This window comes from Xiphias gladius, chromosome 1 (assembly GCF_016859285.1).
Source record: "Xiphias gladius isolate SHS-SW01 ecotype Sanya breed wild chromosome 1, ASM1685928v1, whole genome shotgun sequence".
In the NCBI taxonomy this organism is placed as follows: domain Eukaryota; kingdom Metazoa; phylum Chordata; class Actinopteri; order Istiophoriformes; family Xiphiidae; genus Xiphias; species Xiphias gladius.
The window spans coordinates 16689057-16761145 of NC_053400.1; the positions used below are offsets into that span (position 1 = coordinate 16689057).

General features: G+C 39.4%; 2 protein-coding genes across 6 annotated transcripts; both read left to right on the forward strand.

Annotated features, from left to right (window-relative positions):
* The first annotated feature begins 506 nt into the window (after positions 1–506).
* On the forward strand, positions 507–19730 carry syt9a (synaptotagmin IXa). Its single transcript, XM_040131291.1, has 7 exons — positions 507–654; positions 8580–9075; positions 9640–10195; positions 16325–16445; positions 16542–16713; positions 16993–17122; positions 19643–19730. The coding sequence occupies exons 1-7, from the start codon at positions 507–509 to the stop codon at positions 19709–19711; spliced, it is 1692 nt and encodes a 563-aa protein (XP_039987225.1). The 3' UTR covers positions 19712–19730.
* Positions 19731–36024: 16294 nt separating this feature from the next.
* Positions 36025–51788, forward strand: ppfibp2a (PPFIA binding protein 2a). 5 transcript variants are annotated; one of them, XM_040138343.1, is made up of 20 exons: positions 36025–36217; positions 37160–37291; positions 39181–39477; positions 39863–39955; positions 41430–41541; positions 42384–42445; positions 43117–43195; positions 43357–43481; positions 43588–43655; positions 43741–43801; positions 44006–44144; positions 45000–45141; positions 45659–45787; positions 46110–46260; positions 46483–46594; positions 46839–46927; positions 47076–47198; positions 47633–47758; positions 47864–48052; positions 48147–51788. In XM_040138343.1, the coding sequence occupies exons 1-20, from the start codon at positions 36209–36211 to the stop codon at positions 48366–48368; spliced, it is 2460 nt and encodes an 819-aa protein (XP_039994277.1). In that variant the 5' UTR covers positions 36025–36208; the 3' UTR covers positions 48369–51788. The 5 variants fall into 5 exon arrangements, with proteins under 5 accessions (XP_039994277.1, XP_039994286.1, XP_039994305.1 ...); XM_040138352.1 differs by lacking the exon at positions 39181–39477; XM_040138371.1 differs by lacking the exon at positions 39181–39477 and having other exon boundaries at positions 36025–36203.
* The last annotated feature ends 20301 nt before the right edge of the window (positions 51789–72089 follow it).

The following is a 72089-nucleotide window of genomic DNA, read 5'->3' on the forward strand; positions in this document are numbered from 1 at the left end:
ATTTGCTACAGGTAGTGCTGCTCTCGTATGCAGTTATTTCTCCATGTAGTAAAACGCTGCTCAACTTTTACCGACCTTGTTACCGCTTGAAGGCGAAGAGACAGTGGACGACAACCTGGTGCCTGGTGCAAAGATTCACTGTGGCGAGAGTCCGGCTCCGAGGCGCGCACACATTTCAGCACCTTGGTCAGCGCAGGGCGCCGCAGTGGCGAAGCGTGGATTCAACCGGTGGCTTTCAAGCAGGGCTGGCTGACTGTTTCATAAAAACTCTTTGTTTCCCGCATGTGGGGAAGGCCCCGTGCTTTTCTGGACAACTTGGACTAGTGTTTTTTCGTTCTTTCTCGTAGGGATCGCCTCCGACGATTCTGTCGTGTGGGTGGGCGTGCCGCCGGACGAGGGGTTGACTGTAAGCAGCCGTGAGCAGCGGGGAATCGGTGACTGTGAGGCGGGCGGAGTGGTGTGGTGGTGCCTAAGAGACCGTTCATTTATAAGGATGCTGGTGGGAAATGCCTGGAGACAGAGATGACGAGATTTGTCAAAAGGCACTTGAACTCCTGTCAGATCTTTGTTCGAAGGGGGAAGTGCAGAACGAAAACTGCCTGGATTTTATCTACTATTTCCGAGACCTTGCCAGGCCACGCTATACGGATTCAGGTGAGGCATCACTTGCACGCGTGATCCAGGGTCGCATTGGATTCAACTGAAGGGAACGCGCATGTGACTTTTTTTCATTGAACATTCTGCGTCTAAAACTCAGTTTCAGTAGGTGGTCTAAGGTGTTGGTTTGAACGCTTCCACAACCAACACACACACACACACACACACACACATATATATGTGTGTGTGTGTGTGTGTGTGTGTGTGTGTGTGTGTGTGTATCTCTTTTTTTCTTTGCTTTTGGAAATTTGATCTGCATCTTTTCCCCTCGCATTAATTAGCTCCCTAATTATCAAGTTTAGTTAATGTCGTTTTTCTTGTGCTTCTTTTTAATGAGAGCCAAATTCAGTCTCTAACATTTTAAATACTATATCCACGTTCTGCAAGATTCGAAATGTGTGATATTAGTCAAATTCATTCTTCACACCGGTGCGCCGATGCTGGCAGGGATATCTTGCAGTTAGAGAAATGACAGATCTTATAAAACTGGATGTACCGTCTGTTCCTCCCTGAGTGAGTTGCGCGTGTACCCGCGTTCGCCGGTAGCAGTCAACTATCGTGGCACACTTACCGTATGCTACTTCTTTGCAAGTTAAGTTTACTTTGGATTTAAATCTTCGTCTAACCCGAAGCCTGTGCAGGCTACGTGAAACATTTACTAAATGCATGCACTGAAGTTTTCACTTTTCATCAACACACCACCTAGGCTACCCATCTTCATCTGAATAGCATGCGTACATGAGTGTGTGTGCGTGTGTGTGTGTGTGTGTATCTCTTTTTCTTTGCTTTTGGAAATTTGATCTGCATCTTTTCCCCTCGCATTAATTAGCTCCCTAATTATCAAGTTTAGTTAATGTCTTTTTTCTTGTACTTCTTTTTAATGAGAGCCAAATTCAGTCTCTAACATTTTAAATACTATATCCACGTTCTGCAAGATTCGAAATGTGTGATATTAGTCAAATTCATTCTTCACACCGGTGCGCCGATGCTGGCAGGGATATCTTGCAGTTAGAGAAATGACAGATCTTATAAAACTGGATGTACAGTCTGTTCCTCCCTGAGTGAGTTGCGCGTGTACCCGCGTTCGCCGGTAGCAGTCAACTATCGTGGCACACTTACTGTATGCTACTTCTTTGAAAGTTAAGTTTACTTTGGATTTAAATCTTCGTCTAACCCGTGAAACATTTACTAAATGCATGCACTGAAGTTTCTAAACATAACTGTCCAAAGTCACTTTTCATCAACACACCACCTAGGCTACCCATCTTCATCTGAATAGCATGCGTACATGAGTGTGTGTGCGTGTGTGTGTGTGTGTGCGTGCGTGTGAGTGTGTGTGCAGAGAATATAGAAAAAGCGAGGGAGATCATTTGAAAGAGCGAGAAAGGAGAATAACTGCGATCCTCCACATACCTACTCAATTCACTCCGCCTCAATTAGTTTGCAGTACTATTAAGACTACTATCAGTATTCACCACATGGGAGCCCTTTGTGAATTCCCACTCCTTTCCTCTCCCGCATTTTCCTCCTTATTTCCTCGTTATTTCCTCTGTTCTCTAATCTCACAGCTCTCTCCCTCATTCATCATACTGGCCGGTCCGGTCTCTTCCATTTCACTATGTCAGCCTCAAAAGTGGAACTGCTACAGTATAGTAGCGGTGGTATCTACCACTATTGCTTGCCTATAAGGTTTTAATTGCAGCTCTAGCTGGCATGTAGGCTATCACCCCGCATGGTGGCTACACCCATGACAGAAGGACAAAGGCTGGAAGATCAAACAGAGAGGGAGCAGGTCGGACACCATGGGACCCAGAGTTCAGGGTGGGCCGGGTGGGATTCTGTGTCTTTCTTAAGGGTACAGCTAGAGAACATTTATGTGTTTTTCTTAGGCATGCTGGATATAAAACATAATGTCGACTTGGCAACTTAGCCCATACCGGTAAAAGTTATTTGTAATGGAGATGTATTTTGTAACCAACTTGTCAGATATGTCTGCCAGATGAAAGTTAATCAGAGTCGTCAGTTAAGTCAAGTAACTGGAACACACTGTGTACAGATGAATCATAATATCCCTACGTTCTTGATATGATGATCAAAATTAATGTAACTGTATAACCTTTCAAGCAATAATTAGACCTTTTGGGAAATATATTCATTAGCTCTATTAATGAGAGTTAGATGTGAAGATCAATACCACTCTCATATCTGTCCATTACATATGAAGCTACAGCCAACAGACAGCTAGCTTAGCTTAGCACAAAGACTGGAAACAGGAGGAAACAACTGGCTTGGTACTGTCCAAGGTGTGAAAACAACAAGGTGTGGTTTTACTAGGGGTAAAACCACACCTTGTCACCGCAATTACAAATCTCGGAGTTGTAAATGGCAGTCACGGCAACATCAAAGTCGTGATTACAACTTGAAGACTCTGAATTTAATGAAAGCTCCGATATAGCCGACTTGATGCATAGGGAATTGCCTGGATGCCAAGCAAACATGGATGCCTTGTGTCAGTCAGAGTCTGACATTCAAGATAATTAAAACCACATTTAATGAATATGCCATTTTGTCACTGTGCAGTACTTTTAATCCTCATGTGACCAACTCTGCAATCATACTACCATCTTGGGTTATCCATTGAATGTCTTAAGTAATGAGCTTAAGAGATGTTGGTAGGTGGATTTTGTTACTTTTTGACAGAGGCTAAGCTAGCTGTTTCCCCCTGTTTCCAGTCTTTAGGCTAAGCTAGGCTAACTGGGTGCTGGTTGTGGCTTCATATTTACTGTACAGACATGAGAGTGGTATCTATCGTCTCATCTAAGACTTGTCAAGAAAGCAAATAAGTGTATTTTCCCCAAAATGTGGAACTGTTCTTTAAAGGCTCAGCATGTGCACAACATTTAAAAGCGGTCCCTAAATCAAGAACCAGATAAATCCAATTAACATTCTGCGAAGATAGCAACCAGCTGTAGTCTAGCCCTGAGGACCACCAATCAGAACCATACCATGCGTAATATATCGTGTGGTGCACTCTGTGTTGATATTAACTGTACTAAATTAAGCAATTTCCAATAATTGCATAAAATACAGTTTACACTCGCAGAGATAGGTTTAAGGCCAATAACAACTTCTCAATAGGTAGAGGTTCCATATATTGCTTTTTAGCACTTGCTTGCCTCCTACACTATTGCACCTTTGAAGGTCCTGTGCTCTAAATTTGGTCCAGCCTTTTTGCTGTGATGCAGTCTCTGAATCCTTCCAGATGTCTATAGATTCCTCTCCGCCAGGCAGCACCGGGGCGGCCTGCCAAGCTAACTGTGGACTCAGTGTCCTCAGATGGCGAGTCCCTCAGTTTCTCAGTTCAGAACGCAGAAAGGCCAGTTTGTCTGAGTTGCTGTGCGTGGTCTTGTGACAGCGCCCACACACACAGAGCCAGTCCAGTATTAGACAGTACTGTTGGATTTGCAGGATTTAGGTTACCTTACCTATAACATATAATGAAAAAGTGCTAAATTATTTTTAGTCTTTAAATGTGGTGGGACGTTACATACTTTATTGTCTCATTTACACTGAGCTAATACACATGTTAATGGCCGAGCAAAATTTAAAAACTAATAAACAAAGTTTTACAGCGTTCCCTAGTAAATGTTTCAATTTTAAGTGTTAGCTTTGCGTCACATGTGTGGTAGAGCTTGCCAGGCGTGATGCAGTTCAAGATGGTTCGTGGTTGCGTAAGATGTTTTAAAAGCATTTGTATTTCTCTTGGTGAGACATCCTGTGTGTTTGTAATATAAATTAGATGAAGCCAAAGACTCAAAACAGAAATACCACTGATATTGCATACAGCTCTGGAATGTTTGTAGAAAAATGTGTAAAAATTAAACTGCATAATTTAAAACAACAAACTCTTTCAGTGGCATAAATCAATATCCTGGATTTTCTACTGATATAGAGTGCAATAATTAACAAAGATGAAAGGATTATATGCAATTATTGTAGGAAATTATTGACCTGTAACCAATTAATCATGCCTCAGTGAGGGCACGGCAACAACTCCATAAGCATATGATCGTAACACTGCCTTCTTATAATAAACTATACTCGTGTCCCCTGTAACTCAGGAGGGGAATAGTGTGCAACTTTAAAATTCGAAATAAAAGCTCTCCTGGTCACTGCCAAGTAAAAATCATGCAACAGTGAGATGTTCACATCAAACTGTTTTCACCTTCTAACTGTTGTTATGTACACCATATCGCCGTTACAAATGCATGTACACATATTGTATGTGATATTGGTCCAGTAATAATTGCAGTCCAAATAACAAAATATTGGCCGCTGCTACTGTATCTTTTCAAGCCACTGGTTGTTTCACTTAATTGTCTAAGCTCTTCATAAAGTCGGCTCGTCACTGAAAAGATACATCGCAAATTTAAAAGTTCACACACACAAAAAAATAATGAATAATTATTGTTATGATCTACGCACATTCTCTATTCTGTTAATCACGAGTTGAATACCTACTTGTACAGTACTCACGTACCTGTATGCAGAATAAATATGGAAAGAGTTATTGGCCATTGTGATCATTCCTCCTCTTCATATTAATTGTGATGTGATCGCAACTTTGCTCTCCTCCTCCATAAAAAGTGCATTACATTTCCAAAGTTTCAGTCTTTGTGGAACAAAATTCCCTCTTTGTGTGGCTACCCCTAAGCCACAGCTCAGCAAGGAAACCCAAAGATGGGATTCTACAATACAAATACTGTAACTTACTCATTTGATTGTACTAATGCCGACTGATTCAGGCGCATATTAGGTTGAGCTGAGCTTTAAAATGCATTTTTGCACAGAATGAGGACTGTGGATCTCCCATCTTTTCCAGTATAGTAAAAGGGAAAGGATAACATCACAGCCAGTTCAGAGGGGAGCAGTAAATCTTTCAATGTGTAGACATGTGATTGTTATTATTATTAGGATTGACATGAAAAATCTGGACCTGTACTTTAGGAGAAGTACCAAAAACTAGGTGAAAAATAAAACATAATATGCACTCCATGAAGCCTTGACTCCCAAGATGCATCTACTGCTCTCTTTAATGACATGTCATGCACTGAAATTAGGGGTGCATAGCAATACATGTACCCTTTGTGTCTGATGGCTACCAAATGAGCTGGTCTGCCCTTTAAAGTACAGAACAATATTTGCAATGCTAGTTATTTTTCTACCACATTATCATTATCTGCTAATTGCAAAGCAACTGTTTGTTTTAGTTTTCCCTCTAGTGGATGTATATGAAAGGTACTGCTTAAGTTTAGATTTAATTAAGATGCAGTGGTAAGACCCCATATCGCTCATGTGCAGACCTTGTTTTGACAAAGATAACAGTTAGTCATGATGTGAATTGAATTCATTTCTGCTGTTATCTTGTTGTTTGAGTGATTAAAGTAATCGTCACTTGCTCATTTTTTTGCCTCATAAAAACTCACGCATGCATAAGAGCAAAGAGAGTGAGGGCCACAGCATATAGTAGGTGTATGCCTTTGATAATTATATATAGAGGGAGATAGTCCTATAAACTAATCTCACATGCAGTATGTACACCGTCCTTATTATACGGTGACCTATATGCTAATCTAACCCGACGAAGTCTTTTAGCTTATGTGAGTAGTTCATGAAAGAACTGTTCAGGTCGGCCACTGAATCTTTACCTTCAAACGAAACCAGAGGATAACAAACATAGAACCTGAAGTACATTAAAACAATAAACAATATCTTAGAAACATCCTTATGCATTTTTTTTCAAAGCAAAATACAGTGAATATGAGTTTTCATTATTTCATTGCACTAATCAGAAAGCATTTGTCTGATCATTATCAGTGTGCATAAAGAAGGCTCCTGGCTTTAAATTTATAAGTCCTAGTTGATTCATGGTCTAACAATGACACACAAAGCTTTTCATTTGATTATTAGTACATTTCATATACTATTTTTTTTCATATAAAATTGAAAAATTATAATTAACATTGTTTCACCAGCTTGATATGTAATGACTTTAATCCATTTTATGACAATTGCTCGTAAACATAATTTTAAAGTGATGACATGTTTAGCAAGTCCACTACAGAAAAGGACACATTACTTCTTTTTGGGGTCTCAGAGACTGCAGCTGTAAAATATTGTTAAATACAATAGAGTTTCATACCCTCTTTCATACCTCTACCTCTGCGATTGGTGTTGAAGTACTTTTTACGCAGCACGGCCCCTCCCAAATCCTGCATATTCCGATTTGGATTTCTATTAATGGAGTTTTATGTCAATTAATTCACAGGAAGTATAATAGGGAGTTGTACGTCTCTGGGGTCTACCTGACCTCAAACACAAGTAACATCACCTCCGTCAAATGTCTAGGCAAATTTGTGGCAAAGGGCAGGGTTATCACTTCAATACTTTCCTACATACAGTATTGTGTGTCGACACTGTTGACAGTAAAAAGGCAGCACAGAAAAAAAAAAAAAGTCAGGAGAAAAGAAAAAAGAAAAAAATTATTTGACTAGTAAAAAAGTGCACAAAACTCATGCTATTATTGCATCGAGTCATAGATTGCACCTCAGTGCTGCTGTGTTGCAGCAGTTTCTTTGATGTATCTTTAAAAAATGAATGCTTTCGGGGAAAGTCACCCACTTCTTGAGAAAAAAGATGATTCAGAAAGCACTTGATGACTCTGTTGGTCCACACCTCCTCCCTTTCCCTGGTGACTCGCACAACCTGTGCTGGTGTAAACAAATGCGCTGCAGGAATATTCAGTATCAAGCTTTGAAACCATATGTTGTGCATGTAAGTTACCATAGCATTTTTACTGGAAAATATCTGGTTAAAGCACCTTGTGGTTGGGTTTTATAACATGGTTAAATAATAAAAACCTTAATTTTACCAAACTGTTATCTTTTCACAGACACCTTCAGTTTGCTGGTATGTGCTTTGTATAACGACTATCAACTCTTACCAGTTTGGAAAGCAGGCGGGCAAGGTTTTTTTTCTATGAATTTTTGTGTTCAACACAAAACAAAGAGAAAAACGTTTCTCTTCTAAATCTGCTACTTGTTACTTCATTAATTTCTCTGTTTTGTGTCAGTTGTGTATTAAGGGCTATTCAGCTTTGCCTTTCTGCTTGACAAATAAAATAACTTGGTTTCTAACTGTCAGTTTTGATGCTGATTAGATGGCCATTTTTCACTGTGTTCATTTATTTTCACAATAACACAGTTGCAACCACAGATGTACAAATTGTAACCTCAGTTAACTTTAACACTGAGAATCCCCCCCTTCCGAAACTGACGTAAGCATTTTAAATTCTTGTGAATAAAATAACAGCTCAACCCCTGACAGTATTATAGTATTACAATGGGTGTATATGAACAGGAATTTAATGCTGCTTTTGTTTTAACACACTATTACTCTGCTGTTATCAGCAAAGGAATGAAAACACAGCATGGGGAAAACTCCACTTGGGGAGGAAGATATGAGGCTCCAGAGGATAATTAAATAAATTTAGTTAATCCTAATTAATCTTGTCGGGGATTCTTTATAACAGTAGAAAAGAAAATGAGACAATCCCACAGAAAGCTATATCCACAGTTACAATAAATCAAGTTTTTTGTTAGGTAGTGCGAAGAAGCTTGATTTGTCCATTTATTCTTCTATTGTGACACCACAGCTGAATGTAAAACAGATCACATACCCACGAGTGTTATTGAAATAAAAATATGATTAATTATTTTAGAATAGTTTTCAAAATACCTCATATATAATGGTTGCTAATGATGGTGATGGTAAATAGGGTAAAGGTATAGCTTTGCAACAAATCGGAGAGCAAACTGCATTCACAGTCAAATCCTTATTTCCTGTGTCTCTTGTCACTTCAGATATATCAGTGAGTCTGCTGTCACTGGTAGTGACTGCCTGTGGCTTGGCCCTGTTTGGGGTCTCCCTCTTTGTCTCCTGGAAGCTCTGCTGGATACCATGGAGGGAGCGTGGGCTCTCCCCCACCACCAAGGAGGCCCATGGGCACCTCAACCCCACCATGAGCCCTCTGCCCTCACAGCCCGCACCCAGACAGCCAGTTTACACAGCCGTGGACCCTCCGATGCACAACCGCCGTGAGTCCTTACACTGCTCCATCGCCAGAGAGCCCACTCCTGTGGCATCTGTTGTATCAGTGGAAGCACCGGTGACGCCTGTATCACCACCACCTGTGGTCATTGCCACACCTGAGGCAGCTATGAAGATAAGTCACACATCTCCAGACATCCCACTGGACGCCCTGAATAAAAGTCGGGAAAATGGGGTCCACACTAACCCTCGCATACAGAGACAGACCACTGAACCCCCACCATCTGGTCGCTCAATGTCTGAAATTGGGTCAGTATATTGGGTCAGAATTATTGAGAAGCTTGTAATACTTCTTCTTCCATCCAACTCTTGTATTCATTTGTGTATGAAATGGTCAGTACTCTTCTGCATGATTCTGCAAAACCTTGTTTAATGCCAAAGTTTTTCAAATTGTTGCTTTCTACAGTATATCTACATGGCAAGTAGGACATGTTTACAGTTAGGGAAAGTTAATGGTTATAGCAATGAAATCATGGTGACTGTATGTTTAGCATGAAGCAACTAAAACTCTTGGTTTAGGCTAATAAAACAAACATCAGTTGCAGGTCTGTGACAGAACATGAACATGGACTCCTGCATGAGAGCTAGACACACTACTCACCAATTCATTATCTAACCTCCAGACCCTCTGACTTTCTGCCTGGCTACATTAGGGCAAACTACCTACCTGCATCGGTGTGCGGTGTCGGTACTGTGTTAAACTTGTGAGGTGCAGAATTGTCCACTGTGGACATGAATGCCTACATGTTTTTTTCTGATTCAACCTGTTGATGTTGTTTGATGATGTTTCTTGATGGTTTCCTCTGCCTACAGACAAGGGTCCATTCGCAGACATATGAATCTGTCTAACCCGGACTTCAATGTTGCCCAGTTCCAAAGGCAGGACTCCCTCACTGGAATGGGGCTGGGCCTTGGCCGTCTCAAACCTGAGCTCTACAAACAGCGCTCCCTTGAGGGAGACGAAGGTAATCGCAGAGGAGGAGGCTGCGGATGCCTCCACTTCATCCTCAAATTTGACTGTGACCTGGAACAGCTAATAGTTAAGATCCACAAAGCAGAGGACCTCCCAGCTAAAGACTTCTCTGGTACCTCTGACCCTTATGTTAAGATCTACCTGTTGCCTGATCGTAAGACCAAGCACCAGACCAAGGTGCATCGCAAGACTCTGAACCCGGTCTTTGATGAGGTCTTCCTGTTTCCTGTGGCGTACTCTGAGCTTCCCACACGTAAGCTGCACTTCAGTGTCTATGACTTCGACCGCTTTTCACGCCATGACATTATTGGCCAAGTGGTTGTGGACAACTTCCTGGATCTGGCAGATTTCCCCAGGGAGACAAAACTCTGCCGGGACATCCAGTATGTCTCCTCGGTGAGTCAGCACTTATGTTCAAAATGATACATTCGTTATGTTATATTTACTTTTGAATTATTACCACAAAAGGCAACAGCTTTTTTATGAAATCTGACAGATTTTCTGCCATCTTACTGAGAGCTACATATCTGATCCACATTTGAGTCCTTCATTTTGGCAGTGTCTCATATTGAAAGTATAAAGTATAAAATAAAAATGTCTGCTTTTTAAATACACTGAGCTGTCAGGTCTGAACAAAGAAGAGAAAAATTAGTTGGTAGGTAAGGTGAATAGGCCTCACTTTGAAAAAGGATTTCTCTTGATGACTTTGCTCTTTGTCTGTTAGATGGAGAGTCTTATAGCAACGAGTAAAGTATCTGATCCTCTGATCAATGCTGGGCATAGTAAACCCCTGTAGTATTTTATAGGCAATCCACCACAGACAATACTTCTCAGGCATCTGTTCAGATATATAATATTTTTTGTACATTTGCTTTGTGCAGATGCAGATACTCCTTTTATTTGAGATCGCTGTTTATCAAAATTCCTTCTTTTTGTGAGAAACATTTAAAACTATACACATTACAGATACTTGACACAGCTGAAGGCCAGAGAGACATTTACTGCATCTATCACTACTTATCTCAAGTCAGTACCCTCGGCTGGGATCACCCATTTTTCAAATATACGCAAATGAAATCCAGAGTGAGACTATCCAAGGTCAACAGAATTTAAATTCCTTTGCTGTTACTTTAAGGACAGTGTGTGTGTGTGTGTGTGTGTGTGTGTGTGTGTGTGTGTGTGTGTGTGTGTGTGTGTGTGTGTGTGTGTGTGTGTGTGTGCATGTGCGTGTGTGTTTGTTCTCGTACACCTGCCCTTATGAGGACCATTTTCAATTTTACTCCTCACCAGGATAACTTAGCTAAATAGGCAAGGTAATGTATAATAACACTGTCCACACAAGTCAGAACTCAGTGTACAGTGTACGCAAATATTTATGCATATATGCTTCCAGTGATTGTTTCATTGACAGGCATTTCAGTGTGTGAGCTTAACCAGCTGTAATGTGAAATTGATCCCATTCTTCATGGCATGCTTAAGTGACATTAATAAGACTCCTTGCTATTGATTGCCACCGACAATTCATTTCATCCCAGGGAGGTCAGTGACGCAAGATCAATGAGGCAAACTATTTTTTGTTTTAAAATTTTCACAGCCCTGGTAACATAATAACGTTTTACTCACCAAAGTAATTCCCTAGATCTTGGTGGAAAAATGGCAACACAGTAAAAAATAGATCCGGTGGGGGCAAAAATCATGGTCAGATGGTCTGTAAACTGTGATGGATGTTCACAATGGAGAGCTTGGATCATAATTCACCTTTGTTTTTTCTTCCAAATAAGTTTGACTGACATGTGGAAGTAGTTTATAACCTGTCTGACTGCTCAAGTTTGTTGCCCTGTTGAACCTATATTTAGCAATGTTGCAGTGTTCAGAAATTTCAGCAATATATTTTGTCAGTACAATGTTCTCATGACCAATAGAACTGGTGTCTGTAACCAAAAAAAATAGAACCCAAGTTGACAACACTTTGACATTTGCTGAACCGTAATAGCAACTACCTGGCACACTTTAGCAAAACACTAAGTTAGTTCTACAGTATGGAGAGAAGAATGGGAGCTGAGCAACTGTATGTGTGTTGTGTCTATGTGTGTCTGTCTGTTGTGTATCTAATAAGCAATGCATCCTCTGCCTCTGTTGGTGTCCAGGCTTGTCTGCTGGTGCTCTGTTCCATGCAGCATATGCAAATGACTTGTCTGCACTGCAGCTGGTTCAGTTCAATGAGCTTTGTACCTTAATAACCTGAATTTACTGATCCACCTGTCAATCCAGTCTAAATATAAGCCGTTAAAGCCTTGAAACTTGTTAACATGTTTTTCTACTTTGGTCTTTCACATTAGAGAGAGCTGCATCATTCAATTTTCATATTCATTTTCATGGTCATTCATGCTTTCACCACTCAGAATAACTGCTCCACCGCGTATCATTTTTGTGTATGAATCTTGTTATACCTGCCAGGGGGTAGTCTTGCTTTACCACAGCAGAAATACATCTGAAAGACATCTGCTGAACTTGTTTTGATTATGGTAAATTTGTATAAAAGCCATATAATCAGCTAGAATAGAAAAAAAAACCTTATTCATTGGAGCTATATATATTATTTATATAGCTATATACACAAATCAGCCACAACATTAAAACTGTTAAATGGTTTTTCCCGTTATTAATCTTGTCCTTTTTTCTTTTGGAATGTGGACATCTGATGTTTTTGTTGTTGTTTTTCAAATTTATGTGACTTCAGTGTGGAGCTCAAATTTGTGACATGGTGCATGTCAGTCTATTCTGTAGGCTACTAACTGCAGCAGATATCGACTTGCCAGCCAATGGTTAAATGCACAAAGTCCGACATACTGTATGCTGGAGACCATTAACAGCTTCCTACTCATGGCCTCTAAAAATACAGGCGGTCAGAAGCTTTCTGCTTTTCTGTGTCTCTCTCTCTTTCTGTCTCTGTCTTGCTCTCTTTCTCTCACATACACACTGTATGTACCAGCTTTGCCCAACCGCTATATTTTGGCAACTTGTGAATGGTAAAAGCAAAGGAAAGTTGCATGGATCCCTCCAACAGTCTTAAGGTCTTATAAGGTAATTGTATTTTCTTGGCCAACCAGGCCAAGCGCGTCCCTCTACACAGTACAAGTCATATATACAGCCATCATAACCCCACTTGGCATTCACAAAGTCAGCATCTGTGTCCCACTTTCTTGATACATACAAATCTAATTGGGTTTTGAGAACATAAAAGTGACAAAGTAGGGTATTCAAAGATGTTTATATGTAAAGTACATTCAGGAAAAATAAGAGTTTTAAGATAGCTCCATGAAGGTCCTAGAAAACAAAAACATTATAGATCTTATGACTCTTATAAATCTTTATTAATCTTAAAAAGTTAAAAATTTATTTTAAAAAAAAAGGTTCAAAACAATTCTTTTAGTTAAGTTTTCAGTTTGATTGATGTATACTGATGGTCCTGCATCATTTCCTCAACTCAACTCAGCTCAGCTGAACTTAGTTCAGCTCAGCTCTACTTTATGTAGACAAGTCTTTGAACACAACATAGTTGATGAAGAACAAAGGAAAGTAAATTAAAAAATACTCCATGCAAATGACAAAATGTCATATCTGTACAAACAGGTAAATTACATTAATTTATTGTAGACAAACTGCAAAAACAGTATACTGTACTACTGTATAGTATTACATGTAGTGTTTCAGTGTAGTATAACGGTGGCAGTGTCCCAGGGGCATCAGTAACATGAGGAGCATCAGGGTGACAAGATTAGAGGGCTCTCCCTGTGCTTGTAGATCCAGGGTCTCACTGTGTAAGCATTTTGTTTCTCAGAGGCTTCGGTCTCTAATGAGGACTGTTAGTGCCCAGGGGCAAAGTACACCGACTTAACACCAATCTGACAGACTAATAGACACATAAATGGACATGGGTGAGTGCTCAAATACAGTTTAATTGACCTTTTTATACAGCAAAATTCAGCAGCAACACCCCCCCCCCCCCCCCCCCAACATAAGGAGGGTGATGCCCACGCTCTCCTATGGTCATCTCTGACAGCAAGTAAGTCATGATTCTGACCTGCCCTGCGTGCAGTCCGTGCCATGGCCAGCAGATTCGCTTAGCAAGTACACGCATATTTCAGAGTGTTTCTCTGCAGTTAAAATGACCATGCCAATTGAGTTTGTTGGAGGGCAAAGCCTGTGTGAAACATATCACAGGATGTACACTGGCATTTGCGCTTGATAGCTAAAGCCTATATCTTTGCAGTACAAATATTTAATAGAACCGACATTGTATTTGATGCTGACAATGGCAAAGACTTTAGCCAAAAGTCATAGCAATTTACAAATGTCTCATAAACATCAAGGCGGTGCCTGTGTAAGTTTTCCTAATATGTGCCTGACTACAATGGAGTGGTCCAGCTACCAGTTCTTCATAGGTCTTTGTTTATTTACCATAAAGTAGCTGATCACGGGTCCATATTTTCAGAAAATGAGAGAAATGGAGTGCAGTTAGTGAGTGAGAGGAAAGGCTAATAAGATTACAGTAAAATAGTTGTTCTATCAGTGCGCCAAATAGAGACTTGAGGGAAATATTGATATTGACAAAAGTATTGATATTTTTGTGTAAACTCTCAGCTTCTGGTTGTTTCGTGAGACATTCCTGACACTTCTGCCCTAATAATTGATTGTTAATCAATGTAACCCAGTTAGAATAGAATAGTATGTGACAGATGGTGATGGGGATCAGAGATTGACAGTATCTGGAAAGCTCCATTCTCACACTGTTCAGTTTTTTTTTTCAGTTTCACACTACCCAGCTCACACACACAGACACACGCGCACACACACATACAGAGACTCTCACACACACACACACACACACACACACACACACACACACACACACACACACACACACACACACACACACACACACACACACACACACACACACACACACACACACACACACACACAAACTCTTACAGTTGCACAAATGCTTGACATGAGTGGGACACTCATACGTGCACACCAGTACAGGGGTGGGCCATCTTGTAACAAATGCAGTAGAGCTCATTTGTCACAATCACTGTACAGATGAATTAACTGTGTCGATATAAATGACATGATTATCATTAAGAATCGGCAGTGGGATTGACCATATGGGTTGTTCCGTTGCCAGATTTGGCTTGTTTTTCTCTGTGCTAGAAGCAGATTGCATTTGGACGGAAGAGAGTGTGTTATTTTTATGATTTTGAGAATGGCAATGGCAACACAGACAAAAACAATATATTGTATTACTATCAAATGTGGCTTATTTTGAATTTGTTTTGTTTTGGTTATCATTTTGATTGATTGTTTTGGCGTTTAATGCTATAGGACATACGCGAGTAAACTGTGTGTCACTTGTGAAATATGGGACACAGCCTATTATCAGAGACTTGCAGTGCAGTGTAACATTCAACCTGCGGGTAATAAATGCTGCGTGTTGCCTAGGAGGGATTCTGGAGCACAGTGCTAATCTCTGTCTTCCCACCTGTATCTCGAGTGTGCACAAAGACCATTGACCATGAAGCATGTAAAGCCCTCAGGTTCCTTCTGGGATGTGAAATGCATTTTCTGGAGGGGTTGTCAGTTAATCCATCATGCAAATTAAAATGACTTACATGATAGCCCTGTTGAAAACTTAACTCTGATTGTAACAAAAGACCCACGTCCAGATACAGGGCAATTTGGGTCTCAGGAGGGTAAATCTGGAGCTCTTTTTCTGTCTCTCTCTCTCAATATCTCCCAATCTCTCTCTCTCTCCCGCACTCACACACACACATATTTACATAGAGATCACAGAAGAAGACAGTTAGGCTTAGCAATGCTGACAAATGGTAGATAAATCTTTTTTTTAATCTATTTTCAGAATGGAATAATTCAATAATTCAACATCTTCAGAATCTGCTAAGCCAAAAGACTTTTATGTTATTATGCATATGCAGGATTTTTATAACAATATGAGGCTCATTTCAATCTACTTTTAATCTACTCAAAAGTCCAACACAATCATCCTGACATACCAAAAGATCAGCAAGAGATTCTACACTAGGAGTTGTCTTCACCAGACACGTTTGTGTGCTTTCCTGGTTCTCACTTCTTTGGTGGAGTTATTTTAAGAGCAAGTGATAAGTGAGCCTTTCTGACGCTGAACAGAAGTCTCCATGTTGGGTGAAATGTGGGAGGCTTTTATTAGAGCCATGTGACAGAGGAGAGTATTCCTTCACAGAAACATGTTTCAGATCTGTAACCAAATATCAGAATGCCAAGGCCTTACTTTTCACCTTCGGCCAATGTTCAGTAATGAGAAGCAGCAGTACGACAAATAATGGCATTATTGTTATTTAAAGAGTGACTGTCAAGTTGCTTTTATCAATGTAAAAGCAATAGATACTTGCATGACTAAAACTGGTAATATATCATCAAGATAAAGCTTATGATAGCGTAAATGTGTTTTGTGTTGTCTTTCAGGATAACGTGGACCTCGGGGATCTGATGTTTTCACTCTGTTACTTGCCTACTGCAGGCAGATTGACTATTACCATGATAAAGGCTCGCAATCTCAAAGCCATGGATATCACCGGTGCATCTGGTAATTAAAAACTGATACTGTCTGTAACTACAGGGTCTCACTGGTATCCTGAATGAAAATGTATACCTTCCCGTTCTGTTTCTCTCACTTTCATAGATCCATACGTGAAGGTTTCACTAATGTGTGATGGTCGCAGACTGAAGAAGAGGAAGACATCGACAAAAAGGAACACTTTGAATCCAGTCTATAATGAGGCCATTGTCTTTGATGTCCCCACAGAAAACATAGAGCAGATAAGCCTTTTGATTGCAGTGATGGACTATGACCGGTTAGGAACTTTTCCATATTCATTCATACAGGTCATACAGTATTTTGCACTTCTTGCAAGAGGCTCATTTTTAATTTCTACATGCTGCAGTACAGAAAGGATGAAATATTTTTAAAGCACATTGTAATGATTTTGTAAACTCTTTCTGTCACAGAAATAGTTTGTCAGCTTCAGATAATTGTTTTCTTTTTTGAAATCAAGATATAATGCGTCATCAATTTTGGAATGCAGCATTGGTGGTGATCATATTTTTTCTCCTTCTTCCCCCTGCACCTACAGCGTAGGCCATAATGAGGTCATTGGTGTGTGTCGAGTTGGCAATGACGCAGACAACCTCGGTCGAGATCACTGGAGCGAAATGCTTACATATCCCCGAAAACCTGTCGCCCACTGGCATCCTCTCGTTGAGGTGAGGACACGTCACTGTGAATGGTTTGACATACATATGTTTCCATGCATGTATGAGGAATGATCAGATTTTGAACATGAACATATTTTTGTTTTTGCTAACTGTAATTTGCAGCTAACACTGTCAAAAGAGCAAGCTGATATGGAGTTTGACAATTGTTCCAGTCCTCAGGCAGACACGGGCTGAATCTAGAAGTGAAACATTTTGTAGTTGGTTGTAATGTGCTACTATCATGACCCCCAGACTTTTAAAAGTCCAAAGCAATGAACCATTACAGTAGGTATTGAAGTGCCGCACAATTTCTAATTTTATTTTATTTTAGCCTGTTTTCATAGGCAGGGTTAATCAGAAATGGCAAATGCATATAAAATATCCATTTCCAGAAAAGGATATAAAGTTTCATTTAACTTTGTGGTGAATATAGGTATATGCAGAAGTACTGTTAAGGGGGTTCAGTAAAGGAAATGAAATACAATAAATACAGTGTATAATAGTATGCCACCAGCACTTTTAACACATTGCACTGTATCGTTTGACAGTAACGTAAAAAGAAGTTTACTAGAGACATATAAAGTGATTCCTGACAAGCAAACTGTGATTAAAAAAATGTATGAGCTACACAAAAGATTTTATAGCAAAAAACAAGACTGCTGTAAATAAAAAAACTGCAGAAAGTGCTGGTGTATGAGCTACACAAAAGCGGATCACAGCGGATTTGTTAGTATTCACCGATACAGTAGTGTGTTGTTAAAAGGAGGCTGTGAAAAGATTCTTGCTCAGCAGTAATGGGAATATGGTTGTAAGCTACTGAACACTGAAGTAAAAAGTAAAAAAAAATCAACCATTTTTTATTGCCAGACATGACAAATAGCCTCAAACACCCAGGAACATTATGTATCTGATTTAATAGTCTTTAGTGAAAAGAAAGTTGTTCCTTCCAAAAAGTCAACAGAGGGTGATGCTGTTTCTCTGAAAGTACATATCTGGATCTGATTGTGGAAACATAACATGCTCTGGAATAGAGCAGATAATCTGCCACAATTACCATGGGGATGCACACAACAAGGCCTCCAACCTAAATGACCGTATAAGCCATACGCTTTGATACGACCCATAGGAGCGACTCCTGAAATGGTGCCCCAATGGCGGCAGGCTAGGCGGACCTTCGTTGTCATGGTTACAATAATAAACTTGTGGTTAAGTTTATGTCATTAACTTCCTCCTTTGCTCCCGTTGTAATTATAGGTTGCCTAACAGTAAAACATAACTATGGGTTGTAATAGGCTATTTGCACAGACGACCTATGGACCTGTTTTTCACAGGCAAATAGTCTTGATGCACAGTACCTCGTGTAAAAGTATCTTTTTTTTTAGATTAAAAAACAGTTTTAAGCCCGTAGTTATTTGGCAATTTACTGGAATGATATGTCTCTATACAGGACAGGCGACTTGTCTTTGTGAGTGTGCCAGTTCACTCATTTCTTTTTTTTAATCTCCTTTCTTTTTTGGGATAGTGCAGTGGGAAACTAGCGAGGGAGACAAAGTAGACAATGCTCTGATGTGATTCAGCCCCAGGCATGTTAGGGTGCATGTAGTTCCAGATGAAAACCCACTCAGCTCTCTGTGTAGTTCACATTTTTAATATGTGGTAAATAAAATACGTACAATTAGCCAAATATCTGTCCTTGGAAAAACTTTAGATTCATTTGGAATTGCAAAAATTAGAGGGTGGATGAGGCATAGAGCTAGAAAAAACTATAGAACTGATATTCTGACAGCAGAGAAGAGGAAGTCATGCTGAGAATTTGAAGGATGGTATGTCTGACCTGTGCACTCAGCCTGGAAAAATGTCTTTATTGTGTGTATTTGTGTGCTCATCAAAGGTCTGTGCCTGCAAAATCTAAAGAGACAGTGGGAGTCAGAGAAAAGTGGAAATTGAGTTTGTTATGTTTCTTTCGGGGCTATTGAAGTATGTAGTACTTTGAAATCCTCATTGGGGCCTCAAGAAACCACATTTACTATTTACTTCCTCCCAAGTAATTTCAGTCAAAGTTGTTCTGTCTTCACAAGCCCATCATCCTCATGCTACTTCCCAAACTGCAAAGTACTGTAGCCGATAGGTTTCAAATGCAGATCAATTTACATTCATTTGCCAAGTAAGCCACTTTGTCTGTAAAAGCTTTTATCCTTTTGTTTGCAGTTGGCAAACAACACAGTCACACTAGTGGAGACCATTCCAATAAAATTGAGGGAATACATAAATAAGCTGACCTCACAAAAATCAAAATTCACGGTTTGTTTTACTGCCCAGTTAATAACTCTGTAGGTGATTAGTACATTTGTTTGGAGATTCCAAGATGAAAAGCTGTAATTAAAAAAATGGCTATGGTGTTATTTAATATGTCTGTACATCTGCTAATATAAGTTAGCTAAGTGTGAGAGATTTGTTTTTGTGTGCATGCATGGTAAAAGTGGAACAACTGTTATTTTCTTTCTGCTTTATTTATTTATTTATTTTCAGTACCAGGGGACCACAGGTAGTAGCCAGGGAGGATCCTGTAATTCTCTGAAGACGCCTCCCTCTCCGTAGCCTTGAACATCAATTCACATAAGAGCACCAATCAACCTGAAGCCTTGGCTGTACCTTTGGACAGTGGTGCTGCTGAGAACTGCACACATATGCCCCTAAAAGAAGAATGCAGACGTCCATAAACTACAATGGAAAAGAGCGACAAACTGTCTTGAGCTCAGCTCAGTTGGATCAGTTGCATGTTGAATGACCGCAAAAATGGATCTTTTCTTTTCTATAATGTTCCATAAGAAAAACAACAGGCATATGCAGACATTTTCGGTCTGTATTATACCTCGATTTAAACAGTAGTTTTTTTTTTACATAGTCTTGTTACTTGTTTTAATGAGGTGAGTCTGCATTTGCACATTGTACTTACAACCGGTCGAACTGCCATACACTTTTTTAATTTGGTGGTGAATTGGTGCATGAAGTCATGGTTTGATGGGATATCTTCTCCTCATTTCTTTGTTTCTGTTTCTATTTTGGGCAAACAGTGTGTTTGTTCTGTCAGTTGATGTGCAGTGATGGTTTATTTCTGGACAAAGTATCTGTAAGTAAAATGTGTTAAATGTTATCAATAAATATTATTCCGTTAAAAAAAAAAAAAAAACGACCACTGCTGCTCTTTGCCCGTTCCATTTTTGTGTGCAATACAATTTAATTGTGCAATCATTTTTTTTTCCTTCATTTTTTGGTAATTAATTATTTGTTTGTATGCTTTACTTCATTTCAGGAAATATAAGAAAAAAACCTGTCTGACTATTCTAGTTCTACATAATGGACAACTTTCTTCACATCTGTGAAAAAATAAAATATGGAAATTAAAATCAAAAAACAATCAAAAAACTATAAAAATATAAGAAACTTATTTATTTTGTAGCATGTCAGTTCTATTACTGTTTAAGATTAGTGTATCAGAAGTACAGACCATAAAAATGCAGCCAAGTGGATTTCTGAATCAGGCAGCTTGTGTAAGTAGATTTTGAATGAATGCTCGTAGGCACGGCTCTGAAATGAACCTTTGCCAAATTAGACACGACAATAAAGCAGTTTAGCGAGAAAAAACCCCGGAACAAAACATGGAAATACATTATGACAGCACACATTTGCAGTGGTTCCCCTTCCGGTGAGCAATTGATTTAATTTTAGACTATGCTCTGGATTGGAGGCAGTCTTAATGTGTTGCTCATAATTTGGCAAGCTGTTAGTGAGTGTTAAACTATGGGATTCAGAACCACTCTTCAGATAGCCTTGGATGGCTCTATTTTGCACGTAAACAGGAAGTGACTGTAAGTTTGATAAAATCTTTTTACATCCAGGAGTTTGTCAAACTCACTGGATGAGTAGGAACTTACTCAGCTGGAATGTCATTATCCTGTTTTAATATTTTCCCTCTTTTTCTTCCATTCGGAACAGTTCAGCTCCTTTCTCATTTAATTTGCTTAAATGGCTTACAGCCAACACTTGTCCCTACCGTGCCTATACCGATGTTACATTTAGGCTTCTGCATGGTTTCTTTGCCTTGTGTATTGGTGAGAGGCTAGCCCTGGCGGGGAGTGGAAGTTACAATAAAATTTTGTAACTGCAATAAAATGTCTTTCATTTATTATTACATGCACACACTATATCCTTCAGGCTACATAGAGTATAGTGTATACAGTTTTAATGGAGAATCCTAAGCTGAAGTAAGCACAATCCTACAAAGCAATTGTATTTTCAAAACAGCCAGTAAGAACATTAAAATTCTATAAGAAATTTGCCATTTACATAGCCTTTTCATCAAAACATTACAGCCCTATAAACAAATGATTTATGCTTTCAAATTGTGGTAGACATTGTGAATGTAGGTCAAAATCAATTCTTGTCAGAACAAGATTTGTAATGTTGCACTGAGTCAGAATTGAAGACTCATTAAAAAGAGCAACAGTAAAATAATAAAAGAACAGTAAAATATTTACAGGATGAATGGAGAGAAACCAAGAGGAAGCATGTCAAAAGACTTTTAAACGTAGACACTGAAAAGTCTTAGTGAGAAAGGTGGGTTCCTTGGAAATATGTGTAAGAGAAGTCTTAAGAAATTAAGGCAGTGACTTACGTGTGTCCCGGCCTGTAAGCGGATTGAAATACATGATGGTGCCAGACTACTGACTCCTACATAATAATTTAAATCTGATAGGAAACCAGACTGGAGGCCAAAAATTGGGGTTTTTGTGGTCTCCTCTCTTGACACCCGTTTAAAGTTGACCTTCTCAATTTTGTGCAGATAGGCACATTGTGAGTGATTGTGAACTGCTGGCATGGACAGGCCTTTTCCTAGTTTGTAGCAGATCAAGACTATTTATTTTATATATTCAAAACATAATGCGCAGATTATGAGTGTATGGTTTCATGTTTGGGGACATATATAAATTATTTCTAAGTTAAGATGAAAGAGACAGGAGAACCAAAAAGAACAAAATCTGTCTTGCTTTTTTTTCAACTGCAGAAAGCTCTGTAATTTTTAGCACTTCCATATATTTAAAACATTTGCAAAGATTGCTCTGATTCAGTTGAAAGAAACTGTATTCGGTTAAATGGTTTTCTACAGTTTGCCTATCAAGCTAAGAGTGAAGTACTTGAAGCTTTACTGTGTAGTTCTGTATCAAGTACCGATATCTGGAGGGCACAGGACAAACCTGTGAGGATCTTAAAAAGCTGAACTGTCAGATCATTAAACACACTGAAAAACAAAAGTAACTTCTCTCAATCATTCTTTTCTTTACCTGATTAGTTAAGTGTTTGTTTACACTGTACCTACTGTGTATACTGTACCTTGTATATTAGTATTCTTCCTCACCTTTTTGTGTCACCATTTACTGGTTTTAATTTCTTTGGGCATTTCCAAAAAAGTACGGCAAGTATTCCCAACTTCCAACCACCTCTCCCATTGTATAAAATCTGTAACCTCACAATTAGTCAACACAACAGGCAACAATGCGATGCCAGTCCCCGTTGACATCCGCTCAAAAAACTGTGTTCCTTTTCCTCAGACACCATGGTTATATTCCGGATGTGTGACAAGCAATTATGTCCTATTACAGAAGCAAAGCAAACAAAATGCCATTTCCTTGTGAGTTTAAACATCCGCCTGACCACTGAATTTTTCCATCTGTCACTCTCATAGATGAGCTATCTCATCCAGGATCCAACGAGGGCTGCTTCTTATGGATGGTTTGATGTTGCGGGGCCAGTGATGAATAATGCAAGTCTGTCATTGCAGGGACAGAGGGTGTTTTGTTAAGGTCTTGTTAGTGGGCGCTGTGGTAACAAGGAAGGGGAGATCACTTTCACAAATCATCGTACTTTGTGATATAATTATCTGTCAGACATTTGGTTCACATAGGCAAAGAGTATGATAATTGAGAGCTCAGTGGGGCTTCTTAAGTGCAACAACTATTAGCACTTGTCTACTTTCAATTAAATGTGGTTAGTGCCCCTCTGATTCTCAATTTTTAAAACCTTCTTTTTTCACAGAGGAGCCTCTTGTGCTTTAGAGGAATTATACTGACATTTAACTCTAGTTCTGTAAAGCTATCTCAAAGGGCTTAACAGGCTTAGCGACTAATATCTGCATGTTTGAGATCTAAATATTCGCAAGTACGTGATCAGCGAATTCTGATACGCCTAATCAACCTTATGTGCTTCCACAACGCCACTTCCCATCCACCAAAAGAAGGTACTAGTGGACTGGAAGAGAGAGGTATCATTCTTCTCATCTGACTCTGGGTGGGGGAGCACACAGGTGTATTTGCGATTCTCTTCATCAAAAACGCCATTATTTGTAGACCAATGGACAACAGGTGAGGCACAAATGGTCCTCTTAGCAAAGTCAATCTTTTGAGTACTCTTTCTTTGTTACATTTACAATGCTCTTTAGAAATGCAGTCCACTGTCTTGAAACTAAATTTGTTTCTTAAATCCACACAGAAAAATTGGAAATGTACAAATCATAGGTTGTGGTTTTACAGGGGTAGAACTATTTTCTAAAGTTATTTTTAGGTGTTTTATAATAGCATTTATTATAGGCAGAAGACAGAGAGATGACAGGAAACAAAGGAAACAGGGCAGGGATACAACAAAGGTCCCCATCTGGGCTGGAACTTGGTACATTGCAGTTCATGGTTGCCATCTCAACCCCTAAGCTACAGGGTTGCACCTGTAAATTCAACCCATGACTGTCACAAAAGACATTACAATAGCCACAATACACTCATAGCTGATGATTAATTAGGTGTTAGTTAAGCTTTTCATGATGGGGGATTTTGATCCAGGATGCATGGCTGATTGTGTGCATTGATTTGATTATTACTGAGTGTGACTTTCTTTTAAATCTCACAGACACCGTTCTTCAATGTGACTGTTGATTGAATAATAAAAAAGCAAAACAGAGGCAGAGCCAAATAGGATGGAGGGGGTATGACATGCGAGTAGTGATTATTTACAAGATGAGCGTTGTATGGAGGGATAATATGCTCTGTACCTGTTGGCACCGAAACAAAGTGGGATAGAAGGATAATATTTTTATCATTTCAAAGAACCAATTTTACTTGATGTCCATACGGGAAATGGCTATTATGATTCTGAATTATCTACTGGGACATGGGGGAAAAAAAATCTCTTTCTTCTCAGTGGATCTAGAGATGCAATAACAAACTTTTCTAAATAATGTGCAATTTGCTGGATCTTTAGAGGATTACAGAAGCTACAGCATGAAGAAAAAAAATTACGTTATTGATGAGTCAGCACTATTAATCACAGACACCTGTGTCTTTCCTTGTGCATGTAATTTAATGCATTTCAACTGGAAACAGAACTTTTTAAGGATGTTGAGATTTGTTTATGCATTTTTATATAGAACAGCATCTATAATAATAACATATAATCAAAAATAAGTACATTATTGTAAAACATTGTTGTAGATCTGGGGATGTAATCAATACATATTTGTTCAGGGTCCGGTAGGTCTGGTGGTCAGTCTTACATTCCTTTGTTCCCCTTACTTGTGGATAAGACCCCCTCCCCCTGGAGCAGACTCTCCGACCTCACCTGATTTTAGTAATGTACCTTTAGTTAAGTGAGAACAATGGTCAAAGACTTTGATGTTCAGATTCTCCTCTGCAAGCTGCTCCAGGGCACAATGCTCTTATAGCATACAACATAAATATTTCTGAGCTGCAACTGCCCTGTTGTGTCTGTGTCTTCTGTTTCTACTGCTAATGTTGAGACTAAACCCACACTGTTAAAGCAAATGTATCTGCTTCTCTTATTCCAGTGTATTGTAGACTACAAAAAACCAGGATAATGCATGAATAAAATAGTGTCTTATAAAATAAATATATAACCGAAATGTATTGCTTCAGATGTGTGGCCTCTCAGGCTGCATATTTCAGCATCCTGCATGCATGTATGATAAACTGGATCGCGCACGTGCTCTATGAGGTTGACTGGTCGCGAGCTAATACTAAGTGCTTGAACTCGTAAATCTGTGTTGCCATGCTGCTTGTGACCCCGTCAAGCAAACCTTGATTAGAAAACTATACAGCATAACAAGTGGTCATCAATTGTTGGATCCGTATTAATATAAACATGAACTTGACATTGTGGATCAGATTATGCACCTTCTGCACTTTATCTAAAAAGATGACTAAAAAAGCAAGCACACACTTTGAAAATGATTTTATTCATTCACCTCTGTGTATGGTCTACTATAAACCACTGCCATCTTTGATTTCTATATTTTGTTTGTGTGTGAATGTATTTTGATGTTAAGAATTACGATTAAAATTCCATATACTATTTTTCTGTATAGAGGTCATCAATACATGGAAACTTCAATTAGAAAAAACACCACTGTTTTATCACAGTTTCTGACCCTGATCTTCTTACTTAATTGCAACTACTTTGCTGCTGAGTAATTCACTTAGAGAGACAAAGAAGATACAAGGGAACAGAACGAGGACAAAGAACAAAAGGACAGAAAAGGGAGATTGGGGTGACAAAGGGATAATGTCTCGATATCATCCTCAGGAGGAGCTGTCTTTTCCATTTTCCAGTGTCTTGCAGTGATGTTGGTGTTGTGTGAGAGTGATGGATATGAACAAGGAACCACTGTAACCTCTCATACTGGGCAGTTCGCCTCACCCTTGGTGCAATAATTGCTCCCTTCGGCCAGGGTCGGATCTGCTCAGGGCAATCCTTAAACTAACTGTGCCTTGGTAGCTCATCTTCAAGACGATCGATTCTCCACTCTGAAGAAACTGCATTAGCCTGAACATTCTGGTGAGACCAAGGTCAGTGTCTCTCATTTGGTTTGTTGTTAAGTCCACAATACACAGTAGACATACATTTTCTGTTATTACGCCTATCTTAAAGTGGGCTAAATAATGAGAAATTATATCATCTTGTTTGAAATTCCATTTTATTCCATAGAGGTCTTGATTCAAGTGTCATAAGACTAAGAAATGGCAGCCTTTACAGTTTGGCTAATGGTCTTCATAGGGTGGAATGAAATTTGTTACTGTGGTAATTCAAGGATAGAGCCTGAAATCAAATCACAGTTCTCTTGAGAACCAAAAAAAAACCATTCAAGACTCACATTATTCGCATTTCCAAAAACTAGTTAAAATACCTGACCGCACTGCTTCAGGTATCTACCTCTCACTGTCTCTCTTTCTGGCAGGCACTGGCACACACTGGCACACAACTGCAGATTAATTAGTTTTTTTGCTCTATTGGCAGGATATAAATACATTTGAGTTGCCAAAGCACATAGAAAAACAAATAGATTAAGGAAAAGGAAAGAGAATTTTACCAACTATAGAATCTCACAGTGATTGTATAAAAATACACTACAGAGAGAATGGCACATTTTGAAGAATGAAGAAAACCTACAGTACAATTGAGTTAAAGCTACAATATAATTGCTTTCTATGCTGTTTATATGTTTGTATTTGTATAAAAGCATTTATATTGGAAACTGTGGGATTTCCATACTTTATATCATATATCTATATCTCTTACACATACTGTAGGCATAGCCAAAGAAATACAATAGCTGAAGAAATGAAAGAAAATGAGATATAGAGATGAAAAAAGTAAAAAAAAAAAAAGAAAAAAATAAGACAAATTCTCATTTATTTTGTCTTATATTGTGGCAGGATCAGACTTATTTAAAAGCTTGCAAAGTCATACTTTTATCCTTCATCAATACAAAACAAAGCTTTTTATTATTTGGCAAGGTCATGGTGCTTTTTTAAAACTTCGAAACTATTTTTTAAGTGTCTTTATTTAGAACAGGCTCATGAGAATATCAGTCTCATAATCCTGATGGCAGGGTACAAATATGTTTCCTGGTCTATGTGATTTTAAACGCCTATTTTTCTAGTTTTTATTCTCTCTTTGTCACTGTCCTCTCTTCAGATTTGGATGGGGGTACTTCCTTTGAACGGGGAAGTGACCAGGGTTTGTTCAGCTTTACAAACCGTTAGGCAGAGCTCTGACCTCCTGGCATCTAACATCTGTATGTGCCCAGGGAATTCAAAGACTAAGTAGCACTGCAGTGTGAATAGAAATAAAACAGCAGTTTAGTGTACTTTCACATGGTGCTTAGTCAAAACATGGATGGACAGTTTGTTATTGTAGGTGGGGAGATCAATAGAAAATAAACATCTATAAAATGGATGCTACATGTAAATACTATGTTTGAAAAATATATTGAAAAAAAATGTTATTAATAGCATGTGTTCTTTATTTTAATACATGCAAATTCCCAATAAAGATCTGACATTAAGATAAAACTTGCATTCAATATCCTGAGAAAGGAGAAAATTTATGTTTTTTGGTCTTGCAGTTTAACCCCATTTGAACTATGCACCCCATTAGCACCAACAGATGTTAAACTATTTATTAGCATTTATTTACATGCTGGAAGCCCGCAGTACATTTCCAAAACTATATTTTTGATTGGTTCAGCTGCATAGTTATGTTTTAATTTTTTGGTAGTGAAATTACTGTAAGACTAAGAACTATGAAAATGTTATGTTTTTCTTGACTAGTGATGCAACCTGTTGGCCATACTATATAAATATCACAGCACCGTTTTTGAACTAAAACAAAACATGAAAGGTAAGGTAATAAATTTAAGGTAATCAAGGTGCTGAATCAGTTGAACAAGTCAAATAAATTACTCAGACTAAATCAGAAACCACAGTAGATCACGTACACTCTTAGTTTCATATACTCCAAAAGACAATGGATGAACCAATGCAAGAAGTAATAACTGACTGATTCCTGTTTTCAAAAAACATAGAATAAAAACAAACAAATTAATTAGCTGTATCTCTTCCATTCTGATTCAGTATAACCATGTAGAAAATTCTCCTTATTTTATTTTGCATTTTGCACTTTTATGGATTTTTTTTATAATTGATCACAGTAAAATATGTAGAAATGTTTGTAGAATTATGTATTAATACTTCTATAGTTAAAATAAAGCTTCTCTATAGAGGTTAGTAAGGTATTACAACAAAGGAGCTTTAACTCTAAATGCAAAATCATGCTATTTCTTATCAGATCACATGCATGCATAAGCATTCATTTTTAGTTTGCTGAACTCACTGTGGACAAAGTAGAAATAACACTTGGCAGTATGCTAAATGTCAATATATCCTGAGTTACTGCTGTGTGTCAGCATTGTTTTTATGTTATGCAAGTCAAAATACTGACTCTAATATCAAATCAATAAATGGAATGTTACCAAACTTTTAGCTCTTGAGGGTGCTACTGCTCAGTCAGCCGCTGCTTCTTCCAGCTTCACTGTGCATTGTGTGTACAAGTGTGTTCTCTGTCCTCAGTGTCAATCAAAATCTGGTGAATATGGTCCAATGTGCTGATGTGACCTCTGCTAAAAATCTGCGTTTTTTAACACCAACTGATAGAAGTTAATTCGCAGATGTAGCCCCTGTCGAGGGGAAATATATACAAACAATGAAAACTTAAGGACACAAAGAAACAAGCTATTCTAAATATGAGCTTTGGCCTCATGTGGATAACAGCACTGACAATGGGTAAGGCTCTGGCCACAAAATGAGAGGAGACTTTAAACCCAAAAGCCACATCCAGGAGGTTATTTACTTGGAAGTCACTCAGATGTCAGGACAGCTGTTGCGGCTTTGCTGTGAAAGGATCTAAGAGCGACAAGGAAGGGGAGTAGTCTACGACGTTCTGTCTTTCTGTTGAACATCTCTCCCTCTCATTCCACCAGCTAACGCTCTGTCTTCTTCATACCAGTGAATGAGGATCTACTAGTGCTGCTTTATAAGACAGTGTGTTGCCATGGCGTCAAACGCCAGCCACATGTTGGAGGCTGCCTTGGAGCAAATGGACGACATTATTGCTGGTAAGGGTTTCTATTTCATTATCAGAAGTTCAATAGACTGCCCTGTTTGTAATCGCAGGCCTCCATAAATCCGGCATTACCCACGTGAATTCACTTTGAGACATTCGCTTCACACACACACACACACACACACACACACACACACACACACACACACACACACACACACACACACACACACACACACACACACACATATATGTAGATATCTATATATATTATATTATATTTATATATATATATATATATATATATACAAATATTTATATAGAGAGATATAGATATATAAGCTAAACCATTTTAAGGATTACAAAAAAAGATTACTTAAATCGTGAAGGAATAGTTACGAACAAGAGCTATAAAAGAAAAAAGTTATTGAGCACCTGTTGAGGATGAAACGCCACTTTGTCTCAGTTGGAGTGGTTTTACTGAAATAGAAGTAAGCAGGTTTTTTATTAGATAAGTAGTTTGAACTCAGGCCCTCACTCAAATGTGCATTTTTGTACTTTTATTGCTTCTCATTAAGCTTACATCTCTCACAGTACACGAACTGCATAAAATCCAAGTTACTTTCCAGTGTCTTCCCCTTCCCCTGTATTTTCTAGCAGAGGTGATACATTTTGGTCAGTGCTATTTGTCACAACCACAGCAGTGTTTTTGCTCAGGGTCAGAAGGGAAGGTTGTATTAATAGAGGTGACAGTCAAACCATTAGCACACTTTACTGAGAAACTACACCACAGATAACGGCTAAAAATCGCACACTGTTAGTGAAAATACATGCAAATTACACTACAAAATATGCATCTGTCCACATGTCCATATTGTGTCCTGACTGCATTACTGTACCTTTGATCTCACTTCAAATAGCATTTATGAAAAGTAATTTCTGCAATTTAGACATGATGATTACCGCAACCTACAAGGTGAACCTCTAATATGTGGATTTCAGAAACCACAGTGTAAAGCACTAGGCCATTTGATGCTATTTACATCCAGTAAGTTATAGTGGAACACAATAGTGCCCTCAAGAGGTAATTTCAGGAACTATTCTTATTATACTGCCGCTATGCCAGTCACCTGTATTCCCAGTACTGATTCCCAAGAGGTAAGGATGCTAGACTGATCATGTCATCTGAGTTACTTTTCTGTTGTGCAGTACTTTTGATTTACTGCTGTTCTTTCCTCTAGGCAAAGTTGGTGAAGGGCTGTTGAGTCCTCTTGTGCAATTATCTGGCCAGGATTACCAGTCCTCAGACTATACCCAACAGCAGACCCTTCCCCCACCCGTGGACCCCGCCCTCAAGATTCTTCAGTTGACCCAGGCCCTCAGGGCAGTGCTGGAGGGTGAGGGGAGTGAGGAAGAACACGACTCTGTGAGGAGACAAGTCTCCACTGAAACAGCAAATGTTATACTAAAATGGTTGGAGAGAGATGAGGTGAGTGCTGCTTCCCTCACTTCTGAAGGCCTTCAACACTCAGATAGGGAGAGATGACAGACCATAACAGCATTTTATGATGCTGGAAATATCCAAAATTCAATATATCCAATGTGGGTTTTATTAGTTGCGTGACACAGTGGTCTTTGATCCTGCTCATTAACATCTGGATGGCTTTTTCCTGTCTGCTAAGAGGTAGTGAGCTGGAAGCTGGATCTATTGCAAACTGCACCGGTAATGAGATCCAGAGCTCCTGTTTAAAGTACAAGCAGTTGCTCCCCTTTTTTACTGTCCTGCTTTCCCTTATTTCCTTCATTCTTATATCCTCGCATTGCTCCTGTCGTTGCATTACAGCTGTTGCAGGGTTTTCTGCAACAGTTGTTTGTTTGCATTGTCCAGTTTACCCACCACCAGTATTTACGCTCTACTACTCTCTACTCTACTTAAATTTGTTATTGCCAACTTAATACTCACGTTCCCCCTCAATATCCTCCACTACCTCCTCCTCCCGTTCTGCGTCGTCTTTACTGACTTCTTGCTCGGCACCACATCTGACAAGCATGTGCTGCAGAAAGTTTCCTCTCCCCTGTGCCCCTTTAGGAAGCCCCACAAAATCAGCTTCACCGAGAGGTACTTCAGACAGAGCAAGAGATCGGACTAGAGACAGGCAGAGAAAGGTACAGGAGAAAGAAAGGGAGGACAGAAAAAGATGAACGATCATGAGGTACAGAAAAAGTGCAGAGATGTGGTTAATAATGAAGCAGTTTGAGCGTGCTTGAGAGAGAAAGCAGGAGAAAGAAAAAGGGGGAGTTTAAAAGAGGTAGAAAAAAGTGAAGAGAAGAAAGAAAGGGCGTACAGCCAACTGGCATAGTTTGAGTTATTCAGCTCAGCTCTAAAAGTCTCAGGCGGCCCAGACTCCAAACCACACGGACCAAGGTCCTCTCTGCACGCTCCACAATATGGTGGGTCTGTAAAAGGGAGATAGAGAGTATGGCACAGTTAAGAGCAATTGTTTTGTCTTGTTGTCGATTTTGGTCTCTGTTCATCCTCCTTGGTGCTTTATTGCATGGGCTAAATTCTGTTAGTATTTAACATTAAGAGCCAGACCGACAGTACAATGGGCCTGCAGAATGGAGTATGATATTGATTTCTACAAACATTTTGCCTGGCTCAGGAAGGTAAGACACTATCCACTTGCATGTTTACTTTTCATACCATCACATTGCACCATAATTGCACAAAGGATCTTGTTTGTTTATTTTGCTCCTGTGGTGTTGTTGCTTTTACAGCATAATTACAGTTGCCATGGTAGATAATTTGGGAGTAAGACGTGTTTTGTTTTTGAGTTGAAGAGGCGTGCAACACATGCACTCTGATATACGAGCCCCCTGTGGACTGGATAAGCTAATGTAAGAAAATAAGCAGCTAATTAAAATGTATTTCAGTTATTACAGAAATGCTGCAGTTCTTGTTTTTAAGAATTAAGGTACTATCAAAGTCTGAAAGGCAATAATTTCTGGTGTGACTGAACAAAAAAACCCCTCTGTATTAAAGATAAAATAAAAATATTTTGACATAATAGCTAATATATATACATAAAAAAACATCTCCCTCATGGGGGGTGGTGGTGTGTCTTCCTCAAGCTTGGTTCCTCTACCAGAGGCCTGGGAGTTTGAGGGTTGTGCGTAGTATCTTAGCTGTTCCTAGGACTGCGCTCAGAGACCTCAGATGTTGTACCTGGAATCTGCTGGAGCCATTCTCCAGGGTTTGTGGGTCAAAGCCCCCAGTGCTCCAATTACCACTAGCACCACTGTTATATATATGCATATATATACACATATATATTTAATCAATATAGGAACCATATTTATTCCTTAGTCTGACCAGTGCATCGGGTTAAATGGTTCACTGGTGGTGACACGTGGGGGAATTGTTGAATGCATAACAAGTCTGCCAAACCGGTTGTAAGGTTAAAGTGTTTGAGGAGAATGATGAATGGATTCACATTTCAGCTAAGATCATTTCCTGCCACTTGAACCTATAGGGAGTGTTTGGACAGCAAAAAAAACATCATGCTGCCATTAAGAAGTCATTAGCCCTGACTGCCTCCATTAAGTTTGAATTCTTACTGACTCTGATCCACAGAGGAAGCCTTTTCTTGCACATACTTACCAATCATTGTTATAACAATGATTCAAATTTGTGCTGATGACATGTAAGCTATTAGTTGGTAATCTGATTTAGAAATTTTCTCTATGCCTGATATGTGACCTATCTTCATGATATTGTTTGGCTGTATCTTTGCCTCAATCTTAAGATAGTGAGAAGGTACAGTAATACAGTAGGTATTTATTTATAAAACAGTTTTAAACACAAATACACAACGTGTTGTACAACAATCGCAGGTAAAAAAATACAAAAACACATTAACGAAAATAGAAACACATGTACTATGTTTCACAATGCAATACAAAAGCCCTGAAATTTCTTCTTCATCATCATCTCAGGTTAGCAGCACCACAAACTAGCTTCAAAAAGTTTGTTAAATTGAATCAACAGCTCTCTGAAACTGTCAACAACAATTTCAAACTTGAAGTTTCACAAATGAAGCACTTCCTCCATGAATGCTATTTATAATTGAATTACAATATTTTTTTTATGAGTTTTCTTTTCATTTTTTATCATTCAGTGTAAACCTTGAAGATGAATTTCAGTGCTGCTCATTAGACCTAAACATCACAGGAGATTAGTCTCAATATTATAGTTGATATCGTGAGGCACTTTGGCAACTTCGTGCCTCAAGATTTTAGAAATAAAAAAAGAACAAAGTCTGGATACATAACGTCAGTAATGTGAAGGTAATGGGTCTAGTTTTGGATTGGCTAAAAATAAAAAAATAAAAAATACAAAAATTTGAAAGCTTGGCTGAAATAATTAAGCACACAGCAAGAACTAAGTGAACTGCTCAACTAAGCCAAGACCTATTATTGCCAAATGCTGAAGGAGGAGGGATTTCTGTAGGGGACAAATGCTACTGATCACTAAAAGTCCAAAAATGTCTGTAATAATAATACTTAAATTATGCAACTACCATATATTCTAGTTTTATAATGTTAAAACACATGGCTTATGTGTTTTTAAAGTCTGATGCAAAGAGTCTATTAAAGGCTTAATGGTATTTTAAAATTATTGCAAACCACTTGAGCTGGCTGGCTCAGGATGATGGACGCTGGGCTATATAATGTTTCCATGACTGTGGCTTAATGCCTGGATTTCTGAGATATTTGGTTGCACTTTACTGCCCTTGCACATTGACCTCACCCAACATTTTTTTCCACTAATCAGCTGGTATAAAAATATTGTACACAACTTTTAATAATGGATTAGGATATGTAAACCTCTTACAGACTGACACAAAAGGAAATTCGAGACTGAGAGGTAAGTTGTGTGTATGTGTGTGTGTGTGTGTGTGTGTGTGTGTGTGTGTGTGTGTGTGTGTGTGTGTGTGTGTGTGTGTACATACATGTGTGTATACTGTCTGAGTCCGAGGCTGCAACCTGACTGAAGGAAACCAAATTTGACCCACAGGGAAACTGTTCCGTATTAACAGTGTACTTACTGACTAACTTAATAGCTGACCTTTATTCTGAAGGTACACTCCCATTCAGACGGTGAGTCCTACCAGGAGCGGTTATCACGTCTGGAGGGAGATAAAGAGTCACTGATTCTGCAGGTGAGATTAGTCACTCTTCTGCATATGCTTTTCTTCTGTTGGGTTGCATCTTTTTGAATCGAAAACAATATGATCTCTGTCTGTTTGACGCCATGCTGCCAGTGGGAACTGATTCTAAACAGTGCCCATATCACATTACAGTGTTAGAGGAAAGAGACGGGGAGAGGAAGGTGAAAGGGCAAAGGTAGATCAGAGCGTTGTGTTGTAAATGTTGCGTAATTGCGTGTTTCTTTTCCACTGCGTGGCTGAAGCAACAGTCATAAAGTGAGTTCAGTGTGCAGTGTTACAACACTAGAATGTCCTGTTATGTGATATGTGTTTGTCTATGTGTACACATGTGTAGGTGTGTGTAGCTCTCAGGACTGCTGAACAAGTGCCTATCTCAGACAGGTCGAGGCTAGCAACCACCATGCGCTGTAGCATGTAGGTGTTGGTGAGAGCAGGTGCCCTGTTTCCTGCTTCAGCCCTCAGATAAAACCTTTCCTTAAAAATCTGTTCGTAGCAGGTTGGACCTGCCATTTTAGCATGCGATTAGTTGTTATGTGGCCTTAAGAGTTTTCTTTGCAGATTTACACTTAACCTGCATTCTGCTGACACTGCTGGAGCCAGTGAAGTGTTGCAAGCACCTAATGAGGCACAAAGGACCATTCATTTCTTCTCAAAGGAAATGTTTGTACTGTTTGATCTGGCAGGGATGCAGAAATTTCAACAAAAATGAGTACCAGCAATTAAATGAAAATAGCTGATGAATGTGTACTGTGAGAAACTCTAGTAATAAAGAAAGTCTGAGGGCTTAAGAATTTTGCTGGACCTAGGCTGCAATTATGCAATAAAATGTGATACTAAATGATGATTAAACAGTTTTACTGTCCAGTTTGGTGTAGAAAAGGGTTCTCATCTCTACTTTCGTTGTTTCAAAACACGTAAATACACAGGTGAGTGTGCTGACAGACCAGGTGGAAGCTCAGGGGGTGAAGATCAGCGATCTAGAGACTTCTCTGGTGGAGCATCAGCACAAACTCAATTCCACAGAGGAGATGCTACAGCAGGTACTCAGCTTTACTGACCTCAATGACTTGAGTCGAAACGTCTTTCATTGGACTTTCTGAGTGCCAAATGCTTGATGTATTACTGGACTAAAGTCAGGAAACTATGACTTTCACCAGGAGACATCCAGGGCTTTCATATCAATATTGTTCTTCCAGGTAATGATATGTGGCAGGGCTCCAGACTGTCCATCTATCCTTTAAATATGACTCTTCTGCAGATCCAGTCTTTTCTCATAAGCTGTACTATGTAACTCGGGATGAGTTCTGCTTCCTGGGTAGAAATTCCTTGCTCAGATTCCAGTGTATCTGGCTGCACATAACCTTGACAACCAAAATATTTAGGACATGATTCCAGGACAGTGTCTCAGACTGTATGCCTGGTTTGTGCAGGGCCAGACTGGTCTGTCTGGGCAGGTGATTACAGCACCATTAGCCACACCCCCAACCTGTAACCACCAGGACTGAGTCACTACATGCTCACATACACACGCACACACACACACACACAGAAAGATCGAGAGAGAGAGAGAGAGAGAGAGAAAGAGAGAGGACAACAGAAGGAAGGAGAGAGGGACAAATGAGCAAGGGAGGAACAACTGAAAAAGGTGGGGAGATGGGAGGGAGAAAGAATAGGGGTGGTGCTCCTTCAAGAGAAGTTAGAAGTGTATGTCTACAACTTTCAGTTGTTTGCTTTTGACTTCAAATCTAAAACGGAGAGTTTGCTGAACCTTACGAAGTACACTGAACGGAATGGATGTGTGAAACTTTAATCTACTGAAACTACAAGACACTTGAAACCATTGCATCCATGAGGGAAATAGACTTCCGCTTGCTTTACTACAGGCAGACACTGGAGTAAGATGAACCAGGTACTACAAAGAATAAATGTTTCGCATTCGTACGATGCTGCTCCTGAGAACTTTCCATTCAGAGTAGACTGTTTCAGCCTTTTTCTGACAAAGTTCACGAGTGCCAGGAATATTCTTTTAGCTATCTGATGAGTTTTACACTTATTGCTCAGTTTCTACTTCTACGTGCAATGCTGTATGTGTACAGTGTATGAAAGGGCAAGCAAGGCTGGTTTCTTGGAGACACGGTCATTATGAGGCTTTGGATCTGAGCCGTAAATCTCTTCCTGGTGACAAAGCTCTAATATTTTCCATGTGCACACTAGAAGGAGCCCAGATATTTTCCTAACCCAGGGTTTTAAATGGATGTATCCATACGTACTATTTGCCTGCCTCAGATGCACATTTTTGGACTTCAAGTGATTTAGCACCTGCTTGACATCAACCAAATTAGTAATACATCTGACAGCATAGCCTGGCTTAACTCTCAAGGCTGACAACCATTGAAGAGAGTTAGTCACAGAACTGTATAGCAGACCCATAGTCTCCCTCACCAAGAGGTTTGACTGGCAAAGGTTCACACACTGGCAGGAAAATGCACCTGTCACAGTTATTTTAATGTTCTTTGTATGGATGTTTTGCATGCTTTTGGTACCTCTCTCTTTCACTCACCCCCCTCCCCGCTGTGTACTTTGAGTGAGCTGTGAAATAGGCATTATAAATAGTGGTCATGGGTTGTGTATATTTAGCCACTCAAACAGCGTCTGAAACCAGTGGGTTTGTCTGAGGGGACTGTCATTACAGAACTGCTAGCTTGCTGTGCCTCATACTTAATGTTGCCTTTGTTCAGTAAGTACTGAGTGCTTTGTATCATTGAGGGCATAATGTATTTATGTATGTCTTTATTTTCCTTTATGTCAGTTTGTGTGGCTACATGCTTTTGCTGTATGTTGTTGATGACAGGAGCTCCTGCATAGGACGTCACTGGAGAACCAGAAGCTGAGTCTTATGGGGGAGGTGTCCTACCTGAAACTAAAGCTGGCAGAAATGGAGGGAAAACAGGGCCATGGGGCTGAAAGGCAGCACAAAGCAGAGGTAGGGCTATTTACAGATCTGAATATGATAAGTCCTTCTGATCAGAAAGTTTTTATTTACAGTATGTAGGTATGTTTTTTTTTTTGTCAGAACTTAAAACATATGTATCCATCAAACGATGTTGCCTTGTTGGGTTGTACCAGTTGGGCTTGATTTACTTGCTTTTATCCTAGGTTTGAGCTGTCATGAAGTTCATTCTTAGTATAATTTGGCAATTAAACTACATGTTGTTTTTTATAAAATTTATTTATGTGAAGGTGACAGGCTCATAGCCAAATGACCTTATAGTTTGTTTCACTGAGGACTGCTTGCAAGGAGGAATTATATTAGCTAAAATCTTCAGGAACACTTCTGTTACGCTTCAGTCCTTGGAAATTTGAACCTAACTCTGCCAGTAATGACGAACGTACACACAAAAATTTGCCCTGAGTTGTGATGGATCTAAACTTGAAGTCAGATGCTGATTTTATGGAAGACCATAAACACTTTCTGGATTGATGTAGGGGAACATTCACCAGAATCCTGGCTCTGCTGTTCCTGGGCAAAGTCTACAGGAAAAAAAGTCTCCGAGGGGTTTACATTTTTGTCATTTTAAACTGAATCATTTTATTTGCTTAAGACCGATGTGTTGGGTTACCAGCAGACATCCTGGGCATTTAATGACCATATGAATTGAAGAAAGGGAAAGCAGGGAAAGCTGCACTATTACTAGACAGGATACTGTAATGTATGTAGTTACTGTCAAAACACTGCTGGTCAAAGAGCCTTTGTTACCTCAGGTTAAGAGAGTTCAGGCATAGCGGAGCTGGCATGATGGATGGTGGGCCAAATGTGAGTGTGTGTAGGCTTCAGCCCAGAGAATTTTGTTCTTGGTGGTGGGTAAAGGTTGAGTAGGCCATTCTGAAAAAAGGACCCTCTTCCTAACTGAAGGCATACTACCAAAAGCATTTGCCATTTATACAGGAAAAGAAAAAACAGGACATTCATTTGAATATGTTTGAGTGTTGATAGGGATCCGATTGGTATTTTTAAGAAGAAATGGCGTATGTGTGTTTTAGCAGATGGCAGTGTTTCAGCACTTCTCAATTCGGCTTTCATTATGTGTACAAAACCAACTTTCCCGACAACAGCTGCTTGGACTTAAGGACAAAAGAAAATCTGCTTTCAACACTTTACTGGCGTCCCACGTGCTGCCTCTACTACACAAACATGTCCACACAAATGCCTGTTTGCACTCACACACACACACACACACACACACATACAACATGTGCAAGCCTCCATGCTGTGGAGCCAGTAAGCTCATAGTTAAATTTAGCCACAGAGGCACCTCATATCATCTGTCATATCCGCTGTACCGGACCCCTAGTGAGACTTCCTCTGTCCACAATCCGAGCATAACTCGGCTGCTGTTTACAATTTTTCGGAGGGAACATGGGCACGGATCAGCTCTAAAAGATAACAGACCTATTCTCCCCTCTCGCAATTTGGAAACTGCCCGTTTGATAAACTGGATATGCATGTTATGGTCAAAGCAAAAGGGTAGTTCAGGTTCATGAAAAATACAAAACAGTAGGTTTTGTGTTTTCTAGATCAGATGAGACTAACTGGTCCTGTGATCCCTGACTGGTCCCAGCCAAGGACCACAGGATCTGTGTTTTAAACACAGGTTCACGATCATATTTTTGTATCTTTTCAAGCCTAGGACCAAATCTACACGTTTTCAGATTGTAGAATATCAGATTACCTAGACAAGAAGTAGAGATGAGATGTCATTTCTGTAATGATGTATTCATACACAGACACACAGTATACTGTACACCTACTCTACAGTATTTCCTCTTTCTAAACATTTCTCTCAATTCTTTCTCCCCCACTGTATCTGTCAGACTGTAGTGAATTTCATTAGTGAGCTGCAAGAGCAGATGTGTAGGTTTCAGAAGGAGATCAATAACAAGATCCAGGAGAAAAAGGCCTTGGAGATCCCGGCTGACAGCAGCTGTTCAGTGGCTTGCCTCACTGATTCCACTGAGGGCAAGGGCTCAAACCCTGGGCAGTCCTGTGACAGAACCTCAGGGGTGATGCACAAACTAGAGGAGGCTCTAGATGGGCCTGATGGGAACACACCAAGCCTGGAAGAGGGTAGCTCAGATGCAGAGCAGCAGTACCACTGTGGAGGAGAAAGTGTAGGCACAGCCTGCCCGCCTGACTTCTAATGTTGTGTACAGCATGGGTTGTCTCACTTTAGTGTGTGTAAACCTTTGGGTCAGATGCAAATGAAACATGGATTCACCAAATATCCTCAGCAGTGCTGCATGTCACTGTGCAAATTGGTCAGTCTGTTTGGTAAAACAGCAAAGTTAATCATATTTATCTGTTATACATCAGTGTGTGACACAACTAATACCTGTAGGTGCATTTCATGCAATTTGATATTGTGTGCTATGAAAGAAAATTGTGCAGATTTACTAACGTAACCTGATTATTTAATCCTGCTATTCGAGTGACCTTGTTTTTTAAGGCTTGCGGCTGAAATTAACAGGCACATTTTTCTCCTATGTTCTGTTTTAGGGCTTACTTAAGGAGCTCAGGATTCTTAAGGACAAAGTGGAGCACCTGGAGGATCAGAAGTTACAGTATGAGAAGAAACTCAAAGCAACAAAGGTAAAAGAAAGTTCTGATCTTCATGGTGTCTAGACTTTGAAATACACCATCAGTGCCCAAATTCCACTACTAACTATCCACTCAACTTTCCTAAACGCTGTCCAATCCAATGTTCCAGCCAGTTAAGTGAGTCATTTTCTTTTGCACACAATCTCTCATTCACAGACACCTATGTTTTCTTAAGAAGTCTGAGAGCTATTTTAATTTCTATTTTAAAGCTGTGTAGAAATAAAGTTAATAATGGCTTTGTCCTTTTTTAATGTCCTACTTGTATACTTTGGCAGGATCCCATGGCATTAACTTTGCCAACTTTCTTGAGTCTCTTGTCCTCTTTTAGATTTAAATCATAAACTCTCGGATTATTTCATCATCTCTCTCAGTCTGTGTTGCGCTTTCCCTTCCGGTACAACAGCTGACTGATAATGTAATATTATATTATATTTCAATGTGCTGTTATTCGTCTGCCAATTCAAAAGACACATCTGCTGATTCACTTCTAAAAAACTAACCCCTGTGTGGGTTGCTGGTCAACCTACAGTCACAACATGATTTGTGTGAGGGTCAAATAGGAAAACTTTTTTTCTGAATGTTAGTGTTATCAAAATACCTCAATTATTTCAGTAGTTCTCAGAGGAGGTCAGCCTGGTTTCTCTGTGAAGTGTATGTGAATCCTGCATAATTCAAAGTTATATTACCGCCTAAAGTTCTTAATTTTTTGGTTTTTAGAAGTTAATCAAATCTCCTATTGGCATCCTTGTCTCAAATGGATGTTTACTCAGAATTTAAAAATGAAAAAATTATACTTTTCACAGAAATATTTTCCTTCCTTCTCAGTGTGGTTACCGGTAGGAGATTGTTGGACAAATATTCTTTAAATCAAGCTTGTAAAATCTTAGTGCACACGCGCAATTGGCTACAGATGTTAATATGGCAGAAATTGAGCTATTGTATATAAAATGCTTTTATGTGTGAATTTATATATCTTACCCTACCTTTTTAAACAAACCAGTGGGGAGTAGCGTTTTGATAAAGAAAAGTAAGGGTATGATGCGGTAAATCAGGCAAAAAGTGTATTTTTCGTCCACTTTCTTCGACACTGGCAGAACACACTGGCGAACAGATCTGTCTGAACTTAATTTTATTACCATCTTTTTTTTCCCCTCACACCCTGTATGTTACTTTAAAAGAAACTATAAAGTGGCCTAATATTTTGGTTCTCTATAATTCAGAAGAAAGATTGTGTGCCTTGTTGTGGGTGTTTTATATATGTAAGAGTGGATCTTACACTGTTTGGGTTACAACTGAGGACATGTGCTGGCACTTTAAAATAAGATGCATGTACATTTTTTTTTTGTGAATGTGAAATCGCTTTCAGCTGTGCACATTTAAACAGACATGTGTTGGCAGATACAGTATACTTGTGCAGAACTGTGCGTCCTCTCTGCTAAGATTCCTCACTGTGTGGCACCCACAGGCAGAGATCAGCAGCCTTCAGCAGCTTCTGCTCAGTAAGAACGCTGAGATTGAGAGCTTGCACACTCAGCTGCTGGCCAGACCCTCTCTATCAAGTGAGAGCTCAGAGAGAGGTAAGCAAAGCACCCAGCTTCAAGCCCTCGACCAGCCTGCCAACAGCAGCCTCTCAAAGTCCGAGTTACCCAGCCTAATAGGTGACACAGTTAATGACTCATATTTGCATTCATTAACTTGTAGTAACAGCTGTCTGAAAGCTCTTTCTTGGCCCATAATGAACTGCCTCATCATGGGTATCTGTCTCTCTCTCTCTCAGAGGAGATGTACAGGAAGAGGCTAAACGCCAAATGTAAGCCTGAACAGCATTTAATGAAAATTATTTTAAACCCATGGGCCATGTCTACTTTAGATTTTTCATTTATTTCCTTTCTTCAGACATGTCTCTTTATTCTATTATCTTTTGTTTCCTTCTGCTCTTAGGGGCAGATTTGAAAATCACCTCCTTGGTTACTTGATGCATTATCTCTCTTCCCGTTGACTTCTTTGTTGTTTTTATGGATTCTTGAAAGCATAATCTTTTGTTTGTTCTTAATTTTGTCTGTCATAGATAAAGACCTCTCTGGGGTACTTGCTTAGCATAATCACTGTCACTCATCAGCAATGCCGCCTGCAGTTGTTACAGAGGAAGTGTCTATGGACCGCTGGCCCAAATATGTAAAAGCTAACATGGCTAAAGCTGTGATTGGTGGATAAAAAAGGCTTTGGTGAATCTAAAAATACATGGTTTAGATGGCACTCTAGTGAGGAATAAATTTACAACATGTATTAGTCAGCATTTATTTTTGCTGTTGCTTCTTCTGTATATAACCATATGAAGTTAAACGTGTCTATACAAAATGATAATTATATGACATGACCAGCTGCCTTTTAACAATCAGTATGGGGTTTCTCTTCACAGATGAGGAACTGCAGAGACTTAAGATTGGAATGAAATCACTGGTTGCCGCCAACGATGAAAAGGTAAGTTACCAGGAATCTTGAAACCTATCCTTTCTCTTTCTGGTCAGCACAGCTGAATGTGATTAAGCAGCACAGAGCAGCATGTGTGTTGTTTACTACAATGTAAAGTGTCTTACTGGCATGTGTATAGAAGTGCTATCATCCCTGCTGTTTGGAAGGTTAGAAGGTAACTGTTTTTAGATGATGTCTTTTCTTAGAGGCGCCACCCGGCAACCATTTATAGTACAGAGGGCTTTTGTATTCTCCCTCCCAGAGAATATTGGACTTTAAAGACTTACAGACACAGCCCTACATGTGGCACACTAGTTAAGACACACACGTACACACACCCCAAGGCAAGCCATTTCAGGCAAAGCCACACTTAAGTAGGCCTCAATCTGCCAGGCCTAATTTTGGAGTGAGCTGCATTAAGAGAGCCATGGCAAAACCAGGCATGGGCACCACTTCAAAAAACACACACTCCATGCAGCTGGTTACCACAACTAAGATTTCCAGCCAGGCCTGTGTCAATTCCCTCCCTATCCACCACTCTGATGTAAGGACCATATGGTGAAGGAGCGATGTTTGTGTGGCAGAGTGAAGCAGGTAGTCCCTATGTGCTTCCTAACCTTAGATAAACATCTTAATTGGGTTTTGTTGACCTTGAACCTCCCCTACACTGTTTTCTGTAGGACCGGCGTATTGAAGAGCTCACTCTGCTCCTGAATCAGTGCAGGCAATTCAGAGAGGTCACTCACAACACAAGGCTAGGTAATCATCTTATTCCCTCCTTTACCCTTCCCTTGAAATGTTTGCATTATCTTAGCAACAACATTTGAGCTTAATGAAAGCCACCACACTTCCTTCTTTAACAGAAATGTGTGGCGCTGTTGTAGTTGAAGAAAATATTTTTCCTCTCTATGTTACTATAGCTCCACCTGCTGTTCGTTCATTGTCGAATGGTAGGACTCCTTCAAGCAGCAGTGAGGAAGAAGAGCAGGGGCTGATGAAGAATACTGACTCTGCCAGTGCAAAATCTGAGGATGTAAAGTCCGAAGTGGGTAGAAACAATTTTACCTGTTCTCACACTAGTTTGCTGTTTTCATAAACATGATTTTGAATATGATTTTAGATTCTCTAACTTCCCTTTATACCCATCACAGGTTTCCACAAATAGCTCTTCCTCCCAACAAACATCACTTTTATCAGTCCAGAAGGACAGTGATTCCAGGTAGTGAAGCAGCTATTCATCAATGAACGACTCCAATACCTATTAGTTGGACTTTACCGAGATGATTGTGCTTTTATTTTCTCAGAACAGAATCGCAGACTCTATCCAGTAGCATGAATGACCTAACGAATGGAGCTTCACAAAAGGTACTTTTTAATCATCATACAAATCAGAATTTTTCATTTATCTTTAAATGTATAGAATAAACCCCAAATGTTTCACTTGTGTCTTACATGATGGATGTGTGACAGAATTCACAATTTGCTCATTTGTATGATCTCTATAGTACATAATTTTTTGATGCTGTTAATTTCTTGTCTTTTCTATTTATACCTGTGTGGTTTATCCAGGGTGGTCTGGGTGACACCAAAAGTCAGACGCTGCCTGTGAATTCGTCTCTCTCAGAGCAGAGTGGGATCGGAGGCAGCAGCAGTGAAATTCAGAGCCAAAGGTCTCCAGATGGGAGCGAAGATGGAGACTGCAGCCAAAGTAAATCCAGACATATTATCTCATGCTACATTATTTTATGATAGGGCACAGTTATAATCCCCAGTATAGGATCAGAATTCCTTTTTCTGGGACTAGTTGTAAGGGCAGCAATTCCCATGAGCAAAGGCAATATTCATATTTGGAACAAACCACTCTCCTTTGACCACACGACCATTACACCTTTGATCACAACTAATTGCAGAGTCTCCTGACAGAGCAGATGGATCATGGGATAGACTTTCTCAACAAACACACCCTGTCTCGTGCTCTGATTGACCACATTCATCCCAGCTCCACCCTTCCTCAGCTTCACTGACCGACAACTTGAGTCCCACCCTGATTTGTCTCTGCCAATTTCTGCTGTAAAGTTAGAGACTGACTACAGCTTATATCATAAAGATCACACCTTGTAAAATTTAGCTTAAACCCCTTCTTTTTCATGGGACATTAACCGATTAATTATTTGCTGAACTCAATGGTCTGTAACCTGCGCTCCCTCTCCTGAATATGGCACAGTGAAAAGGCAGACCACCACACATGTGCCACTTAGCTCTTAATGTGCTGTGTAGTTTTTGCCTGTTTTTTACGCAGTCACCGAGATTGTGTCTCCAACCGTTCACAACTGCGGAAAACTACAAATTTAAAGAGATCGGATCTTTTCAAAGATGCCATTACCGAAATGCTTTACAGTAGGGCTTTGTCTGCTCAATTTATTTTGATTTTTTTTTTTAACTAATCAAATGCATCTATAAAATGCTGCAAAGTCTAAGTAGCCATCTACAGTACACTCAAACAATTTGAATCAAGCTTGCACTTAGTAGCATTACACTGACTCTTTTTTGTAACCTCTTTAAGGAAAGTCGGAGAAAGTTGACGACAGCACTTCAAGCGATAATTCTCCTGTTCATTCTGAGGCGAATACACAGCCTGGCCAACGGGCTGTGGGCTCACCAGAATACATGAAGAATAATAGGAGCTTCAAGAGACTCTGGGGAAAGTGAGTGTGGTAAAATAGATTAATACATCAACATGATGTAACACAGATTTCCAGTACTAAGGCAAGAAGACAAAGACAGCCAATAGACTAACTTTGACTTGCAGTTTTAATAATGTATATAGGTTTAAATAGCATATGGTATAGACAGAATAACATATATTAAATTGCATATAAATAATATATATTATATTGGTTTATGTGATGTATTAGTTGGTATGTATTTTGGTTATATATATATATATATACTGTAATAAACTATTCTTCTGCTAAACAAAAACACTTTAAAATTAGTAAAATAAAAACAGTCAGTATTATTGAGTTGAGTAATTAATTACTATTTGGGTTTCAGGAATAAAAAAATAAGTGATAGTATTTTCAATTCTTATCTTTATTTTATTTTTTTGTATTATTTATTTTCTTATTAAGACATAGATAATAAGATGTGTGTTCTATCTATCTTTAATTCTGTAATCTGAGAAAGAAAGTAGCTCCAGAGAGTTTATTCTTGTCCATGCAGACTTCGAAGAACCCAATCTGGAGGGCTTCAGGCAGCAGATCCAGATGCTGGTCAGTTTAGAAGAGGGGGACTGCGTGCTACAGCAGGACCCAGACTAACCAGGACCCCCGAATCGTATAATTCTCTACGGTAAAGCTCTGTATGCCTCTACCTGAACTAGTAGTACATTACTCATTAGTACTTTGTCTTAAGGGTTTTGTATCAGCGAGGTCACCCTTGTGCTTCGCTGCTTTAAAATAATCTGGTTTAGTTCTCTCACCTCATCTCCACCTCCACCATTTCCTAAATCGCCAAAATGAGAAGAGGCTATAGGGCTTCTTTCAGTATAACAAATTGTGTTTTAAATGTATGGTATGCTTTGTTTTGTATTTTACTGGGAATATTCTAAAAGATTGCCATTTTAAATAAATTAACCAGTTCAGTGTCTAATTTGTTCCCTTTTTCCTGTTAGTGATATGAATATTCCATTCAGCCAGTGGACCAAGGAGCAGGTGTGTGGCTGGCTAGAGGACTATGGACTTGGCCAGTATGTCAGTCTCTCCAGACAGTGGGTAGAAAATGGACAGACACTGCTGTCTGCTACACCTCAGGACTTCGAGAAGGTCAGAGAGAAAAACGGGAGAGTTAATGTCATTTTAAACTAAACACTGACTAGAACTCAGTAATAATGCATATTATAAATCAAAATTATTGATATATTTAAATCCTATAGTTCAAAAAAAGTAAAAAGCTTTATCAGCGTTAATTAAATTGCTGGGTGTGAGGGTAAATTATTTACCCCAATGTTTAGCTTTATTGTGACAAACAGTCCTTTCTGACCTCAGGAGATGTGTATGAAGAATCCACTGCACAGGAAGAAGCTGCAGCTGGCTCTGAGGGCATTCACCACTAGAGTTGTAGAGGAATCGTCAGAGCTGGACCACATCTGGGTCACCCGTAAGACTCTTTCTACATGGAGTATTTTGAACTTCTGACGCTGTATGTTCTCATTTGAACCAATTCTTGCGCCACAAACCAAACAAAGAAAAGTAATGTGTGAGATGGAAAATATAGTCAGCATTCAAAACCAGGAACTGTATCTTAACTGAGCTCTTATAGGGACTCGTATTTTGACAGGTGACAGCTGAAGACGCTTGTATCAGCATTAAAATTAATTCATGTCTGATTTTCACCCATTTAGGTTGGTTGGATGATATTGGTTTGCCTCAGTATAAAGACCAGTTTCATGAGGCCCGAGTAGATGGTCGAATGATACAATACCTCACTGTGGTAAGACTCAATCTTTCATGTACCATAACATTTTCCATTCAGGTGGAGGCCTGAAAATACATTTCTATACATTTCAGACATCATTTAAAAACATAAAACAATGCTATGAATTTGTAAGTTCATTGATGTTCTTTTGCTGTTCACCCAGAATGACCTCTTGACACTAAAGGTCGCCAGTCAGCTTCATCATCTCAGTATTAAATGTGCCATTCATGTCCTTCATGCCAACAAGTTCAACCCCCACTGTCTTCGACGTAGGCCAGGAGAAGAGGTAAGCCGAAATGGGAAGAAGTAGGTGGAAACTGAAATTGTGGATTGTGCCAGGGTGTATTGTATGTGGCAGTTTTATGTTTTGCTAGATTTTGTGTGTAAATTCAAAATGTTAACTCTCAAAGTTGAGAGAATGGTAATATTACAGACATTCATACACAAGGACATTTTTAGTGTTTTACTGAGATAATGCTTTGATGGCGAACAGGTGTAATTACATCAGTTGGCCACAAGATGGAGACAGACAGACAGACGTTAAACCCTACCAGAAAAAGAGCATTTGTCCTTTCATACAATTGCATCCGAGGTCCTGGTGCTGTTTAAACTTTAGTCTATCCACTTCTGTTTCATTCATAGGAAGGGTCCCAAGTTGTGAGTGGGACGGAAGGGGGTATAATGCCAAATTATAGTTTTTAATTTTTCAACTTTCTGCAGAAACAGCCCACTCCCTCTGAGGTGGTGCAGTGGTCTAACCATCGCGTGATGGAGTGGCTGAGAGCAGTGGACCTCGCTGAGTACGCTCCTAATCTACGGGGCAGCGGCGTGCATGGTGGGCTGATTGTAAGTACTGTAAATTTTGAGCTTCTCTGCAAGTTTATCGGGGCATTACATGCTCGGAGACCTAAATGCGTTGCCGTCATTTGCTGTCCACATGCTCTTCCATAGATCCTGGAGCCTCGCTTCAGCTCAGAGACATTGGCCCTGCTCTTAAATATTCCTCCTCAGAAGACTTTGCTTCGTCGCCACCTCGCCACTGCCTTCTCTGCCCTGGTGGGGCCTCAGGCCACGCAGGAGAAGCGAGAGTATGGCAATGCCACAGGCCACGTTCCCCTCACTACCACTGCTAAAGTGAAGGTAAGAACACAATCCAGGGATCAAAATGTTCTGTGGCTGTTACAGCACAGAATCAAAATGATTTTTTTAATGAGTTGTCTTTTTGTGTTTTCAGCCAAAGAAGCTGGGCTTCACTCAATTCAGTCACTTGAGAAAGAGAAAACCTGATGAATCGGCAGACTATATCTGCCCAATAGACAGTGGAGCGCTGACAGTGAATGGGGTTTCCCGATTGCCCTCTGCAGCACTCAGGGGCCTCAGCCCCAGCTTGGACAGACAGACTGACAGGTGGGAGCAGTTCGGGATAAAAGCTGAGGCTAATGGCCCCAAACAGTAACTTAAAAAATACCATAGACACACCACACTCCCCTCTCACTCGCTGAGTGACCTTTGTGAATCAATGGAAATTCTAATGCAGAAATGCAACCAAGATGCATCGATGTGGGGATTTGCTGGATGGGCTGCAAAGATGCTGTGTTTAGCAGGTGACGTTATTGTTGTTAATGTATTTTTAATCAGATGTCATGCTCACACAACGTTCACCTAACACGGTGGTGAATGATGACATTGTGTGAAATGTTTTATGAAAGCTGCTCTCTGCATTCCTTATACAGTCGGATTCCAAAGCTTATACTATTGCTTTAAAACAATGCATTTTACTGACCATTTTGTATCTAAACTTCTGTAGATTTAGTTACAATATTGATGAACTTTCCTGTTATATACCTGGAATCACTCTTCAGAATAATAATTGACACCAGTTACTTTAAGCATTGATGTCTCTCATGCTTTTTCCTTATGAGTGACAAACGTTTGAAAATCGAACCATTATGATTCCTGGTGGTACACTAATGGTACTCTTCTGCACCATGAAATAAGGCTTGTTGGTATACCTTAGGATTCTCCTGGCCAAAAGCTGCCTCGTTTCATGAGATCATTGTGAATATGCTGTATTATAATAAACATCAGGTCAACAGTTAGCCTTGTTGGAATTTTTTTTAGAAGAAATAGTAAAAAATCAACATCAGTCTGAGCAGTTTGATCATTTTTAAATTTTAGCTTAATTACAGCATACTATACTTGAAAAAAGTGTATGAGAGTAACAGATGTTGTTTTTAAGTTTAGGTTTTGAAATTTTTTAATGAAAGAAAATTACTTGCATTAATGCAGTATATCTCATTATAGTGAGAGAGACAATTTTGTGTGGTGCAAGGATGACGTCACTTCCTGAGATCTTGAATGGGTAGTTGATCCAATTGAAAAATGTAAGAACACTTTGCACCCAACTATTGTAAAGGAAGTTTGGTCTGTTCCAGCCCGGGTTCTATAAAGTGGAAGAGCCTGAATAGCTGCTTTAATGTTGCTGATAAGACTGATACAGCGTCTGTTTTGATTTGGTTGGTGAGCTCGTCAAAATGAATGCATCACACAATCAGTGATCCTCTTGTTGGTGAATATTAACAGCTTCAAGTTAAGTTTGGCTTGTTTTCACACAGTTTGTGTACAGCAGTGGAAAAAATGAGATACATTGCCAACTTCTCTAAAACTTAATTTGGGTTTAGTAGCTTTGTCTGCTTATATAGAGTTAATCAGTTATAGAAGTCATTGTCCGGTAAGTGTTGATGACCCCAGAAAAATGATTGTGATTTCATATACTGTAAAATCAGTATAAGTAAGACAATATACAGGTTCAAATTTAAACTATTTTCAACTATTCTGCTATCTCAGAAACAAAATCTTCATAGACCATATTACGATGTAAATACTACGTCTATGCATCTTAAGTAAAAGACTCAAATTGCTTCAGGGAAATCATTTTGGCAATTTCACCGGTCAACTATAACTAAGGACTGTGGTGCTGTATTGCATTCTTGATCATCAGCATAAATAATTTTCTTCATGAGTAGGTCAAACCAAATAAATTATCTCTGGATTGCTCTGCACTCTTTAACCTCTAGCCAAATTCTTTTGACTGGAGCAAAGCCCTGAAGGGAAAGTTTTAGCAGGGTAAAGCAGTGGTGATACAGCATCTCGTAAAATACTGTATCTCAAAGGTTAAATGAAACGTAGCAGACATGATTGCTTTTATTAGGGTAAAAATTTTTGCCCATGGCTTGCTATTTGCATGCTTTTAACTATGTCCACTTCATCTAATACCTCTGAAATGTAATTGTTATGCATTTACTGTATTTGCCAAATGAGACAGAACTGGTAATGGACTATTACATTATGACACTGTTGCAGGGGATTTTTTTCACCAGTCGCAGTCCTAGTGAATCTACTAAGATTCTGCTGGCGTGTCTGGTAGTGTGGCAGACAGGGCAGCAGTCAGCTCCCCTCTGAACCCACCTGCAGAAGCACTCAGCCTCAATTATACCAAAAACAATAATTACGGAATGTTTTACCTCTGCCTATCATTAGTTCTCCAACGGAGAACATCCTGATCAATGATTACAAATGACAGGTTCATAAATAAATTAGTCCTGCTGATAAGTGCGTAACACTACTCAATTGATCATTGTTAAATGGAAATTAGACGGATGCAGGAGTGAGGATTGGGATAGCGCATTTTGCAAATGTAAGTGAATACAAAGGAGGAGATTTTGTAGTAGTTTTGTAAAACACGAGAAGCTGTACAAGTTTTGTAAAATACAAATAATCATCTAAAACCAGCAGATGTCACTGTTGCCTTTGGATGTGTCATGTGCCATAAAAACTGCCAGCATTGAACCTTCACAGTCAACTCAGAGAGGTACACCGCTGAGTATTTAAATAGAAAGAAAGTCTGTTTGTCTTTCATGCATTTTGCTTTATTATTTAATTCTTCTTCTTTGCACCGTCAGTGTTTGTCAGTCAGGGGTTATAATTGCTACTTAGTGGCGGTGCCTTGGCCCGTAGTTGAAAAGTAGTGTGTCCTGTTGGACTGTAGTGCTATTCTGTAATTACACTTTCAGCCGGACAGATTGGGACATGGGTATCTTGCCAGCACAAAGGACATGAGAGGATGTCACATTGTTAATCAAATACTGGGCTCAGTCTAATGTAGTTCCAAATGAGAGTTTTTGGATTTTGTGCATTGGCCAGGTGGGTGATGGACAGTCCAGGATTAAAAATAAAAATAATTTATATTAGATGCAATTTTAGACACCAAAACAGTCAGAATACAAATGATCGATCTCCAAAATACAGAGAGAGACGCGTTACAGCATTGTGAAAAGTAAAAGCAGCTTTAATACAGCTGTACAATTTATACATATGGCAAATGTACTAAAATTTCTTTTTATGTTATACTGCTTTTACCATTCTGTTGTGTGTGTTTGTATTCGGGTGGCTTTATTTGTGTGTATGCATGCATGTGCTAAGAGAGGATGGCATTGTTTACAATAGTGCATCTTAGCTAATTTCAGTAATGTGATCCAGCCTCCACTAGCTGACAGTTTGATAGCTATTATTTGTGTCACCCACTCTCATAACACTTTAGCACTAAATTGCTATGTGCAGGAGATTGTGGTGTGACTGACATCTTACCTTGCAATATGATATCTATTGTTTTAATTAAGTGAAAGCAATTGTGACATTTATTGGTTTCAAAGTTACTTGTTAATGGCGGTATAAGAAAAAAAAATTGGAAGTAAATTATCATGGTTTACCTTACATAAATAATTTGCAAACCCTTTGCTAATGATTACACATTATTCTCCCACTGTGACTGTCAATTCATTTGAAAACATCACAAATAAAGAGACTGCGTTGGTGATGCAACGTAAACCCCCTCTTGGCGATGTCTCCTCTCTTTTCTCTCCTTCCCTCTGTCCCATCTTCTTTCTGTGTGTGTGTGTATGTGCGTGTATGTGTGTGTGTGTGTGTGTGTGTGTGTGTGTGTGTGTGTGTGTGTGTGTGTGTGTGTGTGTGAGAGAGTAGTGTTCATTTATTCTGTACCCCTTTTTCTGAAAAGGCACACTTTTATTCTGTTACCAGAGCTCTTGTTTAAAGTAATGCCAGTAGCCTGAGTGTTAGTGCTTTAAGGCATCACCCTGTCTGTTTGATCTATGGACTCACTCAGATGTCTTTAGTGGAGCGTAATCATGTTTTTATATGATGTCACTGGTCGTTCCTGTCATTAACTTGCCACCAGCTTGCCAGTTTGGGGAACATATTCGATCTTAGGGTGGTGCATGTGTTACATACTCCCCATCCCGCCACTAAAACTGTATCTGTCTCCAGCACACCAGTTTGTTCTGACAGGCCTGCCACAATGATGACTGCATCACCCAGATGCGGCAGAGCAGCTTGCAAGCCAACCCTGACACGCCGTCAAAAGGAGCAGCCAGCCGTCTGCATGAGCCCTCTTCTGCCCCATCAAATCTCAGAGCCCATCTCATCCTGTACAGCCAGCCACCAACAACCAGGCCGTTTCTCTCTGTCTGCTTGCCATGCTGAGTACATCCCATGTAACAGCTTTGTCTGGCATAGATGTTGTTTTATAATATTTAACCCCTAGATTCAGTGGCTATAAATCTCTTTGAACTATCTGCAGATGATCTGAACTCACCAGAAAGAAACTGTGACAATGACGGTCCAAAACAAGCAAAAAACAAGTCGGGATTTGATTTGGGGAGCTGAAGTAGAAGAGCTTGGTTATGATAAGCCCCTTTGGCGCCAAGGAACCTTTTTATTGATAGCCCAGGCAACTCCCTCCCTTTCATGCTTAGTTTCCGGACTGCTGTCTTTTTCATTGCCTGAAAAAAGTGGTCAGGTCATTGTGAGACAAGAGTCACTCTAAGTTAAGACAATGATAGAGACATTTAAAGAGCCTTCCAACCTACTAAAGATGGAGCTTGATCTTACCCCCTTGATCCTTTAGTCAACATTGCATTTTGGACGTTTGTTAATAGGATGAGATGAGACACTCCCTTATAGAATATAATGTAAAATTTACTTTAGAGTTATGATAATAATAATGATATAAATAATAATAAGAATAGCAGTAGTAATAATAGTAATAATAATAATAATAATCAAGCTTACCTACTCTGAATAAGTACAAAGAAAATTTATTTTCATATTTGATAACTTATTTCTGTTATACTACTCAATTACGTTGTATTACGTTAATATTTTACAACTAAAAATATTTTCCCTACATGTGAGCATCTAGAAATATGTCTTATTGAATACACTAACCTAAAAATCAAACAAGTCCTCCACATTAAACAACAGGATACATCATTTGTCCATGCATGCCCTCTGAACCAGAACATAGAAGCATTTTCTGATCTGACGCCACTGTTGGCAGGATGACATTAAATGTCTGTGCCTTCCAAAACCGTTACAAATCAGTGCTGAAGGCTAAATCTGTTTTATGATGTGAAAATGCCGTGTTTCAGCATTCGGAACAAAAGATTTAGTTAGGTCGAGGCAAAGATCATGGTTTGGGTTCAAATGATTACTTTCGTTAAGTTTAAGAGACCTTTGTTGTCATTGTTGTGATAATAAATACCTAGTTAAGATTACTGAACAATTGTAATCATGCTTTAAAAAAACAATGCTGTCTCTCAGTTGAAAATGGTAAACAAACTGTGGCCGCTAGACGGCCATAGTAATTGTGCAACCCTAATGCAACTTCAAGAGCTCAAAGAGTTTTAGCAATCACAGTATACATGTTTAACTGCCTTAATTGAACATACTCCAAACATTACTATAACAGGACTCCAGAACGTGGAAACACTCAGAGGACAATGCGACAAACAAAAAGGTCAACCTTAAGGGTCAAGTGGCACTGCTGGGATATGATTATAGAAGTAGAAGTTTTGTAAGTTGTCTGAGACCCACAGACAGGGAGAAAGAGTAAAAATTACAAATTCTATCATAGCCAAGGATAGGGATTTGGAGAACAGAAGTGCAATCAACTGATAAAAACGGGAGTTACAACTGTCCACCTAAATGTCTGAATGGCTGTTTTGGCTGCCGAAACTATCATAAAAGTGCTGAAACTCAAAAGAGTTCCCATGTCAGAGGAATGGAAGCAGTTTCCTTACCTCAGGCCATCATCATGGGTGATCAAGACTGACATGCATCACCAGAGGCTTTCATGTCCAATGAGAGCACCTGTCTGACTCTCTGGGTGAAACTGGACAGAGGAATGCCATTGCAAATAACATTTCATATGTGCCACACTGCCTCGGAAGACATGGTGGCATTGTGCACCATAGAGGGGCAGAGATACGGAAAACAATTCTGGAGGTTGAAGATTTCTGTTGAGTGTGATTAAAAAAAATATTTGGGAATCACACTCTTGGAGTATTGCTTAGTATAAGCCAGTGACATGGTGTATGCATGTATTGATATATAGTGTACTGTATGTCTGTATTTTCAGCCTTCAGTTGTAAAGCCTGTTCCACTGCAGGTTTACTTCACTAATCACAAGTAATTGGCTCCCATTGTTTTCAAAAATCAATTAAAAGCAGCTTGCAGAAGAGATACTTTTGCCTTGGTTATTCAAAACAACATATGTACATAATAACAAAAGAAAAAAGAAAAAAAAACAAAGATTATAATACTACAATTAAAATAGCATCATAAAGAGTATTTAGTTTGAACAGATCTTTAAATGAATCGGAAGCTGGCCACAAGCACAATCAGAGGTGGCAGAACCCCTTGAGAGGAATGACATCTGGTTCTTATACAAGGTGAGCAATGATAAAATAACTCAAGTGCAAATGCTCCGTGTAACCAGGCCCCAGGGGTAAGTGGAAGGGCCTTCTGTACTTTTCTTTTTAAGTTTAAAATTTGTGTAAAAAGATTTAGTTTTCTAAAACACGGCACATGAAAATGACAAGATTGAGGCTACAGTCATGCTAGCAGCTCTGTGAGGCTGTACTTAGCGTAGGCACAGTGTTGCTTTGAGTTTAATGCTCACATTAGCATGCTAACATGCTCAGTATGACAATGCTAGCATGCTGATGTTTATCAAGTATAATGTTAACCACGGTCACCTTATTAGTTTAGCGTGTTAGGATGCAAACATTTGTTAATTAGCACTAGACACCAAATACAGCTGAGGCTGAAGGGGATGTAATCATTTTGAATATATTTGATTACAAAGCAAAGTATTGGACAAAGTGAAATTTTGACCTGACCAGCCTCTTAGCATATGACTTCTGAAGGGGACAGGTTGACGAATCCAAGAATGGATCTCCAACACATCCTGTTTAAAATCCTCACAAACATACAGCAAAGGGGCTGTTAGATGAAACGAGAGCACCTCATTTGAGCAATATTGTATAAAGAAATATGTATGAAAAAACAAACCCCAACAGCCATGCTTGATGAAATTACAGACAAAAAATGGTCTCTGATGAATTGGCACTTAATTACTGCTTGATTAGCATAATTATGCATGTTAATAGCATCTCAAATGAATTGCAGTTGTCAGGGGGGAGGAAGCATCTGTAGTGGTGGCAGCCTGATACATATTTTCTCCTATCCAACAGCGTTGTCTAACTCTTCCCCTTAAGTGTTCACCATTAATCACTACACACTCCTTTTCCTTTGGAGTGAAATTTGGCATTTTGGGATAATTGGGCTATTATGGTGTGCTTGTCACATCTGTAATAGTAGGCTAACGAGCCCCCTCGTGTGCTAGCATTCAGAGATGATGGCAGAGCATGGGCACTGAGTGGCATGGCAGGTAAAGATATGGTCCAGTCATACTGAGACATATGATCCTATTATTTTAGCTATTACTGCATATCATCATCCAAAAGTCCCAAATATATGCTAGATTTACACAAACACTCTGACGTGGACTGATAAAGACTGCCGTGTGGGGGTATATGACTTGTCGGATTTTACGGTCATCAGAAAAAACAGAAGGTATAATTTTTTTCCAACCGCATATACAAGACTCTATTGTATAAAGATTTTAATTCCAATACCGTTTTACTAACCAGTGTTCAAACTGAATTTAATCACAGAGTGAATTTCCTCCCCACACATAAGTGGGCAAGGCTTCCACTGGGATCTCTACTGGCAGCGAGTGGTGGAAACAAATACCATGCTTCCTTTGACACCAACACCAACAGAGTTAGCCATGTACATTACTTCAGCCATGTCTTTCACTAGATAGGAAACAAGTCTGATTATGTATTTAAAAGTATGCACAGAGAGAGAGAGGAGTTCATACAATGACAATGCACTGAAATTGAATGTGTTTGTGTTGTGACAGCTTTAAAAGTGACAGCTGTAAAAGTTTGAATTAAAGTATATTTAGGGTTGGGGTTACTGTATTATACTGGGGCCAGCCACAGTGTACTGTGTCATTGTCAAAAAGCAGCAACTTGCTGCAGACCAACAGATTTTTCTTGTCTAAATAACCTTTATGTGGTGAATTTGAATCCTTTATCTTGTAAGAATCAATGGTGTGATGGATTACATTGATATACCTCTCTGTGGCTTGCATCACAGATTCTAGAGATGACACAGCTAATTTCATGTTAAACATTTCCTCCCACTGCAACTTCATCTGGCTCCTTATTATTGGCAGACATGGAGAATAGTGGAGGGAGACAGGGGAGCGAAGGAGGAGTCTCAAGGTTGCAGGTGGCAGCCAGGAGCACTTATGGATTGAGGCAAAGGGCACAGTCTGAGATGAGCTCTGACTGCCTCATTGGGAATTCTCCTCAGGAGTATATCGCATTTGTAATCATCTCTAATCTCTTTTTATTTCAAACTGTGTCACAGGTAACAGTCTACTGTAAGTGAACTGCAAGAATTTAAGATGTTGAAAATTGGTAAATTTACCAATAAGAGCTAAAGAACTTCTATGAATCAGTGTCACTTTAAGACATATTTTGTCTCCTCTAAATCAATTTATCTATCAAAAAAAGCATATTTTAACTTAAAAATTAAAAAATAGCCAGTCTTTAGGTAGGTGTAATTTGTGTGTATAATTGGCCTAGCCATTGGCCTGTGTGGCAGGGAGTGTTGTATTGGATATTAACTCACTGACGCCTGGTGGTCTGTCATTCCCATAGACAGCCTCTTAATGCCCTAATGGCTCATTTACATTATTGATGAGCCAACCCTGTGTCACCTCAAACACAGACTATTTAAAGGAAATAATTTTATGCAAACTACATATTGATGCACTAATGATCAATTGGCCCTTGTTTTGTGTGTTAATAATATGCAACTGTTGCAGTGTGATGTACATCCTTAATTAGAGAGTTACTCTGAGTGCTGGCTGGCTCAAACAAGTGGTGTGACTGCATCATTTGTTCTGCTGACTGGTGGCAGAACCAAAGAAGTCTCTGGGATGAGAGGTGTAATGTCTCCAGCTCATAACTTCAGTGGATGAATGTGATGTACGTCCTCTTTTTTCTTCTTTTGTCGGAAAACATTGGAGACAGAGCAGAGGAGTAAAGGCCTGCTCCACAGACAATGCCCCTATCTAGAGTCTTGTTAAGCCCATCCATCCATCCGTCCATCCATGCATTTCCCCCACATCCTCTATTGATTGATGAAATGATTCTTGAATAAATAATTTAACTCATCAGATAAGGAGTGGTCAGTTACTAGTAACGAATGGGCTTACAGCATGATCCGTCAGACTTCAAATTTACAGGTGCCAGGAGGATGGAGTGTGGACTTTGTCTTAACTTTTATTCCTTCTAACTACTGCTCAAACTCTGGGCTTGATCTTTTTGTGATCACAGTGCAGTATCATTCTTGATTCTTACATTACATAATGCAACTGTTTATAGGTAACCACCTTCTTTGCAGGTTTAGGACTTGTATGATAAGATCAAAGTTGACACATGTATATTGACAAGAGGTATTGCAGTTATTGCCACGTCTTTTTCCTGTTTCCTGTGCATATGTATCTTTCCTCAGAAGTCAGAATCACGTGACATTCCATTATGCTTACTCATTCTTACTTTACTAGAAATTTTAGATATCTTCAAAAAGGTCAAAGAAGATAAATTTAAGGATCTGATTGTTCAACTGCCTCGACTGCTCCCTAGGGACATCTCTTTTCTCCAAAATACAATAATCAATATTGTGATCAATTACATTTGTTGTTTACACAGTGATGCAAATGGGGTTTGCCAGGGCTGTTATTGTCTCCCTGACAAATTGGGGACATTGTTTGCATGCAGGGAGAATGCCTGTCTCCCATAGAATAGCACACAGCACAGAGTAACACAGAGGATTTGTCTTTCTGATTGATTGGTGTCATGCTTAAATGCTCATCAATCTCTTGATTTCTAAGAGCCATTCCTGAAAGAATCAACCCTGCATAGACCCTCTGTTTGGAGCAACAAGGTAGTTTTGTTAACTTCAACAACAGCCCTTTTCCAGAGGGTCTGTGAAAAGAAAGATTGATTATTATTCCCCATATGAACTGTGAGGAGACGCTGGGGACATACTTGTCTGTGTATCATCATTTATATGTATGACCTACAAGGTATATGGATGTCACCACTTCCCATTCAATCAAAGATAGATGACCAATGTAAATCATTTAAGACTCTCAATACACCTACACAGCTCACAGTTCCTCAGCTCATAATAGATTATTTCCTTTTGTCTAGGAAAGTCGTAGTATGTACCGTGGGGTCCAAAAGTCTGAGGGAAAGTGGTCTCTGACTTTTGGACCCCACTGTATATGAAATGCATTATTCACTCCTTACTTTCCTGAAGATATGCACACATGCACATGCATATACAGCTGAAATTGTTCAAATTGTGGCTAATCAATGTCCCTCAGAGATCAGCCCTAAATGCCCCTTTGCCCCTTTCCTTCACTGACAAGGAATCTATGGTAGTTTCTGCCTCTCTAAATTAGGAAGCCCATAAAACAGCTCAACTTTCAGGATATCAATCATAGGGTGAGGACCCATCGCCAACTCTTGGGGTCCCTCGTAGCCCATTTTAAAATGAATTACCACTGTCTTTACTAGTATCCACAGATAGATTGATGGCCAAGTATAAAATGTCCCTCTTCACTTTTGGCCCTTCCAGATATATCAGCTAGAAGGTCCATCGTTTATGGACAACACTAGCATTAAGTAGGTTGACTGCTACCATTAGGATAACATATAAACGGTAAATGGACTGCACTTATATAGCGCTTTTCTAGTCTTATCGACCACTCAAAGCGCTTTACACTACATACCACATTCACCCATTCACACACACATTCATACAGCGCTCTTTTCTATACATATGGTGCTTTCTACGCACACACACGCACACTGATGATACATCGGTGTTGATGCTGAATTTGTGGGTTCAGTATCTTGCCCAAGGACACTTTGACATGTGGACTGGAGGAGCTGGGGATCAAACCACCGACTCTCCGATTAGTGGACGACCCACTCTACCACCTGAGGCGGAGCCACCCCTAATAATGTAAAACATTTTAAGGAGGGGGTGTCTGGGTCTCAGAAGCAGCTGTCACGGGCACAGAATAAGACCAAGTTGAGGGAAATTTGTTACGGATAGTATCAGAATTTCCATGTAACACTATCTGGTGTTGGAATAACAACTGTATTTTTAGAAATATGCAGCATACAAGGCCGCACGCCATTAATTTATTTACAGATAATTTATATTTAAACTGCATATATGTAGCACTTATACAAAAAGCTGTACTATTTGATCCTATACCATCCCACTTTCATATGTCCAGTTAGCTTGTGCTTCTTTCTAACAAGCTGTGAGCAGGGTAAGATGGAGTGTTTAAGAAGGTCAAAGTAAGAACAAATTTAGGGAGGCAGAGTTTAACATAATAACTGGGAAAATAAGCGGCTGGGGTAAGAAAAATTTGTGGATTACATGAAATATGTGGCATGGGCCTGTCAAGATGTGATGTCAACATGAGTCCAGCTGGAGCAAAGAAAAGTGTCAGAGGATGTGACTGTGTCCCAGATGATAAAGTGTCACTCACACACAGTGAAAGAAAGTCCTCCTCTCTTTAGAGTAGCAACCTCTCCAAAGCCTGTCTGCCAATCATATAGCTTTTCTTAGGTGTGAGACAGCTGGTGTCACAACTGAAGACCAGTGTTACTGCGCTTGTCACCCTCAGAAATAATCCATTGCCAAAAATAATGTTTAACTACCAACTTTTGCTTTTTGAGGAACAGTGCCTTAAACTCTGTAACCCTGTGTGCTTCTGAGGGTTAGGTGTGCACGTGACAAAGAAAATGGCCAGACAGACTTTGAGTCTTCTTGCTGCCTGTAGTGAGCAGACTAAAATTTAGATGGAGGTGTTGAAAATAACTTTGATATTAATTGCCACTTACCAAAATGACCATGTCCATAAATGGCAAAAAGGGTGGAATATATTTGATTATTTATATACCTTTCTTGTGTCTTTCCTGGTGAATCATCTTGGTTTGGTATCTATTGGTACTATTTTATTTATATCCTGTTGGCCCTTGTATTTGAGACAAAATCACAAGAGCTGGTGGTGGGCTAAGGGCACCTGGACCACAAAAATCTAATGAATTACCAAAATTCAACTAAAACTTGGTCAAGACCTACAACAAATCAAAACCAGCAGCCAGGGCTGAAACAGGTCCAATAGACCAAGACATATGAAAAGGAAGGCATTTCCATCGTATGTGTGTAAATGTGAATGTGTGTGTTTGGTTCTATTTGTCCCCTGTCGTGGAACAATGCTGCCTCCTGTACCTCCCTTTGAACACTTTGAAAAAAGAATAAGGAAGGAGAAAGGGACAATAGTGTCCATAATGTTTTGATATGCACAGAGATGGTGTAGATATTCTGATGGCTCTGATGCAAACAGCAGCCAAGCCGTTTGCCTGCCTGGCTGATGGAGGAGAAAAGGGGCTCCATATAAATAGGAAATTAGCGGGAAGCATCGTCAAAAGTAATTAACTCCCCTCCTTACCACTGTCCATTAGCCCTGACATGATGACACGGGAGGAAAAAACATCCATGTCAACTCTGGCAGCCGCCTGCACTGATCAGATAAACATTTTTTTGTTTTGTTTTGACGCCTGATTACAAAATGATTAGCCAGCGTGCCTGTCTCCTCCTTACCCTTCACCTCCCCTGTGGCTTGATTGACAGACGAGGTGATACGCTGTTGGGTCTGTGCATGCTGTCTACCACCCTTACATCCACACACACTCACTCAGTAAGACACACACACACACACACACACACGCACACACACACACACACACACACACACACACACACACACACACACACACACACACACACACACACACACATTTATATCTGCACTAACATGTATCATATACCACAAAAATAATATAGGAAAATATCTTATTATATATAAATATATTCTGATCAAATGTGTGGATTAACTCCTGCTCTCTCTATGCTGCAAACAGTGGTAAAAAGTAATAATGACTGTTATACACCCACTCAGTCATTTTACTGGGTGAATCTATTCATATTTTTGCTGTTACAGCTACAGTGGATGTCAATGAGTTGCCCTTAATAGTATCACCTAACTGTATGGGCTGTGAAGGCATGACTTGAGAAAGGGCCTACAAGAAGTGTACTATATTCCATCTATGGTGTTTTCACTATACTTGCAGCAAATTCAGTAACGTTAAATTGCTGATTTGTAAGAGAAATAGCAAAACTATAAGAGTTTCCATCCAAGTAAGTTTTAGTATACTAAATCTGAATATATTGTCCTCACTAAGTACCAAGAATACTCTCATAAAATGTCATTGGGTACCTTTTTTTCATTGGGTGTTTACCAGGCTAGCCATACTGTCATATCCTTGTGGTTGATCATTTACCAGCATCTCATGCTTGACACCAGCTTTACACAGCCTTAGATAAGACAATGATAACTTTTTGGTAGAGCAGTGTCATTGAGTACAGACATGCATATACTCATGCGTGCTCTGCTGTGGTCCTGCATATTTTATCAGCATATAAGAGTTGTGTTTAGTCACATGGTCCCTTGCTTTAATAAGACTGGTTATAATTATTTTTGAAAAGGCTTTACTATCCAGTGGTTGGGGTGTAGCAGAGTTGAAGAGAGTATTTGATTTTGATCACTGATGAAATAATGGATGATTATTTGTCTAGATAAGAATAGAGAGAGCACAGATAGATGCCCTTGTGTTTGTTTCAGTAGCAGTAGGGATGTTCATTGATCACCCATGAGGCTGTAGGAGCTCATATTTTGATAAGGATGTGATAAAAGCATGATAAGGACAATATCTTAAATCTTTGGCTGTATTGATTTACTGCCAGTGTGTGCACAAATGACACGCCACAACCTTCTTCCTTCCTGAACCCCTTCTTGGATATAGTCAAAGGAGACTTGGTCTCCTGTGATAAAACTATGATTTCTTCTCTGTAAACTGTAATTATGTATGAAATGTATTAAATTTCTTGTGTCAGTGTGTACTGTCTAAGTGGACTCTATGTGGAACATCTTTTTTTACACTCTTAAATTTTGAAACATTTTTCTGCTGCACCTGTAGCTGTTACCTACACTAAATCCACAATCCAACAGACAAGAAAAAGAAAAAACGACATTTTGTCGAAGATATTTTTTTTCTTCGGCAATTCTCTATATTTTAAAGTATTTGCATTCAACAGCTTTGTAGATTTTCAATGTATTTTCAGTCTTTTTCATGGTTGAAGTGGTTGAAGTTTTCATGGTCAAAATAAAAAATGTTATTGCTTGTACTTCTTTATTGTTGTATCTCAGTCTCTCGATTTACAGTGTGACGTATGCAAAGCTACTTATCAAATTTTTCTCAAAGTTTCATACCAATTAACTTTTCATTGTAAACCTATTAAGTATCTTGTAATATAAAGCAAAATTAGCTGTTAAACTATAAAGTCGAGGTAACTACTGCCTGTTCCTTCGATGCTATAAATGTTTATCTTCATTTTCCCCCAATTAGAGTAATAAAAGTGAATGTTTCAACTTTGGACCTAATTCACAGAAACTGTATCCTCTTGGAGTACTGCCAAGATTATTGACTGGATAGTATTATGGTTCCATAATTGTAAAGCATTGCTGTAAAGTCATTATATTTATGAATTATATGTGCACTTGAAAACAGGCCCACATAAAGATTGCTGTAGCTCGAATAAATACACACCTTTATTTGTGTTAATTGTTTTAACAAATCTTATCTAAAATAGAAAATAAGTCAATGGAAAATGAGATTAAAAGCGGTTCAGATTTCACACTGTTTACTAAACACTATGAGAGGCAATAGTAAGGAGAATAAAGTAGATGGATCACATAATTACAGTATCACGAGTTTGACAGTGCTAAACTCAGTAAGTCACAATGTGATTCTAAGTTTTGTCTGTATCTATCAAGTCTGACAAGTGTCTCTATTGCCCAGAATAACAGAAAGGACTTTGGTTTCCCTAAACATCATCTAACAATCATCTTTCAGTAACTCTTGCGCAATCAAACAGATGTTTATGCTCGTTATGCCCTAACCTGTGACAGAATCATGTGTTCCCACACATGGTGCTGTGCCTTGGCCTTTGATCTCAAGGTGGCTCTGGAACAGCAGTCACATTTTAAAGCATGATCTTGGTCCTGCTAAAAATAATTAACCAGGTCATTGCAAAAAAAAAGATAGACTGAATGAAGGATCTGCCCATTAATGCCAAATTTAAAAGCAATACAGTTTGTTATGAATAAACTAAGAGCAAGAGCATGAATAAGCTAAGAGCACTAAGAGCATGCGGGTGATCTGATATGGTCGTTGTTCATGTTATTTGCTCGAGTAACATTCTAAACTACATGTATGGGCTTCATGGATTTCTCAGTTCTAAAGGATTTTGTGAATACCTTTCATTTAAAATGTGGAAAAAAATTGATAACATTATTAGTAGCTAAAAGTGATTTGATTGCATATGAATCCCTGTAATCATTTCATACTGTACCAGAAAGAAAAGAAGCTGTGACAACGTCACTGTTCCTTTAGATAACATTTTAGCTGGCTACCTGTTATGGATGCATACACATTACTGCAGTCATCTGCTGTGGCACGGAGGACATTGACCCCTGGTGAGCGTTGATAATGTGCAGAAAAAGTTTGGCCTTGTTTGTCCTTAAAAAAGGTAACCGGGTTGGATACATATTCTAAAACACATTTTATGAGGGTTCTCCTTCAGACACTTGGTGAAATCTTCAATATTCATGTTGAAATGTGATGAAGTCATAGCTTGGTTCAAGACCTTCCATTATGCTATAACAGAGACTGGATGCTTGGCTGATTATAAATCACCTTGGAAACACACGGTGATGCAAAATCCATAATGTGAACATCATGCTTAGAACCATATTTAAGCATTCAGGAGCACTGCTACAATTGCCTGTTAGCATGCATTTTGCATTTATTTACCAATTAAAAATGCATTTGGTATGGATTTGAAAGTACTATGCAAAGCTGCATTGCTCCTGTAAACAGATTATGGTCCTGGGGGACAGTGTGGTATTGAATGACTAAATAGGCCTACTATGATTTATGATAATGCATAAGAGAAACAGGGCTCCTACCCTCAGTCACTCTACTGCAAGTGGGGATTGGATATTAGCATATTGCTAGTACTATTACATTTATTCAGTTCAAAGTAAACATGACTTATGTGCATTATCTCATTTTGGTTCATTTTTATGTGAGATTATTTGAGTCATTTTGCAATTCCATACAATATGGTAGTGGTAGTAGTTTTAATGCAGCCTTCTGAGACTGATGTGTTGTAGGAAAGAGGAACTCATAGCCTATTCAATGAGAGTGTACTTGCTGTCTCTCTCTCACACACAAATGCAGACACGCACACACAAAATAGCCAAGAGAGTGCAAGTTTTTCTTTTCTTTAAAGGAATACGAGAAGCTCACCCTTGACTCTGATCTCCGAGCTTTGGCGTACACGCCATGATCAGGGCTACACAACCCATGTTAAACAGTGAGTGGATGGAAGTGCTCCAAGAGTGGGAGAGAGGTGTTCGTTAAGGCCTCTTTCATTTCATTTGACGGGTTGAATGCTCCTCGGAGCAAGGGGAGATTTGGGGCATCACTATATGTGACAGAAGAGATTACAGAGGTAATCCTGCCTGCTCACCAGGGAATCATCTCATCTTCAATTTATTCTTATTAACTGGTTCGCACCCTCAGTCGGTGTAATTAACCAATCTCTTAATTTACACCTATTTGATTTAGTTTCTGTATTCAGCAGAGCAATTGGACTAAATATCTTTTATTCCATGGCTCAACTGTTTCTTTGTAAGGCCCAGCTATTATCCTTTTAGCTGCAGGTTTGCAAGACTTTAGAATTAGCAGTCATGTAGTTTTGTATTACAATGGTCCTATCTAGCAGTACACCCAATTACAAGGGTTCCTGGCTGAGTCAAAGGTTTTTTACCCCATAGACTCGTCAGGCAGCTTTATAGCGAGACCTGAGCCAAACTGTTACAATGAGACTTTCATAGCCAATATCAGGTTTGAAGCCATATTCACATTCTGTGGATTGATTTTTTTCGTCCATTCTGGCCTCCCAGCCACAAAAAGGCTTTCCTAAGTGTATGAATTTCAAAGTACTGGCTCCGCGTTCTGCTGTGGGTGGGAAATGTCTGGGAACTGACATGGCATCAATCAAAACACACAGATTGTCAGTATTAATTCTAGATTATAGTAAATTTGTGAGATTTACACCTAACCAACCCCCCACAGTCGCTTAAATGTCTACATACCAGCTACAGGAGGACAGCAACACACTATCATATCATGACTGTAACAGAGGTGTTTCCTCCTGCTGGTCCTGCTTTAGGAACCTTTGAAATGTAATTAGATTTTATCAGTCAGTAAAAAAACCTCTTGTCCGGGTCAACTGTGCGTGTCATGTGATTACAACATTGTTCTCCGATAAAGGAGGCATTTCAGTATGAATGAACATGCGGCCTTCGGCCTTGTATGACTCTTTCATTATGAGAGTCTCATTAGGTGTTGCTGTGAGTGGTCTAACAGACAAGCAGTTTCGAATAACCTGAAAGGTATAATTATACTTCATAACAATAAAAAATAAGTGTTATAAAAAACTTATAAACTTGTAAATAAACTTATGATTACATTTTTTATTTCATTTATTTTTCTGCCAAAGCTATAACCTGAGTGCTAGAGTTAATATTTTATTAAATTGGTGCTGCATAGCAGTTAAGCTAACACTATGATCCTGCTATCCTGTCAATAGGTCCACTGCATTGGTATAGCAGGAGTGTTGCTGTGGAGGGCAAATGTTTTAATAAAAAATATTTTCGTTCAAACTGAGTAAGAGAGAATTGAAATTGAATATGGACAGTTTTTGGGTCATAACTACTTTTGCAGGTCACCTGTGATCAGAGATGAGGGTTGAGCAGATGATCAGCAAACTCAACACTGTGGGCTTGACTGTCGTAAATAAAGCCTTTATAGACTCATATACACCTGCACGTGAAATTTCTCTGTATATGTGCGCATGGACTCACAGACGCGAACACTGTACAATGAGAATACAAGTGAGACAGTCAAACTAAAACAGGGGAACTATGGATCTGTGGTCTGGTGTTGACAGGAGCAATATCCATCACCCAGAGCTGAAGACGCCCTGCTGTCATTCTGTGATTGGATTAGAGTTGGTCTGGCATGGCTGCCGTCCACAAGAGCACCCCAGGTGCTTCCTGTTGCATGGCCTCAGAGGCCTTTGACAGTTTACCCGAGTTCAAAATTGCCCCAAGATACTCTCAGTTGGATATAGGTTTGAGGGAAAGCTTATACACTTTTAAGGGCAGCTCCAATTGAAAAAACACAGTGTCGTCCTGTGAAATTTTAAAGAGATAATAATCTGTTTTCCTGTTTGCCAGCACCACATACCCATAGTAGGCTAATATATATCCACGCAGGAATATTGCTAATTTAATATTATTCCAATTATTCTGTACGTGATATTGATTGTCTACACAGAAATGAATGTTTTCCAGCTAAAGTGAATGTAAATTGGAGATGAGATTGGTTGCTACTCTTTTTTTTTCAGTATACTTCCTAGAGTGCAATGAATGGATGGAGACTCAAGGTTTTTATGTTGTAATAACCATATTCACCAAAATCAATAGCACAGGAGAGGAGGCAATAATGCAGGCTAACTGAAGGAAATGAAATCAGACACAACAAGAGAGGACAAAAGTAAATAAGGTGATTTGTATTGAATAGTAGGCCTTTCACTAAGCACAGATCCTGTGAGTGTTGGCCTGCATCATTTAATTTTGGGAGGTTTTTTTTAAAGTCCCCAACAATAAATTAAATACTCTGTATCAGCACTATTTCATGATTGCTATTGTCCTCAACAAAATAAGTAAGACATTAAGTATTTAGCTGTGTATTTACATCTACAGTAAGCTTTATACAGTCAAACTCTGTAGATGAGATCTTATGTACAAGTGTGCTCTTACACATGGCCCTTTTTCTCAAGTTTCACCCATTACTTCAATTCCTTTTCTCTGTTCTTCAACATCATTGCCCCCTTTTCAGTTCTTAATTAAAGCACACCACCCCACCCCACTTTCCACCCCAGTTCTGAGACCCCTGTGCAGTAGGATTATGGGATTACACCAGTAGGGTCCATGCCTGTGAAAGCCCTCTGTAGCAACCAGCATACAGCCAGGAGCCCCGTGGCACAAAGGAATTCTAGGTGGAATTCTTCAGGAGGACTAACGGAGCCTTGGCCTTTGTAGGCAGCACAGCGGGTCTGTGCCGGCATCCGACTGCATGTTTCCACACTGAACTACAGCAAGAGAGTACAAAAATGATTATCCATGTACTCAGTGAATTGGAATTCCATTATGTCGGAATGCTGAAATTGCCCCCGAAGAGGTGTGTGTGAGGTGGTTTGGAGTTGCTGTTTGCCCCCTTAAGTGTGGCAGAATTAATAAGACTATTACCTCAACAATTACCGCTCTGTGCAGCACCCAGGATTCATTTCTGTGGAAATTCGATGCCACTAATTAAAACTGTTGCCATCACTCTGGCGTGAGAGTGATTGTCTCAAAAGATACATTCCCCACCGAATTACAAAGGCAATTTTATGAGTTGGAAAACTGAGAGCAATTATTTTAACAAGCATAAAGCATTTTATATCGAGCAGCAGTCCTGGCTGATCTAATATTAGTGCTCGCGCTATAAGCAGAAAAATAAAGAGCGAAGCCAGCACCAGGAGAAAATGAGACTCCTTCCGCAGAAGGCTGTAAACCAGGGAGGTGTCGACCTCCTGCTGCTACTCTCTGTGTGGTCACAGACTGTCTGGCCATGGCCAATGTAGCAACCATTTTTACAGGATGCACACACACAAAAACACACGCTCAGACACACACAAACATTTCTAAGTACACAATATATCATGCAAAGCATACACACACCAGACAGAAAGACACCGCTTGAGTGTCTGTATCTGCATAACTATGTGCAAAAGATGAAACATCTCTGTGTCGACAGAAGCTGCAGTATTATAATGACTCTGTTACACAAAAGTAGAAAAAAAAAAAGGACTGCATTCTTCCTCCTTCCATGTACATTTTGTTTGCACAAATGTGGTTTAGAAAAAGTTTGCCATAACATTTAAAAATGGAAGGCCACTGGCTGTTTTCTGTAACAGATTAACACTGGTGGTCTCAAAAGTTTGTGAAACAGGCTTTGCATCATCCTATTCAAATGTGGACCCTGTGCATGAAATGCTCGAGGGGAGGAAGTATTTGCATTAACCCTCAAAACCCCATTTTACCCAGATAAAAAAAAAAAAGCTTACATTTGTCAAGATTTAATTTCTACCTAAATTTCTTTTTTGTTGTTATTTCTTGTCTAGTAATGTTCAAAACTCACCCTAAACTGTTCTCTCTATACAGCTTCATGTTTCATGATGTTGCTTACCTTTTAATGAAACAATCTAGGAAAAATGGCCATAACCCACTTTGTGGTGGCAGAATACAATACTTACACGATTCCTGTCTACAGCATACAATAATGTCTGATTTAGCCTGAGTTAGTGCTCATTTCATGAAATTTAATCAGACCACATTGGATACACAAAGGTTAAAGACATAGACCAGATTTTTGAATGCTTACTTTATCTGTATGTGTGTGCATTGCATGTGTATGTGTGTGTATGTTTTCATGTGGCTCTCTACATCAGTAATTATCCTGGCATTAACAACCAATGCTATAAATCCCTGCTGCAATTAAATATGTTTTGACACAAGGGATCTCCCCAAACTTATCATTACTGATGTGCAAATTACACATATACTTCTGACATGCGCCCCCCAATTAGTCACTTTGTACTCTTAATTAAGCAGCATTAATCTTGTGTGTACAGTATGTGGAAGCTGTGAGCTGAACTGGCAGCACCACAGGATGAAATGAAATAAAAGGGTGGAGGTGGGGGTGTACTGGAATGTGCATGTTGGGCCTGGGCCTGTATATTGTGCTGTAGGTCACGCTTCAATACACACAGACAAAGAGGTGATTAGGAATACACTCCACTATATAGACATACAGTGTTTACATAATAATCTCTATTGGATAGGGATAATATTCTAAGACAATAAATATAGTGCTTGTCTTGATCAGCCTGGAAATGAAAATTAAAGTATGGGAAGTCCTTTGAGTGTGATCACATATTATTTCTGTTGCCAACATAAATTTTATATATGATTCAGTTTCCGTATCAGCACCTGTCAGCTGAATAAATACATATTACTCTATGTTTACCTGCTCAGACCCACCATCTGCTGTGACCTACAGCACTGTATTCTGACCCGATAACTCCAACTTATAAAGTGTGACTTTCACACAAGGCCTGAGCAGTAGGCCGCCTGTCCTTGCCAAAACACATGAGAGATTCCTCTATATATCCAGTCCATGCACATTCATCAGGCCTCCCACCTAGTCCAACAGTGTACCTTCATCCTCCATTATATTTCCAATTAGGGTGGATTTTCAGGATTTAACATCATTTTCCCTGGTACAAACCCACTGTTTACACTCCCAGTGTCTGTATGGGCGTCACTGTGGATTTTTCAAGCCTTGGAAACTTGGACCATTAGTGGCAGGGGAACGTACTGTCACATATGCAGTAATGGAGCCTCTTTACTAATATTTATGACACAAGGTGTTGCGTTAGTGTTAGAAAAAAACTGCATTTCTGCTGAATTGATGAAGGTGTGCTTTAGATCCCAATAGATGTGTGAAGCAGTGTATAATTTTATCCTGTATACACTTTTATTTGAAGCCACATAAAAATATACATGCAAACATACAAATTACCAACTATAACACTAGTTAAAACAGGCTGATCATGTTTTTTGTTTTTAAAAAAAGACATTTATTCAGACATGAGGTGATATAATGCAAAGTAGATATTGTATCACAGACAACCCTATGTATACTGCCTATCAACATCAGATTTAGACAGAAAAGAATTTTCTGTGGTGAACGGATATCCATGTACCATAGTATGCAGGAAAAACATATACAGTATGTAACAAGCTGTTTATCTGCCTCTGTCCTCAGTATCCTGCACATCTGGCTCTTAAATTACAGCTGCTGAAAACGAGAAGAAATTTACAGTGATCTTGACAGGGTTTCAGACTGGGCATAGAGCCCAGTCCCCCTGCCTCACACAGCCTTGGAGCCCTGAACACACATGGGGGCCATTATTTGTAAAGTAGCTGCGGTGGCACCAGGGAATGATTTGATATGAGTGTGAGTGTGTTTGTGTGTGTGTGTGTGTGTGTGTGTGTGTGTGTGTGTGTGTGTGTGTGTGTGTGTGTGTGTGTGGGTGTGGTTGTGTGTGTGTGTGTGTGTGCTGGAACATGCAGCCCGAGTATGTTTACTCTCTGTTATCACATCCACACATCTCCAGTAAGTGGCGGTGAGAGAGTGTGCCGTGTCGAGGAGGAGATATGGGGAGATTATTGTGCTGTTTAAACCCCAAACTCTCCCACCCACTTCTCTCTCCTTGAAAATGGATTATCTTTTCAAGTATTGTAAAGCACTTGAGTGAAATGTTCACACACACATTTATCTCACTTGTCATTTGGCAGTGAAACCCCGCCACATGTGTTTATTATAGCGGTAGATAAAGCACAGAAGGTTAATAAGTGCATTTAAAAATAGAACATTAAGTAACACATTAACCTGAGGAAATACAGAGCAAACCACGTGTAAGCAAAGCCCCAAAACTCAACAGACATGAAATAAAAAAACATCTAAATATAAGAGAACCAAAAGAAGGGGGGGTGAATACAGAAATAAAAGGATAATATCTCTGGCGTTCAGCCCCACAGTAAAGCCACTGGTTGGTCATGGCTCTGGCCTGTAGACGGGCCGTCTCCTCACAGTGCTGGGTGAATTAGGCTGTGGTTCCTCAGCGAACCTCAGCCAGCCTCAGCAATGTGCTAAACCCAGACGTGACTTATGGCTACCCACCATAGATTTGGCCTCTGGACCCAGGACTTACACCACAGAGTGGTAAGGCAAAAGAAATTTCATCACAAACACCACAAAAAGAAAGTGGGACAAAGCATGACATATGTACTGCTACGGTAAGCTTCATATAATTGTACTAACCTCTCTCTTCTCCAAACTGAGTCTGGTCGAGCTTTGACAAAAGGCAAAGTTCTGACCAGTGGCTGCCCAGCCGTGTTCACATTCGTGGTCTGCTGGTCAGTACAAAGCCACAGGGCAGAGATGTTCTCCTGAGGTCTCATGACCACAGCTCTGAGGGATACTCCCAAGTAGGACAGCTATGAGTACCAGCGGTTGGAACTGGTTTGAGAACATGATCTTCCTTTAATGTAATGTTTGCCATTCCAAATTTCCCCAAATAAAGGATTCAGTTTCACCAAATCCTTGAAAGGAAAATAATGGGTATTTCTAGGAAGAGTGAAGAATGGATTGCACCAAGGCCATCAAACATGTTAATGGGCCACAATGAGAGAACACTCAATGTCTGTACTAATACTATACTAAAA

Bases quoted from the DNA above. Each gene is read 5' to 3' on its own strand.
- syt9a (XM_040131291.1), top strand. From the start codon at position 507: ATGCCTGGAGACAGAGATGACGAGATTTGTCAAAAGGCACTTGAACTC. The intron at 10,196-16,324 runs GTGAGTCAGCAC...GTTGTCTTTCAG, and splicing joins ACATCCAGTATGTCTCCTCG to GATAACGTGGACCTCGGGGA. The intron at 17,123-19,642 runs GTGAGGACACGT...ATTTATTTTCAG, and splicing joins ACTGGCATCCTCTCGTTGAG to TACCAGGGGACCACAGGTAG.
- ppfibp2a (XM_040138343.1), top strand. The intron at 39,478-39,862 runs GTAGGCACAGCC...GTTCTGTTTTAG, and splicing joins ACCACTGTGGAGGAGAAAGT to GGCTTACTTAAGGAGCTCAG. The intron at 41,542-42,383 runs GTAAGCAAAGCA...TTCTCTTCACAG, and splicing joins AAGTGAGAGCTCAGAGAGAG to ATGAGGAACTGCAGAGACTT.